We start from the raw sequence: 55,170 nt of genomic DNA on the forward strand, positions 1-55,170 counted from the left end.
TTTTTTTTTTTTTTTTTGACAACAGCCTCTTTACTAACGACATGGAACCATCATAGCAACAGTTTGTCCTGAACAGGAACAGGTTGTGTGAAAAAAAAAGCAAAGAAAATGAAAGCTGTGTTGATGTTTGGAGTTCCCGCATGATTAATTCGGGGCCAGACGTGGATCCTGCACAGTTAATTCCTGCAGCATCAGAGAACGGAGAGAAGCCAAGTTCGGACTCTCTGTACTGCGGCACCAGCTGGAGACTCTGCACTTGGAACCTACACTCAGCTACACAACACAATGATAACCAGTATACTTCTACTAACCAGACTAAACACCCGATCCAATGACTGTGAGAGTGAGCGACAGATTGGCCACAAGCCAAAAACAAATCAGCTGGCCAAAAAATAAATCTGCCGTAATTCCCAAAAGTGTTCTTTCAGAGGAAATGGAGGACTAAAAAGGACTGGAGATAGGTGAGAGTTTCAAGGCCAGCAAAGTGTTGTTGGACCAGAGGAAAGGGAAGGTTGGTGTGTGTATTTCCGTTCCTCAAACAAAAAAAAGGAAAAAAAAGAAAAAAGAAGATGGCAGACTATTTGTGGATCTCCTTCATGCCTTCTTCATCTGTGTCTCTCTACATTGCTCTGTAGTTTCCTTGGATGCCCATTGATGTGAGTTTAGTCCCCTCTCCTCAGCAGAGTCCCATACCGAGGAGAGACAGGGCTAGTGGGGGAATCCAGGAAGGGTCCGCAGCAGTCTGAGCAGCCTCCCCACGCCCTCAACCGCAGGAGATGACAGTGAAGCGTTTGGAGATGCAAGACATGTTGTGCAGCACAATGCCCAAGAGGAACAGCAGCACGCATGCCACCAGGATCACCGTGCATACGCCGGACCATGTGGAGCCTTTACCTCCACCTACCACTGGCCCAGTAACTCTCCTCTCGCCCTCTCCTCCATCCAGCCCCACCCCTACCCCCTCCAGCCCCATAGCCAGGCCCAAAGGCTGTTGCTCAGGCATGGTCACCACAGTCACGCCCTTCTGCTGGCTACCAGGCAGGAAGCGACATCCCAGCTCTCCGGGCAGGCCAAGCGCCCGCTCCTTGGCGACAGGAAGGGGCAGCATGTAGCAGCCGTTGCTGGGGAGGCGGATGAAGACGGGCGTGTGCTCAGAGGCATGAGGGATGGCGATGACAGTGATGATGTCTGGGTCGTCTGGGAGCTGGGAGACGGACAGGCCCGGCGGGAGCTTGGTGACGCCGCGGCACCAGGGACAGCGAATCTCCTTCTGGCTGCTCCGCATCTGGGTCAAACATACTGAGCAGCATGTGTGACGGCAATCCAGGAGTTTAGGCCGCCGGCGGGGGCTGTAGTAGTTAAAGCAGATCTGGCACTCCAGTATGGAATCTTGGGAAAGAGTCTCCATGTTTTAAAGGTGGGTCCTACTACTGGCTCACAACAGAAATGTTTAAAGTAAAAAAAACCAAATAGATCTAGTAGAAAGGTTGACCAACTCCAAGTGACATAAGGAAAACACAGCTAGCTCCAAAACCTCACAGCGACGTCACAGCCAGCATGTCAACATGGTCCATCTGCAACAGAAGAGAAGAGACAGCATTGGTGAGACAATGAGGGCAAAAGGAATGAAACTGTCCAGTGCATTAAGTAAGCTGGTTGATTGATATGTAAGGAAGGGCAGCTAATCTTGTGCTTTTTGTGGTGGTTAATGTTACTTTATGGTGTTATTTTACAGACGCATCACAGAATCAGTCCTGACCTGACCTTCAAAATGATATGTGGGACAACACTGTCACAGTGGCGAGTAAAATTATTGTCGAGCAGTCAGACATTTATCACACAGCAACTGACACAGAAAGCTAAATTCATGTCAGCAAATCTAGATCATCTACTAAATTTCAAAAAAGTAGATGCAGGTTCAGAATTTCACACTTTCTTCCAATACACCATAAACTGTATCTGCACAGCTTAGCACTTATAATTATTGTTGCAGTATTCATTTATTTTTCATCCCTTCAGTTATCTTAATGCTTTAATGCCTTTATATTCCTGTCAGATTCAGGCAACAATGGTGTATCTTTCCATGTGTACAGCAGGCCTGTCTCATCTTATTCATATTCACACAGATTAGTTAGAAGCATCTTTGAATGTATTAGCACTCCACACAGAGAGGGGGAGGGAGAGAGAGAGAGAGAGAGAGAGAGAGAGAGAGGGAGAGAGAGAGCGAGAGAGAGAGAGAGAGAGAGAGAGAGAGAGAGAGAGAGAGAGAGAGAGAGAGAGAGAGAGAGAGAGAGAGGTTAATGGATAGCAGGGTGGAAGAAGCTGCTTTTGTTTTCTTTTCAAGTCTGTTCACTTTTGAAGTTTGCAAACAGGGCTTTTCTTTTTTGAATCTCAGCCATCCAACACACAATCTTCTGTGTTGTTATACTTCAAAGATTAGCAGACAATTCATTTCAAGATGCAATATTGATTACTTGTCTTGAATCAGCACTTGACATGTTGACATGTGACCCAATCAAAAGAGGTGGGATTTAGTTTAGCCGCTTCTCACGCTTCTCTTATCATATGTGTTGTCATAGTAACCTTCCAGCATTGTATTTCTGACATAGCCTGGCCCCAAATGGTGGTAAGACTACCACAATGCATCCTGAATGACAGGGAGCCATTATTAAGTACATCATACATTTTACATATCAGCTGCCAGCTGAATGCAGTAGGGGTGAGTTCATGAGACCCTTCGCCTCAGTATCTGTGTTAAGTATGGCTGATTCTTTTAACTGTCTCCTTCAGGCCACAGACTCCATAAACAATTTCTTTCTCCTCCTACTCCTCTTGCATAATCACCTCTACCGTGTTAATCCATGCGGAAGCTGTGATAGTTTGCTTTTACAGATGATTAAACCCTGTCAAAATAGCACCAAGGAAACAATGAATACTAAACAGGGCCCTGCCGACTTTATATTTTATTTTTTCGCCCAAATTATCAAGTGTGAAAACTGCTGAGGAGGGAAGACCGCCACATTTTTCTTTCCCCTTCTCTGCGCTGCCATCTCAACAGAGTCAGTGTCCCTGCGGGCACAACTGTGGATAGACAGCCAGAGTGAAGAGTGAGACAGATGGAGGAAGAGAGATGGAGTGAAAAGTGGTGATAGAAATGGAAAAAGGTGACCACTGAGTGCCCTGCGACACCATACATCTCAGTCCTTTATCAAAAACAAGATCTCAGGCAATTAAATTCCTCATAGCACCCTGCGGGGACACAGACGTGGCAATGATAGATAAGAGTGTGTTCACACCGAGCGTGCTAGGAGCAGTTTATTCAGTCTGAACTCTTTTAGTTTGGTTCATTTGGGTGAGAGAGGATTATAACATTCGACCTTGGGTGGCACTGCACAAAGACGACGTTTAGGATTTGATAGCATTTTATCAAATCAGAATGCAAGATAATATCCGCTTCATAAATGATGCTGAAAACATTTCATCGATCTATCTATCTTTCAATTTTATGCTGCTTATACAGGTCCAGGTCGTCATTGGTGCAGACTAAACAATGTCCTCAGGATGCCCTTGTACATAGACACGTCCTCAGCTCATCCTGAGGGAACCAGAGGCATTCCCAGACCAGATGGGATATCTAATCCCTCCAGCAAGTTCGGGGTCTGCCCCAGGGTTTCCTTACGGTTGGACCTGACCAGAGTGCATCCTCGGGGAGGCGTCCAGGAGACATCTTGATCCTGATGTCTGAACTCATACGATTCCTTTCAGAGTGAAGCAGTACACCAAGCTCTGCTCAGACAGCTAAGCTCCGTATCAGTCTTTGAGAACCATTACTGATTCTTTTAGATTGAGTTTTTAGGGATTTGTTAGGAATGCACTGATCCGTTTCTTCAGATACTGACCTTATTAAGCAGACTGGGTTTTTTTCCAGACACTAAAAAACTGTTTCTTCATCTAAAGTCTATGTTTCTGCTTTCAGTTAGTACATTGATTCAATTACTGGGGGTTTGCCAACTCAGTTTTTAGCTCTACACCAATCCCTGTCCTCATGTTACCCGACATAAAAATGATTGAGTTCCCGTGTGAAGATTTTACATCAGTAAAGTGTAGCGCAATTGGTACCATGAGTTGAGGATGGGAATCAGTATCATGACAGAAAAAAACATTGGTGTGTCTCAAGAGCTTTGTATTAGCTTTTTTTTTAATCTACAGATCATAGTGTTGGGCTACCAGACTGCTTTGAAGGTGAAGAGATGCCCTAATTTAAGGCTTCAGCTGTATAATCTGATCATCATACCCTGTTTTTTGACACAATGAATGAAAAATCTAATCTATGAATGAATACACACACATAATTTTATAAGACAGATCATGTTTGAAAACTAGGTATTCTCACATGTAAAATACTTCAGCAGAGTAAGAAGTTGAGTAAATCCTCATTAGCCTGCTAAACTCTTGAGTCAAGTCAACCATATGTGGTTGTCAGCATCATCATCCTCTGCACCGCTCAACCTCATGTAGTTCTCCATCCTCTGCCCTCACCAGCAGTACCACCAGCCCCCCGGGGCAAAAACACTCCTTCCCCAGCTAGGTCCGGAGGCCAGACCCTTCTCTCTCTTCACTCTACACTCCCAGGCTGACCTAGTTTCTTGCACACCGTTACCGAGCCAAAGTCGAGGAAAAGTGCAGATGAATCCTAGTAGTTTTATGGAGAATTGAGGGGAGAGGATGACGAACAGAGGGAGTAGGAAACAGAGAAAGAGACCTGCCCTTGAGGGGGTGAGACAGCCCAGGGTATTACTGAATCCTTTTCCCAAAGATAAGGATTAGCTTTGATCTGACATAAATGCTTTGTGGCTCAATATTCCCATACACCCAGCCTCTCTCTCTCTCTCTATTGCCTTCCTCCTGACTGAAAAGCTTCTCCTTTTCTACTTTACATCAATTCTTCATACTTTTCTTTTTTTCCCCCGTCAGTCTTTTCCTTTCCACGCCTGGCTGTCTACCCTAAACTTTTTAGAAGACTATGATAAAGCTGCATAATAGATATGAAAAAATATCCAAATAGCAATATTGGATATTTTATCAAATCATAAGGGACAGTATTTTCTTTGTACATGGTATTTTAAAGAAGTTCAAAAATGATACTGTGCAGAATTAAAGGCACATAAATTCAGTTGAATGTTGAGCAATTTTGTTGATTTGTAACATAAACTTGTTATTTCCCAGTCTGGATCACTCAGCCATCATATCTGAGGATTGTATTTACAGTTTCTGCTCCACTGCTGCTTTTCATGTCAGTTTTCTGCAGACACAGTAGTGACTTGGATGTGGGTAACAATGAAAACACAAACATCTAGTGTCATTTTTCTTCAAATTGGAGAAAAATAACACATCTGCTCTTGAGGAGTACTCTGAGGTCAAGAAACAACAGCAAGCTCTAAGGAGCAACCACAGTTGCAACTTTACAATATGATTTATCGGTTCAACTGAGCTGTAACCAGGGCAACCTGGCTTTCCAGTGAAAGCTCATTTTGTGACCCATTTTCTATCACACCTACATAGAAACACAACAAAATACCCCTTCCCTCCCCTCCAAAAGGTCCAGGAACAGCTATAAACAACAGTGAGCTGAGATCCACAACTTTAAGACAAAAATCAGAACAACCTTACATGGTAAAGTGTATGGTTAGATTTTTTTTTTTTTTAAAAAGGACAAATCATTTCCAGATCCATGTTTTTTTCTGGGGTTCTACTGGAATACCTTTGGATGATTTATTGTAAAGAAAACTCCTCATTTATCTTACACTGGCCCTTTATTCAGCCCCTCAGTTCAACCTCTGTCTGGAACAGGCTGTTTTAGATCCTGTCTCTTTACGTCCCCTCTCCAGAAAAGCCTATTCTGCTTTGTTTGACTCTCTTGGTTACACAAACAATAGTAGAAAGATTTCACTTGTTTTTCTCATTAAATTATAAACTTCTCAAAGAAATCCATATAAGTTCAAGCAGAAATCTGATCCAAAATATGCAAGTGGACAACACAAACAACTAACAGAACAATCTTAGAAATAAAGACTACCAGCAGATAGCTATTTGTGGGCACATGTGAACAATCTTAATTAAGTTTCACAGAGAATGGAGCATTCAGGCTTTCTGGGAGTTTTTTTTTTTTTTTTTTTTACATACGTTCCCCTCATGTTTTGGAATTTTGAAGATGTTTAACGTAAACAAAATCTGACATATAACAATATACAAATACCAAAATATCACAAAAAGCATATGTCCCCTTTAATAATTCTACCACAGCATTTTTGTGGCGTCATCAGGGGAGCAGGGAAGGACATATGATTTAGTAATGATGCAGAGTGACCAAGCAGCAGCCTCCACCACCCCAACATGCCTGTGGTCCACTGGGAGTAACCAACACACACATACACACACACACACACAGGACTGAACAGAAACACACACACACACACATTCCCTCAGGGCCTCCCCACACAATCAGCCAAAGAGAAAGTGCACTCGTCCTAGCAGACAGAAGTTAAAAATATCCACCACAGCCAGAAGTATACACATGCACAAACACACATACGGGAAAACACACACACAGCTCCACCCAGCTCGACATGGAGCCTGCTGATATAATAAACTACCTGGAAGCAGCTGGGAGAGGTGGGTTGTGAGGAGGAGAGGCCTGTTAATCTTTGCACCCAGAGAGTGTTTTGAACTGAAGTGAAATGTCAGAGTAGTGTGATGTAACATTTCATATAATGCGTGTTCATTTTCATTCATTATGGTACATGTGTTCACACTGAGCAGGTGCACAGCAGTTACCTGAAATTTAAAGGAGTACCTAATAAGTCCAATAGAGTCTGACTGATACTGATTTTTATATATGGCTTTTATACGGCTGATACCACCTTAAAAAGTTTCATTTAACCAGAAATTGAAAGACTGGTGATCATGTGAAAAACATACAGGACTAAAATCTCCCTGTCATCAGTAAGAATAATCTAGACTGGACTGAAGCTCATATTCACCTTTTTGCTTTATAAAGATTTAGATCCATCAAAATGTATCATTGCACAATTGCCGTCCAATGCACCATCCTTTTTCAGCTATCTTGATATTAAACACCAGAGGAAGTGAAAGGAGAAAACACTCATCACTTACAAATATGGTAGGAACATTAAAACTACACAGCTTCATTTGGAGTCCATGTGATTTGTGGCACTACGGCATCTAATTTATTCAACTATGCTTGAATGGACCACTCAAATAAAATGACGGATAAATGAGCTGTGCTGTGAGCTGTGATGCAGGTTTTGCATGTGTTGATGTTATGTTAATTACTTGTCACGTACACATGCTTAACTACGTTTTACTTGGTAAGAACATTTAATCAGTGAGCAGTTGGTTAATCTTGCGTTTCATCCGTGGGATTTTAGCAGGAACATGCATAAATGGTGCAGTATAAACAAACATGTCAAATCAAATGCGTTCTCCTCTAAGTCATGACTGTGGGCAGTATGCTGAGCAAGCGTTCGCATAAAGCTGGTGTGTCGATTTTCTCACCCACACATAAAAACTTTGGATGGAAGTCAACACATCTTTTCTACAGTACATTTAACAGCTAACGAAGTCACACAGGAGCTGCTTAGGGTTAAAGGGCAACAGCGGATGCTTTTTACACTCCACAGTCAGCCTGTACAGTATGTGTGTGTTAATCCAGAACTCATCAATTAACTTAAACTGCAGTCCATTTTTCATATACGTTTCATGTTAATTGCACAGGCGAGAAGGACAGAGAACAGTGTGTCCTTAAGTGAAGGGTATAGTGTACAGTGTGTCTGAGAGTGCTCTACAGTCTGTAGGCACTTTTGTATTGAGTTCAGCTTTGGTAAACTTTGACTGTGGTGACATTGTGGGAAATAGAGCTATAACAATTAGTTAATTATTTGAATAGTTGCCAATTATTTCATTTGCGGTCATGTTTAAGTCAAAGGTGCCTTTTAACAACTTCAAAAAGTAATCACGATATTTGCGTTACTGCCCAAGACTCCTCTGATGGAGTTTAGACTGCTTCAGAAACAAGCATGGTGTGCAAAGCAAGTTTATTTGTATGGTATATTTTAACAACAGGACAATTCAAAGTGCTTTACATGAAACATAATGTGCAGATAAATATCTTTTGAAATAACAATTAGCAAGCCAGCATTATGTTAGTATGCTCCCACCTGACTAACTGTCTTTCACCAATTAGCCCTACAGAGTACGAAGTGTTATCATAGCACAATGTTTGGAGAACCACATATTTCAGTAAGGAACACGGGTGAATTTTGCCATTTCGTGATGTGATCCATCTATGATTGTGCTTTGTTTTTAGGTGTTGATTGATTGATTTCCCATTGCTATTTACCAGGTTATATAATTTTTTTTCATTTCATGCATTTTACTGAGATTGTGTATTATTGCCACTTATAAGGCCAAAAGACATCCCCTGTCCACATACTACATATGTGGTCTTCCGGTTACTTTTGATTCCTTAGTTCAAATTACTGGAATTGATTATGATTTGATAATTGCAGGCTACAGCAAACAATAGAGTGCAAAAATCCACAAGAAACAGTTTTCCCAGTTTGATGTGGGAGAACTTGACTGGCCTGCACAGAGCTCTGACCTCAACCATATCGAACACCTTGGGGATAAACTGGGACACCAGTCTTAATGGTCTTGTGTTTGAATGGGAGCAAATTCCTGCACTCAGAATCTGGTGGAAAACCTGTTATAGCAGCAGATCAATGCTCAACAATAACATTTGGCTATATTGATCCTGTGTCCACTTACTTTTTGACATTAGTACATTGGTATATGTATCAGTGTGTGTTTTAGCTTATACAGTATGTGTATGTGTTGCATGATAAAACAGAGTGCTTATTTTAGTGTTGTTTGTGTTTCCTTGTCTATGCACCTACATCAAGTTTGATGCGTGTTGCATTGTGTGTGCATGCGTGTGTCAGCACAGATGGAGCCTCTGATAGAGGCCTGTGCAGCCGACCACTACAGGACACATTATGGCAATTTCCAGCTTGAGGAGCCAGCGAGCATCAGAGCTGGCAGGGTTGCTGGATGGGTTCAGCCCCCACAGATCTGCCCTAGCGTGACTGACCGCCATTCTAACTGCACTGCTGTGACTATTCCCATCCAGAGGAGACGGCCAGAGTACGAGGGGACAGCGGTGTTCATCCTGCACAGCTCTCAGGGTACCTGGTTTCATTCCCCAAAGCCAATATTTGACTACAGAAGCCCCTTTCCAGATTTAACAAAAATAAATCTGTTTGGGAAAAGAAAAAGGAGGTACAGTGCTGATTGAATGGCCTCTCTGGTCGGCATACCCTCAAACACGTAGACACACATTACAACTACAGTGACAACATTTCACTCGGATAGATAGGGAACAAGCAACTCACTTAACAAATGAAACTAAATGGGTTTACAGTAAAGCTGTGTATTCCACCTCAATACCAGTGGATACCAGACAAATCTGGAGTATTGCAAGCTATCAAGTACCAAACATTTGCCTTGAACACAGTGTTAGATTCTTAGACTTGTTTATTTGTGTGCCCAATTTAAACTGTGTTTTAAATCAACAACGTATTTGAACAGATGCTTGTGTAAAGACAACATCAAATGCCAATTCATCTGTCATATTTGCACCAGTATTCAGAATATTTCAGATTACAGCTGTGAAGGAATTAATTGCTTCCTTCACAAGCAGCTTTGTTATTGTCCACCAGGACAAATTCTATCAATGATGAGTGAAGTAATTCATTAGTGAATCAAAAGCCCTATTTCAATGATCAGCTAATTATCTTGATCATTTTAATCCAAAAAAAGCCAGAGATTTGATAGTGCCAGGTGCTTAGATGTGACAATTAGCAGTTTTCTTGGTGTAACAATATAGTAAATTGAATATTTTGGGTTTGGACATTTAAGGACACTGCCTTCTGCTCCAGAACGTTGTTGCATACTGGAGTGCATTATATTGTAAAATGTTCCATTTTTCTCCACACCGTTAACATAGGATATATCTTCTGGTTATGTCCTTGAGCCTTCTCATTACCGTGAGTGAGTTAAACCACTGGGTCTCATTTTTTTTAACAGGTTTTTGTGCAGATTAAACGAACAAGATATGAAATGTTAATTAGTGAACTTTAGAGGCACTGGTAGGCAGATTTTGCTACATTTAGACCGAGCCAGGCTAGCGCATTCCCCTTGTTTCAAGTCTCTAACGCATTGGTTTAAGTGGTTCTGTATACTACAAGTGTTGCTGGAGCTTTGACCTTGGTAGCTTCATATTTACCAAGATATTACCCTTCTCACTTAAGAAAAAGAGAGGTGTATTTTCTAAAACGTCATGGTTTTCTTTTCAGCCACAAAACATCACAAAAACTTTTATATATGGATGACATTTTTTTGCCACATCTATTATGTTAAATAACCAACCAACCCAGTGAAAACTGATATCACAATAATGTCAGCCATGATTGGGTTTTTGGTGCATATCTTTATTTTTCTTCTTCTGTCATGAAAAATTAACCACGGACTGGAATTAATAGAGGAAGGAATGCATTTTCTGTTTTTATTTGACACTTCAGAAAACAATCCTGACCTTTAAAATCCTGACCTTTTCAGCAAATGTCTGCCTAACATGCAGACTAAGGGGCAATGTAAAAATTAAATAGTTCTATTAAGTAAATATATTTCTCTGTTACAAGTAGTAACTGAGAAAATATCTCTAAATTTACAGCAAATATATATTATCCATGTTTAAAGTTTAAATTTGAAAAATATGTGTATTCTAACATACCTGCATACATGTGAGTGACAGTGACATGCTGGCCACATGCTGCTGATGCTCCTACACTCTCCCATCAAACCACACCGAGGTCACACAGAGTCCAACAACTCTCATCAGCAAAACAAATCACCAGCCCTCTCTGCTCTTTGATGAAAGGCATCTCTTCACTGAGAAATTGTGCAATTTTCAAAGCAGATGAAAGAGGTGAATGCTGTGATTTCAGCAGCCAGAGGCCTAATCTCCATCTACAGATTCAAATAAAGATCCAGGAGGTCTGAGATAAAGGAAAGCACCGGAGCTCTGCCCAAACTTCAAACACGCTGACACTTTTAATTAAGCTAATCTGCAATGAGGCTGCTTATGTAAATGAGAATTATTTTTTAAACTATTAACAGTGGGACAATGGCTCTGTCAACATTTTATTACATTTGGAAAATAAAATTTGCTTCCTGAAAAGGTCAACCAGTATTTCAAAAACAAAGATGTCCCTCAAAATTATTTCATAAGTGAAAGTGGTCGTAACTTTTAACTATAGGCCATAATGTGCTTTTTTCCTTCCATGCCAGAAATCATTTCACGAGGGCAGGTCTCATTTCTTCAAATTGAGTATATCTTGCAGTGGAATGAAACACTTTGATTCACTTATTAAATAACAGAGTTCACCACAGTCAGGGTGATAAAAATGTACTACTGAGGACAGGCCTCGGGGCTGTGTTTCTCCAGAGAAGATGGCTCTAAAAAGTCTGAAAATCACAAACCTTTATGGAAAATAGCTTGTGCAGTGAAATGTGTTTCCTGGAGCTTTGTCTGCTCAGTTAAATCTACTGACACATCTGGATTTGAGCTTTTTAAGTCTGATATAAAATGGTAAATAAGAATCACTCCTGATGCTGCGGTCCCTGAGAAGACGGGTTATAACATTGTGCATCTTTTTGCCGTTGAGCATATCCAACACTGAGCCACACAGCAGGCAGCAAATGCACCACGACCCCGGTTCCCCTGACTGAGTATGAGATCATTCACACATCATCGAGCAGCACAGCAGGAGTGTTTGTGTGCATCGGCGCTGGTGGGCATGTGTGTATGCTCGCATTCGTAGCATTTTCATTGCACAAGCATAAAAAATACCCAGCTTGGGTTTTTAAGGAGCTCAGCAGGTAAGCGTTCAGGGAAGAAGAGATATAAAGAAGTCTGACTCGAGAACATCCTGATTAGACAGTCATCACATGTAGCATCGTCTCTTCAACCTGCACCTCGACTCCCTCGTCTATTGCACTTATGGCAACGCTGCAAGCTAACACTTTCAATAGTCTCAGTCAATTTGAAACACAGACAGGAGATCTAGCATGTTGCTGGGGGACAAAAGTTGTCATATCACTACCGTTTTGTCAAAACCTTGTTCGGAGGTTTTCAGGGAAAAGGCCAGAGGTGGTTGAAGTGACGAGTTGACAGCGTGCTACAGTTTTTAGGTTGCCCTCAAACTGTTTCATGTCACCTTGTCACAATTAACACCCTCAATGTCTTCACTGGAACTTTGACACGTTAATTATGAGCAAACCCAAACAAATGAGAAAGGCAATATAACCTATATAACAAAGCAATCTCTCCTACACACACACATCTGTGCTTTCAAGAGGCAAATGGAGTTGTCAGCCTAAGACAATAAGTGGCAAACCTGAGGAAACCATGGATAAGCATCCTGCAGGGAACATTTTTTGATAAGCTGTCTTTTTTGGTGTTTTTTAATGCTTCCTGACAACTTAATTTAATAAAAATCTTAATTACTGAGCAACTGTTTACATGTAAGAATGTGCAGTTGGGGAAGTTAAAGTCCCCTATGTTGTTATCCCTGTTCCTTCTGTTTGATGTGTGAGCTTCTCTGTGCAGTGCTGTGATATATGTGCAGATTGTTTTCACATTCATCTGATAAAGAGTAAAAGTTTCTCTGATCCAACCTTAAATCTCAATTTAACCCTACAAGCATGATTTGTGCTTAAAGGATACAGCTGTCAATTTGTCATATTTCTCCTATTGTCAACATATCACATGCAGAGTCAAAGCAACAATGAACTGATTTACAAACAAGTATTGTGTGTGTATCCAAAGCCTGATATATCTGTGCTGTAGACCTCCATTGTTGTGTAGTTGTTTTTAACATGTCAATGAGCCACACCGCTGCAGTGACCTGTTCCCTCGTTCTATAAATTTCTTAAAGAAGTACAAAGTCAAAGATACCTGCAAAAGCTAACTTTATTTTCATAAAAACACACTCAAATGTTGCATGATATTCTGTGAAATATCCCAGATCCTTCACTAAAAACAGACACATGATAATTCAAAAGTGAGTTTAACCTTCATGCATTAAGTTCCTCTCTTGCAGGAATTATATTTAAATACTTTCACTCTTCCCATTAGCTCTGGTCGTGTCAAAGCTACTAACTAAACCTAATGCATAACAGCTACTTTCCATTTAATGCAATTAAGTTTAAAATGCCAATTAAACACAAGAATATCGCTCTGAGTAAGATGAAATGACTCAAGGAGGCTGAAGTGCTGCACCAAAGCCGTAGACTGATGGAGTGTGTGCTGTTGCCAGGCAATAGGAAGCTGAATACCACATGAAGTGTATTACTATTGTGCCAAACAAAAGCTGCATTTTAGAAATGTTGCGAATCCTCTATCAATGACAGGCTGTGTGTTCAGTAATCCATACTGAGTAAACAGTCCGTCTGCAGTCATTAAAGGGACACAGGAACCAGCACGGCGAGCAAACAATTAACCTGCTTACTTTTCGATCCAAGATCAGCCGCATGAATAGGATGCAAGCAGTCTTTATCTGAGCACACTGAACTAACACAATAGAAGATTAATATGGCCAGTTTATATAAACTGAGTGCTTCAAAAACATCTATTAAAGATGTGAATCTCTTGCTGCGTCATAATTTGATTAGACTTTGGTTAAAAATATTCCTTATACATCTTAAAAGTTTGATTTCCATTCATTCCATTAGATTTTTGTCCTTTAAAAGATAAAAGCAGAGGGGAGTTGCAAAGTTGCTACAAATCATGCACACATTACACACTGTGTAACTTCAGAGATTGTTATTATAAATGGTTCTGGGATTGTGATTATGGATTTTGTGTTCCAGTTTGAATTATTGAATTGTTGATCATAGAGAATGAAAAAAAATGATATTTTTTCTACCTCTAATACATTGTTCAACGGATTTGATAGTAATTATCAATCACTGGTGCTTCTCAGCAGCAAGTAGACAGCATAAATTTCAGGCTAAACCCTCTTTGCTTTTCTCTGTGTGCTTGAAGATAATTACAGAAACTCACAGTTTTGCTGTCCTTTGAGAAAGCTTGCTTTTATTCCCCCCAATAACTCCACCATTCAAGCAAGTTGAAACACTTCTTTATCATAATCCTAAATCCATTGCGTATAATAAACCAATTAAGAATATTTAATCCTTCTACTTAAAAGTGAAAATTGAAATCTTAAAAACAAGAAGCTAACAGCAGTATAGATACCATGATGTTACAGCTGTAATGTCTCTATAGAAGGACAAATGAAGGCTGTATGTGGAGTGAAAACACTGAAGGAACGTAAAATACCTATATCACATTATACAGGAGCCATTTTCTTTAAAGGGAACACATCATGCTTTTTGCTATGTTATACTGTTATGACATGGTCAAAGTTATCGCTAATTCCTCCTTGTGATGTTTGCACATACGCGCCAACTACCGTCTATTTTGTAGCCTTTGGTGCTGAGGTTTTTTTCATGTGTTGTTCATGTTGTCCACTTGCACATTTCACATCGGATTCAAGCTCAAACAAGTACAGATGTATTAGTGAAGTTGACATATAGAGTAAAGAATAACAAAAAGAAGGGAAATTGTACTACTACTGTTTGTCACACAGCTGGCCAATCAGAGCAGAGTGGGCTCATCAGACAAAGGCTGAACTCTGCATAAGATTAATTGAGTTGAACTATAAATCATGCAGAGATATTTCAGTAGAGCCCTAGAATATAAATATAGACCTGAAAATGTGCATATGCCTCCTTTAAAGAACTAACTTTGGTGATGAAAGAGCCAAGAAGTGAGGCTGCCGGATGCCAGGCCACCTGCTACTACAGTTTGGAGTTTGAGAAATGGCCGTTATGTCTTCCATCGGCTATTTTCACACCCTCTCTCCTTCTCCCTGTTCATCTTTTTTAGCGAGACAGACAGCACTGAGGCTGTAGACACAGAGAGTGATGTCAGCGTGGACACCTCTGGCTAGAGAAAACACAAATGGGTCAATACACTGATTGGCACGTCGATCCCAAGTCACTGGTCAGGTCTTCCTCTGATGGACTGAGACAAATCCATCAGGTCAGACGAAATACTGACACTGTAGGCGCTAGCTGTCAGCCTCGTGCTAATTTTGATTTCTATGTTAGTAACCTCATAGCCAGTGTACTCACACCTGCCCAGCATCAGTCCTATTTAACAAAATAAATGTAAACAGTTCAGTTAGGACTACTAAAAGATAGAAAATTAGTAGTTGTAGTTTGATCAGGCAATTAAAAAATGTGATTTGGTTTGTTTATTTAGTCCTATATGACAATAAACCAAATAACTTTGGATTGTGAACTGTTGGTGGCACCAAAAGAAGACATTTAAGGTTGAATCACTTAGGCTTTAGAAAAAAACTAAAAAAATTAAAAAATGTTCACAATTTTCTGACATTTTATTGACCAAGTTACAGCCCTAAATAAGACAAAACACCCTAAATGTATCAGATTACCTACTTTATGAATCTCTGACTGGTCTAATACACTCCTAACATAATTGTCAATCAATTAATAGTGTGAATCCTATAATTATACTGTGAATAGGTACAATATGGAGTCTATAAGTCCAAAATCTTGAACTGTACTACTTCTAATTATCCAGCAAGTAATTAGAGACTATTTTCATTACTGTTTCATCTGTTGTTGTTTATTTAATAAAATTAATTCATTGATCATGAAAAATGCTCCTCGAACATTCCCACAGCCAAGGTACTATCTTCAAATTCCATCTTCTATCTAACAAACGGCAACATAAATTCAGTTTACAAAGATAAAAAAGCTAATACTGGTAGCAAATCTTCACATTTGAAAAGCTGGAACCAGAATATTTATGACATATTTACTTGATGAAGGCAAAAAAAACCCAATAACTTTCAATCAACTAATAATAATAATAATGTTAAATAGAGGTATTGTTTCGACACTAAACATCATACCAAGTCATTTGTTTTGATCTTATCCCACGAGCAGTGCAATCGGACAACCAGAGTCAAATATATGAACTTTTCAAGGATGGTGCAGGCTAAAGCTGGAGAAGCTGCAGGTATGAACACATGATTATTCTCACCATATGCTCTCAACCTCTACGCACATCATCAAACACACCAACACAGCCTTGAAGCCTCTGTACCTTCTCTAGAGGAACATGAAGTGAAAACACTGGGGTGGTTTTGAAAATTTTGAAATAAGAAGTCAGTCCTTAGTAATGTTTGGGGACTGTAAATCAGCTCATCTAGCTTTTTTATGAAGAAAAAGAACTCTGGAGGAACCTTGGCTTACTAATTTATACTTTAAGGACAGCTTGTAATAGTTTCTCTTCCAATCATCCTCCAGAAAATGTCCCCAGATGTTGCCAAAATAAATAGGCTTTGATATTCTTACATGCCTTATCCCTGGCTGGCAAAGCTCGCAGTCTTTAAAGGGAGCGCGGTGTTGGTGCATCTGACAGCTGAGCGGGACCCTGTGATGCCGGTAACGACATGAGGGATGACAACAGAAGCTCCGACATCAAAGCCCTGCAGCTCTGACACACACACTGGGAAATTTGCAGCAGATTACCAAGGCCAGTTATTCATCAGTACTTACACAAGCTAGATTTACAAGTCAGAACATATACACACACACACACGCACACACACACACACACACACAGAGTTGCTCGGAAATGCTTCCCGTTGCTCATTTGTACATGAAAAAGAAAGGGAGTAAAGGAGGGCGCCTCTCAGCATCCTATCGACACTCACTTAAGATAATGGGCCCTGTTGGGGAGCGTATAGATTGGAAAATGAATCTAGGAGCTTCTGTATGCCAGCAAATGGGCAGGCAAAGCAGATAAAAGGGCTTTAGAAAAGGGGACTCTACAGTACCCGTGGTGGCAATTTGTCAGGATTAAAGCTGGATGGTGTCTGTCTTTGTGTATGTGTGTATGTGTGTGTGTGTGTGTGTGTGTGTGGGTAGATGTGTGTGGCTGTCACAGTGTCAGGTGTTGTTCATTACCCTGAGGTTGTCAGGGAATTGTAGCACTGATCTGCAAGCATGCCAAGGTCATCTGAGGCTGCGCTTTCATCCGGCAACCCTGCACAACCCCTGAAACTGGGGCAGCATTATTTTCTTTATCTGTTCATCTGCTGATTATAGTTTCATTTAATTAATTCATAATTTGATATTTAACAGATGACAAAAGATAGAGATTTTGTTTTGTCTAACCAACAGTCCAAAACTCAAAAATGTTAAATTTATTAGTCAGTTTTCACATTACAGCTGCAACTCAGTTTATTTTCATTATCAGGATTTTTTTATGGCTCAGAATGGGCTTCGTTAATACTTCTTTTGGGGGAGGGGGAGGATCCCAAAATTCCTCTATGCAGGAAAAACCCTGATTAGTCTCTCAATCCATAAAATGTCAGAAAATGGTGAAAAATGTTGGTCACTGTTTCCACAAGCCCAAAAATGTTTTTGCCCAAACACATAAAAGACTAAAGAAACTAGAAAATATTGACAGTTAAGAAGCTGATATCAGACAATTTGAACATTTTTTTCATTAAATGTTTTTTTCTTTCTTTCTTGTCGATTTATACTTTGCAACTAATCGATTACAGGTTTATGATTCCAGTTCTAACTCTGAAAATCTATAAAAAGGTCACGTCTTTAAAGTTATTGGATTTTTCGCCCATGAAACAGTCCAACACTGACAAATATTCAGTTGAAATCATCAAAAGACTGCATAAAAATCGACGACAGGTTATTTATTATGTGTGACTAACTGATACCAAACTACCATGTTTTGGCTTCTCAAACACACCTGATTTGCTAAAACTAATGAAAGGTCAGGAGATCATTCAAGTTATGCATATCTGTACCAAATTTTGTGTCAATCCATTCAGTAGATGTTGAGTTATTTCACAAGATAAGTATAACCTTGACTTACTGGTGGCGCTGTGGGGGAATCAGTGGAACACCAAAAGTCACAAGTGTTTATTTTCAAAATTTTACACCAATTTGTAGCCATTAAGATATTTCAGTCTAATCAAAGAGTTGGACAGACCGACACCACCACCATACCACTACCATGGCTAAAAATTTGATTGTAAGATGTTAAAATGTGTATCTTTTGCAACCCAGGGAGTGTGAACAGGAATGTGAGGGTGGTGGGTGGAAAAAAGAAAGAATGTGAGAAGAGAACCAGAGAGCCTCTAATGATCATCTCTGTATCAACATGAGCTGAACGACACCCTTCAGCCTGCACACACATCATACACACACCGTCACCAGCAAACCCATGATTACCTCCCTTCTCCATCTCCAACACTTCTCTCTGTAGCATCATCTCTCTTTGAACTTCACTCTCTGCACACACATACACACACATTGTTTCATACAAGAGCCCTGCAGCAGAGAGTATGAGAAAAAAAGACAAATGTCAAACATAAAACACACAAACACACACTGTACATACATAGCAGTCACGCCTGACCTTCAGCAGCATCTCCTGAGGCCAAACATGTGAAAGGCTACCTGTGCTCAAGCAAAGATCCCCGACAGCCTTCTGAACATGCTTTCAAGGTACCTCTAATGAAATTGGTTCAGCCTCAACAATACAGCTTTTTCTGAGCCGATTCTGCTTCACGAACCACACTGAACAATGCTGATAGAAAGCCTGAGGTAAACAGAAAGCAATTGGTTTCCACGAAGCCCTCAGACCTGCAGCTGACAGTGAGAGCCCTGATTGTGGTGGTCAGCAACATGTAGCCAACATTAAAAGAAATATCTAAACCTGAGAACACCCTGTCCTTCCGCCTGCAGTGGTTGGGAAACATGTTGAAAACATATTATGCAAATAGATTTCCCTGCCTTTGAATGCAGCACTTCCTCCTACACACTGTGACACAAAGCCATTGTGTCAGATAAATTCATTACAGTAGCTGTCAGAGCAATCATATTACAGACCAAGGAGAAATCACCACGACTGAGTTTTTAGTGCCAGTGTAGAAGAGCTGGAAGAAGCAGTTATTCATGTTTCTGATAATAAATGCAAGAATTATTGGTCTGTAACACAAGACAGTGATAATCATAGGCTATTTTATGACATATTACAGGTCTCCTTTAGATCAATGCAACACTTCATACTTAATCATTTCCCACTAAGATATAACATTTTACCATGTTAGCTGTATGCATGTATAAGAACATGCTGTATGTTACATGCTAACTATTTGCATATCTCATTATTTATTTTTTCATAAATCAATACTATTGGTCACCCTTTAACCTTGTCTGTGGGTTTCATTTCACCATTTAGCCACTGAAAAGCATTTAGAAGAGTGTGTGACTATATCTAGTTACTCGATTGGATTCATTGGATTTTTTTCATGCCCTGAATAGTAATGGTTCTGGACATACAAGGTACGCGGCCAACAGCAACAATATTAATATTATAATGTTTGTACTTCTGCTATGCTACAAAGCTAACATGCTACATATTCCATCACACTGGGTTCTGGTAGATTGTGTGTGTGGCTTTTTCACATTATTTTGGTATTTTGTAGACCAAACTAATAATGTATTAACTGAGAATATAACATTGGATTAATTGTGAAAAGCATTTGTGTGTCTTTTGATACTTTCCATCCATTTAGAATATCTTGTAACATGAACAGTATCGTCACAATCAGGGTGCTGACGATCTATTTGTGACACTATGCAAGAAAGACCCACAACTTCTCTTTGAAATACAAGGTCAATCATGTATTTATACAGTAAGTGACAGTCCCAAATTTATCCTCTCCTAATGAGTGTCTTGATGATTTTGAAAATTAAGCACATATTAAGCCTGAAAGAAGGGTATGTTTGTTGACGTGTTCACTTGATTGACAGCTGTCTCAGTCTATCACCTTCAGCCGTTGTGGTTGCCACTTACTCATCCTACTTCAGCTTCACACAGGCCGAATTTTGAGTTTTTGCCTGAAGCAGCTGACAAAATGGTGTTGGGTGTAAACTTGCACTCCCGGCTTCAAAAAGTCCTCTCTGAGACGCCTGCAGGCAACATCAGATAGTGCATTGATCTTCCATCTGCAATAGATGCTTAGGGTTTGCCCTGAACCATCAAAAGAGACAGTTTGAAATAAAGAAGCATTGGTTTGAAATTATTTGTAAGACGGTGCATTTTTACTTGACTCATGCATTTAAATAAGAAAATCTCTTCCAGCTTTGTGAGAAACAACACCGACTTGACAGTGTTTTGGTTTTGCTCCATCCTTCCATCACATTTACACATCACACTCTGTTCTCTGACAGCAGCACAGGTGTGGACGGACTCCGATGAGTGAAATGAGATACAGTAACACCTGGTGAAGCATTCTGCACAGTAACCCTAAATGTTAATGACTTGAGCAGTTGGTGAGAAAATTGACAGGATAACAAGCTCTGATGAGGCCTGCGGAGTTAATCAATGCCAATGACATCCGATGAGATGGTTGTAAAGAACCAGACAAATGCATCCAAAGACACAGTCAATGGGAGGCAGCGAGGACCCAGGGAACAGTCAATGAAGAGCACAATGCAAACTCAGCAAGCGGGAGCTAAACAGCCTCCAGCAACAGGGGGGGAAAAAAATCCAGTTTTACAGGGTCAATGTCGAATGAAATGCACCAACTCCCCTATGCAAACAAAAAACCTCTTATAAACGTCTAATGGAAGCAGATGGGAGAGGAGTTTCACAGCAGGAGCAACGGAGTGCTACAGAGGTCAATAAATCAGCCGCTTGGCATCGTGTGTCGTCAGCCAGGCAGCAGAGTAAGACTCGGGGCATGTTTCAGTCAACAAGCCAACAGACAAACTGACAGCATGAGATGCAAAAAAAACAGAGGTGCCCAAGGACTACAACTAGCTTGAATGAGATATGAGACACCGTGGAGAAAGACATAGATCAAGCTTTAGAAGAGGAGGGAGGACAAAAGAACATCAATAGACTTAAAACAGAAACATAGTATGCAAATCAGCCTTTCAAGTGGGGGATATATCTCCAGAGCTGTTAATCAGGGCAGCGTTAACATGCTATCACGAATATAGTACTGTACAGTAACACATGCACACACCCATGAACATCCTCGCAGGCAAACCCTTCATCTCTTTGCTCTTTTCTCCTTATTTAGCTTGTCAGTCCCCTCAAATAGCCTTTTGCTCCCTCCATCTGAATGGGGGGGGGGGGGGGGGGGGGGGTGGATTATTGTCATTGGATTCAGCATCAGCATGGCCAATTTAGTTTATCACAGCCTCATATTTTGAGTACAGCAATGCCAAAGTTGTGTTACCATTTACATAGTGTACTTACAAAAGAGATAAATGAATACCCCAATACTTTCATTGGTGTCACCCTGTATCCATTGAGTCCTTCAAGAGGTCAGAAAAATTAAAATCTGACAATGTCCATGATAACTAAACAAACTGCATGCATTGATGAAGATCATGTGATAAATTTGAAGCTCTGGAAAAGCTACTAAATAGACATTGTGGTGTTTTCTCCTTATTTTACTTTGACTTTGTAAAAACTAATAGCAACACAGATTTAAAGATATTTTTCACAAAATAAAGTGGAATATAAACTTCAAAATCCTACAATCACTAAACTGCATTCAGGTTTACCAGCTTAGCAGTTTATATTTTCATTGTTTAGTCAATAAAATGACAGAAAATAATAAAAATCCCCTATCAAGCTACCAGAGGACAAGGTGACATCTTGAAATTGCTTGTTTTGTTTGACTAACAGTCCAAATACCAAAGACGTTCAAATTTATAGTTTTATAAAACAGAGATGCTGCAAATCTTCATCATTTCAGGGGCTGTAAACAAACATCATTTTCTGCAAATCAATAAATCAAATCTCAGCACTCTCACTAACTAAGAATCAGAAAACAGTCCAAAATCGGTCATCCATCTTTCTCTGGATGGAGTGCTCGCTCACATTTCCAGTGGGTGAGCACGTCCAAACAGACACCAGAATTTAATTTTGACAAACAGAGCAAATCCATCTCAATTAGTGTGGAGTTGGACTCTGCTTTCCCACTGCAGTCCAAGTTTGGGATTAAGGTTGATCAAATGGGTATAATTCATTATACATGAAAAGCCTGATTTGCAATAAGTAAACATAGCCACAGGAAATGCAAACGCTCATTTCAGGGCCAAGTGTGGACATCCACAGATGCAATCTCAGAATATCCTGCCTTTGGGATTTCAAAAATAGCAAAAAAAAAAGCAGCCAAAAAGGATGTGTTCAATACCTCTTAGATACTGTGATTACCAAACCTGTGGCTCCCCAAATAAAACTACCACCTGCCCCTGGTTTTCCACTGTTGAATAATAATTTATTCAAGAAACATTATTGTAAATTACAGAAGACAATAATCTAAATTTGTCCTTTGTTGGTGTATAGCTCACATAGACATACAGCACAATTACAGTACACATTTTGTAGTGAAAGTTGAGAGCGGAGCGAAGAGAAGGTTTGTTTGATCCGACAGCCAGCTCCTGCTTTCAGTAAGGCCACCCAAAGAGTGGACAGATTATCATCAGCTGTCGGGGAGGAAGCAGAGCGGCAGGATCAGTTCCCGACCCACTGAGGTTAGGCCTCTGGATGCAGATAAAAGCTTTTCTTTTTTATCAAACACCTCGCAGAGAAATCCAATCCCAAAACCTGCTGTGTGGCATGGCACAACTGTCAGACTTAATGCTGTAAGGTGGTTAAATTATAAAATAATGGCAGTAATTTCAAAGAGCACTTCAGAAATATGGTGCTTAAAATGTGGTTATAATCCATTACCTGCCTCACGGTTTTCAAATACAAATCAAGTTAATTTTCTAAAAAGCTATATTTCAATTTGGGGTGACTATAAATGAAAGTTAAATACAGGGACTTCAGAGTTTTAAAAGTTTCGCTGCCTGTGGAGCTACCATTGAGCGAAGTTCAGTTTTTGACTTTTGAGAAACATCAACGCCCAGAAATCCTGCAAGGTGACATGAAGTGAAAGTGAACCCAGCACGCACGTGTTAGCCTTCACAGCCAAACTGAGTCTTTAAACCAAAGGAAACCAGAGCAGAGCCAACACATCTAACGGCGGTGAGCCAAGCTTTTTCTGGACGAATGCACTAATATCTCCCTGCTTCTAATTCGTCCTTTCCTGTGATTGAGGATGTGTTCATAGCACATGCCAGAATATAATTAGGAGGGGATCCATTTTCTCTCACTTAGTGGGAATGAATGCGGCCTCAATTTGGAGATTTAGGCTGATAAACTGGCTGCATTTTTAAATAACAGTTTGCCTAAATCAGCTTCCAAAATTATATTAGTTTTGGTGCCATTAAATATTGTCTGGCATAGCAAAAATGGTCAAGCAGCACAACTTAGCAGCTAATCAAAAAAGCCTACCGGATGCAGAGTCAGAGGCAGAACCTTGCATTTTTTACTTTCCTATGGAATTTGCTCAGTGGTGCATGAAGCCAAAAAAGGCACTTCCTGAGAACATACTGAGCACGCTCTATGGGCCCAATGTGTCCATGAAGCATGCTCAGTAGAGACTTCCTCCAGTTGAAACAGAACCTAATAGCATCACATGATGTTGTAAATTTGTATTACAAATTTGCTTCAAGGCCTGGCGCACTTCCTGGGAAATTGGTTTACACCTGAGTCTACCGTTTGTTCTTTGTTGTTAGTTTAGCGAGCTCATTGCCTCGCGGCTCAAGGTACATAGTTGCAAAACATCACAGTTGTATCCATCAATCGTCTCTAAACTACAAATATTTCCCAAAAAGTTAACATATTCCTTATCCAGATGAGGATCACATGTTAACAGCAGTGGTATAAATATATTCTAATCCAATCTACATGTCTCATTTGCAGATAACCCCTCAGTTCTTGGCTTAAGCAATGGATCCAGGTGAACTCCTTTTCTACAGCGAGGACAAACAGCACCTGGTGCAAAGTGCTGAATGTAAATCCTTCCCACTGAGGGAGCAGCTAGCTCGACAAAGATATCAATATGGACACCTGTGGGCCCTCCTGTTGCCATGACCACCAGCAACAGCAGCAGCAGAGTCACTGTAGCGCTATCGTCACCGACTGCCGGCGGGAAATCAGCGATTCCTAAACAAATTAGCCTGGAGAAAACTGCTGAGGCCCGAACCCTTTAATCACATCAACCTGAAACCAAATTATAGGCCGACTCTGCTGCGTGTAATAACTAATGCACATCAAACAAGCCTCACTCTCCGCCCTCCTCCTCTTCCTCCTGTCCCACTCCATCATCAGTTCGGAACATTTATATTGAGGTATTCATTCCCAGGGGAGACAGAGAGAAATGTCAAGACAAGGGGGACGTGGCTTATCCTCTCTCCCTGGCCTTTTCGCTTCTCGTCCTATCTCTCCCTCCATTCTTTTAGCTTCCTTTCCTCATTCATTCTCCGCCAGTCTCTCTTTCTCTTTTTATCCTGTCATCTTTATTGTGCAGAGCGCCTGCAGTTCCTCTGAGCCTCCGCTGTGTAAGCAGAGGAGATGAGAAGCAAAGGCGCCACGCTTAGAATAGTGAAGCACAATAGCCGAGGAGGTTTCAGTGATTTAAAAGTATGCCGCTAGTGGAGCAAAATGAGATATCTGCTGTGTTATAATGTGACAATGAAGAAAATAAAGGTTTCTGATTAAAGTTATTCCTCTTACGAAGTACATTTATAGACTACTGAATTATTCAAGTCATGCTGAAACAATTAGTCGCTTAATCCAGCAATAACAGCGGGGTCGGGAACCTCGAGGCGTCACAAACGGAGGTCACGAAATAATTAATTAAAGAGGAAAAAAACATTCTTATGTCACATTAAGAAAAATAAGTGCAATTAACATAATGAATGATGTCTGCATTCCATTTAGCTATGTCACTAATGTTATTGTTAACACTTCTGAAAAATGCCTATCTTTATTTTTATCATGAAATACAGCATAGTTGTCCTTTTTAAAAGTATCAAAATGTGAAATCTGAAAAGGAAACATCACTGTTGTTGAACTGTTAGCAACTTCCAATGTTCCTGTTTCCACCATAGATATTTTTACAGGGTCTAGGAACTACCTCGTTTCCACTGAGGAAGTTCATGGTCAAATTTAGGAGGCGGGACCTTTACAGGAACGTCCGTGACGTCACTGAGGAGACTCGCCGAAAGCATAACAAATAAAACGACAACAAGGAGGTAAACGTGGAAGGAGCTGAGGTGGTTGCCGTGTTTCTGGTTTGTGTGTTCGTGTACATGGTGGTGGACACTATGAACAAACCGAGTACCTACCCCACGGCAGGGACTCGTTTAGCCCCCGTAAAAGTTCCGAGGGGGGGGGGGGGGGTTCCTGCTATGGAGACATGCATCAACAGCCCCAGCCACACAAAGTTCCTGCAGTGGAAAATGGCGCTAATACCTCTGTTTCTGTTACCCCATGATGAACCAGGGCCTAAATTGAATCCCTCTGCCATATTTCTGGGTATAAAAAAGCCCCCTCTCTGGAGTTACTTTCTAGGGTCTATGAGGGCACCATTTACAGTACTGAACAGCAGTGACCGGTCAAACACCAAACTGCCAGCTGCTGCAGCTTGTTTGCAGTAGTCAGGGTCATGAATTTCTAAGAATTTTTATAGGCATTTAAAAGTTGCGTGTCATGTTCCTGACTCGTTTTACAAGAGTGTTGGATAAAAAGCTAAGAGCACAGGGGGGGAAAAGCAAGTGAACAAGAGAAACACAACTTATTTGTTTCATCATGATTTCATTCTACTGGAGAAAAAAAAGGTAAATGATACATTGATTTCTCAAAAGAGATGAATTGATAACCCAAACAATCACTAGTTGTAGGTCTAGAATTAATTATCCCTTTTCTGAAATATTCACAAGTTACATTCATTCAACAGTTTATTCCAAAACATTTGTAGGAAAGCGTTTTCCAGAACATGTACTGCATAACCCTGAAGCTCTTATCAATTAATTATAAAAACATTACAGTTTAACTTCACGTCCTCCTACTTACCTCTTTGGATAAAAAGACAAGAACAGTAGCAGGGACAACGCCTTGTGAAGGCATAAGTCATATTGTTTATCTTCAAACCATTATAGCGCCATCCAGGCACTAAGGCAATTAATTACTGAATTATACCATGCTGGTGCACGATGAATACAATAGGCCCATGGGGCTTTTTTCTCATTACCAGGTACACATTGTCCTACAGAGGCAAAGCAGGGGAGGCTTTTAATAACATTTAGTATTCAGATTAAACTGTTGTATGCAGCCAAAGCTTCAGCGTCCAGGATTTTGACTCCAAAGTAGGATCAATTTACAATCCAATTAATTCAAATTGTGTGGAAACAGGCTCACAAGGTGGAAGACAACTGGCTGTCCCATTAATGCAAAGACAAACCCGGATCTGGAGCAGAAAGAGGACAACAGGTGTTCATGTATACGAAACGACTTCTATCCACTCATTAAACATTTAAGATGTATTTGAAAGCTTGTAAAGCTTAAATGTGCACCTTAAGTTTAGTGTCAAATTAAAGTTGATATATTTACAAATATCTAGACCAGAACATTTCAGTTTAAGCTATAATAAACTATACTTGCTTACATATTGATGAAAAATATTTAAAGCTTTACTTCCACCTTGAGCTGACAAATTAAAATTTGATGTACTTCCATATCCATATGTTTTTTTAAGAGGAGAGTATATTTGTTTAGATTTAGTTGTTTTTTTCATTTGAAATACAGATGAATATATAGCAAATAAAGCAAAAATTACCCTTACTACTGACTTAAAAATATGTAAAATGTAGACAGATAGATAGATAGATTCATGAAACCTTTGCTATTATTGCCACAATCTTCAGCTGCACTGTGTGTATGTGTGTGTCTTTGTGTATATGTGTTAAGTGTGTGTGTCAAAAGGGTCAGTTCCCGCTGCGCCAAATGTGACCATCAACCTCCCCGCTGGCAAGGTGCTGGGCGAATCCTAGTTGGCTGCCATGGAGATGCACAGACACTGACAGAAGGGGAAGCGGCTTGGCCCAGATTGTCTGTCTGTTTGTGTGCTGATTCAGACTTAAAAACAGGTAAAGAAAAACAGGTGGGGGGGGGGGGGGTCTGGGGGCAAAGTCATTGAAGCGCTTCCCTGTGGCAATAAAGACACATTAGAGGCCCAGTGGAGGACTTCTGCTGGATGAAGTAAATGGGATGCTACCGCATACTCCCTGGTGGCTAGGATGATATGAGGATGGGTTTTTTTTTTTTACTGCTTTGCTAAGTTATCTTCTGAGGAGCATGTGTGAAATTCTCAGGCGAAAAATCATTTTTAGCATGTGGATCGCATAAAATAAGAGTATTCTCCTGTGACACATGTGACAGACTAGTCTATCAGTTTCAAAGGCAATCACACACATGACATCTAATTTCGACAACCCATCTCAGGACTGTATCCTTTCTGAATGGAAATGAGAGACAGGAAAATTATTCATTCCAACACCCTCTTTCCTCCATTCCCACCACCCATGACTTGTTTTATGCCCAACAATGATCTGTGGAATGGCTGCCAAGCATATAAATTTGGCTATGTGGACAGGCTCATTGGCAGCGCTGAACAGTGAGAGTGAGCAGTGGTAAATCCAAAGACAGTATGTCTTTATTATGGTGTGAATGGATGAGGCGACAGAGATTCACAATTTAAAATGTGAAATGATGGACAAACTGGATAAAAAATAGTATATATATAATAGTATCATATTTTCCATCTGACACTGAAACTACCACTTGTCACAAAATCAGACAACCATACACAGAGAGCTAAAATGGAACAAAACATGGAAAACTTCCCCATGAAATAATTCAGAGAAAAATATGTTACGTGTTATGTGAGGAGAGCGCAGCGTAAACTACGACTGCATCCTATTATTACACTGCAGGGGATTGAGACACAACTGTTCTTAGATCCTTACTACTATGAATGAAAGATATGTTTTTATGGAAATAAAAAGTCATGGTTCAACAATATCGGACTTGGCTCAATTCTATTACTAGTCTAAAGGCTCTTTTTCACAGTGATTTTGGGCTGTCTGAGATCCAAAATGGCTGTCCTAGATATCACTGTAAGACTTGTCCCCCAACGATTGAATTGGATCTTTAGAGTCAAAAGAGTCAAAAATGAAGGAAAATGTAAAGAGTTTTGTCTATAAAATGTTTCAAAAAATGTGCTACTGCAATGTCTTGAATTTGCTTGTTTTGACAAAGATATTCAATTTAGTGCCATATATGACAAAGAGAAACAGCAAAGCAGCATATGAGAAGCTGGAACCCACAATTTGATTGTCTATTATCTAAATAGTTGCCGACGTACTAACAACGAAACTGGAACTAAAACATGTTTCTGTGTGATAAATGACTGCAATAATGTATCTGTTGCTGACATGATGAAAACTCAGGGTGTCAATCATGTTATTTTTGCGCTCTGAGGAACACAAATGCTGAATTTCAATCAATTTACAGCTGTTGAGATTTTTAACTCAAGACCAAAGTGTTAGACTGACACATTTAGTTTTGTGCTGCTAGCGCGGTTAAAAATCAAATAAACTCCCCTGCTGCTAATCTGCCTTTGAGCTTCATGCTGTCTTTCTTTTATCTGCCATCCTTCTCAACTTTCCTTGATCACTCATCTTTCTTCTCTTTTCTGTCTCTCTCCTCACCACAGCTTTCTGCCAAGGCGTCATCCAGCTGTCCCTTTAGGGGTTATGTCCTTGTGTGCCAGAGGAAATATGAGAAGAAAAAAGAAAAGAAAAAGAAAAACAATCTCAATCACGGCAGGTGTGTGTTGTGACTCCTCTACCCTACAGACACAACACAGCATGCAGCCTTTTCCACAGAATGTCCCCAAACAAGCTCCACTAGGTTCAAAAGGGGAGGTCACCCTGAAAAAAATAAAGTTTAACAAAGACCTTCCCCTCCCGGGATAACAACCACATTAACAACTCCCCCTTGGGGCCAAAGCCTGCCAGAACCTGACACAGAAAAAAAATCAAAATAAAAAATACACCTACTATAACCTGTCTGACTGCAGTTCAACTCAACTGCTGCCATCATTGCAAGCCAATTTTTATGAAGTGAAATAGCTTTCAGATTGAATCCCCAAGTCAAATCTGAAAGTAAAATTAGACACCCGTGGCGAAGTGTGGCCAGAGGCAGAGAAATATCTTCTTTTCTGGCTGGCAAAAACAGGACAGAGTAACCAAACTTTAAAATCAAGCTGAAATTACATGTAATCATCCCTTTTTGCAGTCAAATATAATGTTGGTAATGTAATGTTAATGTTGTTGTTTTTGCATTGGTAGGACCGACAGTGTGTTGTAAGCGGTGTTACTGAAGAGTAAGATCCCAAATGACATTTGCAGGTATGTTTACATGCTGTTAAATGTGCTGCGGCTGAGCAACTAATAAGCTATCTGTAATTTCCCCCGGTGAATGTTTGCTTGGGGATTCGTTCAACAAGCTAAGCTGCATGACAAGATGTGTGCTCACCTTTGTAAGTTAAATAAGGAGACATTAGCAATGAAGCTATGTAGGTTGTGGCTCTTCAATGATAGACAGCCACATTACTGCTTCGGTCAAGATTTCATTTGCTGTACAATAAGGACTCCAGTTATGTCAACAGATGGCAGAATGGTATTTCATCAAGGATAACACAGGACAAGTGATTCACAGAGCATATATGTATACTAAAGTAGCCAAAAAGGTAGTTTATCTTCCACAGCTTCTCCAAAATCATTATGTATGCCATATGCTGCTGGTGTTGATATTCCTTTTCTCATGATGCTTTCATGAGGAGTGGTTGTCACAGATTGTGTCATGTCCCCGTAATAAATAATGAAGGCATGTACAAGCCAGCGAGGCAGACAGCCCCAGATGTTGGAATAAAAGGAAAGTGGGTCAGGTGTCTAGCTGATGCTAACCGCACAGTTACACGACGAGTATTCAGACTAACTGCAGTCAGATAAGGGATGATGATAATTTGTCACAGCCCTTCATGCTTTAATCTATATGCAAAACTGGTCACATGACAACCATCAGTTCCATCTGAGGCGAGCTGCGTGTAAATTCAGAGCATGATGAGTCTATTGGCTGCGGTTTCATTAAAGGTCAAGAGGTCAGGTGCAGAGTTGTGTCACCTGTGTTGCGTCGTAAATGACTCCCAGAGGTCTTGTATATTTCTGTCAATACATCATTCCCTTCACACGGGGAGGTTATGTACTGTAGACCTTCACAGCTCAATGCTGTTATACAGGCTCATCCATCTAAAATACCACACATCCATCACCCTCAGATGTGTAACCCCCCCAACCCCCCTTGGTCCAGGATCCCATTGGCATCTTATCAAAAATGACACATAAACCCTCAACGAACACTGTGGTAAAACGCTCCTCTAGCCAACATTAGATCATCATGCAAATCCCGATGTTCACGACTTGTGCCTCCCTCTCTCATCGTAAATCGACCATAAAACAATCTCGCTCGTCAATCATATCTGGATCATTTGACAAATCACGCTTCACGCCCCTGTCAAATTAAAGCTCCTTATTCAGGGTAATAACAACAATTATCACAGCAAAGTTAAAGAGTCTCCTCTGGTCTTTGCTCACTCATAAAACCCAATTACACACAAGGTTTATGAACGAAAACAAGATTTATTAATGCCTCTAAAATGGCTCAGACCACAAGCCTGTAGCTTCATGATTAGTATTCTAACCATAACGAACATGACATGTATAGTGTCTATGATTTGTCTTGCTCTGTTAGCTTTCTTACACTACACTGACTGCCCATAACTATTACAAATACTCCAGTAAATTATTTGTGGATGTCCCAGTATCTCCCTGCATGGATTAATTAATGTGCAACGAAGTCATGATCTGTCAAAAACTAAGGAAAGAAAATGCAGTAAAGTACAGTGGGACCTGATTAATTTTTGGCGCCAATGCTGGTACCGGTATTAGGAAGTAAAAAAAATCCTATATTGATATATGGGCTGATATTGTTATCTATATATAGTCCAGTTTCAATGATATGACTATGAGTTTGACCTACAGAGACAAAGATAGTACACCTGATAAGCCTGCACACTGGTTAATATATAATGTAGTACTATGAGGCAGGATTTCACAACTCTGGAAAGTTATCACAGGAGCAATCATTTTCTGCTGCAATTCAATGATAGCAGGGTAAACAATAGACTTTGCACAATAATACACCGATCATGTCACAAGGCCTGTCACGTGTCTTTAATAAACATGGCATTCATTTCAATTAAGTTAAAAATAACAGGTAGCCTTAGTAAAACTACGTACTAGAATTGATGTGACATTCACATGACTGAGAAGCTAACATTACTGTAAAGCAGCTGTATTTTACAAAGTCTGCCTTAATGAATTTAAAATGCTTCCTCACATTTCTTCTTAGGTGGCATCAGGAATATCAGTTCACCATGGATCAATAGCTTTTTCCATTTTGTGTCAGGAAAGAGAAAAACTAATTGCTTAGTTTAGTGAGGGCAACAGTGCATGTAATGGATAAGTGCATTACAAGGCCTGTGTTGCTGCACATATATACTGATCATTTTGAATTTAAACACATCATTAAAGACTGAATATTTAACTCTTTCCCATGTTGGAATGGCGGCTTGAATTTCAAATACAATGTGAAAGCCTTAATTCACCATGCTACCTACAACTGGAATTGCATTGCATTACATTACAGCAAAAGTTGAGACAGGTTAAACCGGTGTTATTTTGTTGAAGCCCTCCCTCGCTGAGCCGAGGCACTGTTCTCTTTGAAATGAATGAGGAGGCTGCGTTTGATCAAATCCACCACAGCACTACATGACAGATCTTTATTCTACTCAGGAAATGAAAGTAGCTCTGATCAAATAAGCAATTATCGACAATGTGTTTGTTCGTCTGATTGATCTAACTGAATGCAAAATTCTCTGTAACCATCTATCAGGGAACATTTTACACTCAAAAAAGTGTTTCGAAGTGTTTTTGTAGTATCCTAAGAAGCCCTTCGTGAGCGTGATCCCTTTATGTTCAGGAAGAAGTCATTGTCCCAAAGGTCGGTGGTATTTCAGGTGTATTATAGTATAGAAATGCTATAAAAACCCAGAGTACTGAGGTGTGATGGCACTTTGCAGGTCAGTCCTCAGGGGGATGACCCAATGACGCATGTCTGACACAAGACTGCAGGTGACTCAGAGGAGCACAGACCTTCGTCCTGAAGGCTGGAACATGTTTCATGTGCCCACCAGCTCGTGTGCAGTCGTGCAAACATCATCCCCACACACACAGAGGTAGTTGTTTACTACTGACTGATCCTTTAATGGAGAAAGAGGCCATTATAGATATAATCAGTGTACTGTGGATGGAATTTAGATTTTAAAGTCAAAGAAACCAACATAAAGTGAAATATTAAGTATAAAAAAACATTTATAGGTATTTAAAATGAAAATGCGTCATTTCCTCCTGCAGCTGTTTTTAAGGAGCCATGAATCACAAAAGCAGCTTTTTAATGCACAATGATGAAATCAACCTTAATGTGCCGCTTGCAGCTGGCATTTCTACAGACTATACTGGTTTCAAGAGGTCCTTTATGTGATTAGACACTCAGGCAATGATGCTGAAGCCTTTACCCAACATTTCATCTCACCAGGAAGCATACAACAACTACTATTAGCATGTGTTGGTACATCTAAGTAATAAACTGGACAAAGGGATTTTTTTGTGACATGTTATGGCAGGAGAACAACAGTTTCACTTACTCTAATCATGGCATCTTTATACTATTAGACACCTGGCCCATTGATGTTTGGTGCTGTAACAAACAGTCGATTAATTGATTGGTTAATCTTGTTGACACTCAGGTTCCAGACTCTTAAATGGGAGGATTTGATGAGCTTCTTAAATGTGAATATATATTTGGTTTCTTTGGTCTTCTGTATTACACTGATATTCTTTGAGTTGTGGACTGTTGGTCAGAACAAAAGACATTTAGGATGGATTTTGGCCGTGATTGTGTCAGGATCCCTGATCCCCCTGAACCTCAGCTCAGAACCACTACGGTACTATATTCCATTCATCTACCTGGCTTCATCTGCTCTGGATTCCCTCCGGTTTGACCTCCAAAAATAAACCTGGTTTGTGTGAACTATCTGAGTCAGTGTTCTGCATTTTTTGGGTCTAAATTCAAGGCAGATTGACAGTTTTAATAAATTTCTGACATTTGAATTGATTAATCCAGAAAACAATCCATGGATGAATTGATAAAGATAATATTCCTTAGTTGCAGCCCCGCTTTTCTATTCATTATAACTATGTTTTACCTGCTACAGGGCAAATTTTTGATGAGAAAACATTCAAAAATACCACTATATACTGTAGGCTGTAAAAGACATATAGACATTACAGTGATTCATTAGCTGTGCACAAATGACTATACATCTAATGAGGCTACTGGAAGGTTCATTACACCCCATGAAAATCACCCTAAATTGGGGTCATAAATGTTGGCTGGTTAAGCTGCCTAACATGGCTGCTAGAGGCACCTAACTTATTGCACCAGACTTGGCTGGATGAGATTTACCATTCTAAAAATGCAATAATGTGCATAATGGCATGTTTTATGTGTGAATTTCAGTATTACCAGGTATCATCCAGCCTATATTCTGTAATTGTCATGTACAGAGTGAAACAACCACTGTATTTTTTCTTCTTCTTGTTGACTTAATGGATTGTGAAAGCAAGGTAAATGATTTTCCTCTGACAACAGAGGATGCATTAGAGGATGCCTTCACCATTCGTCACCTTTTACAATCCATCCTGCAAAGTGAAATAACAGCATCTATCATAGGAGGAGACATCCAACAAAACAACAGGAACACCAGGGAGACTGGTGATTGATTCAAATTGGATCCTTTTCAGGAATCCCAGGCAGGAGAAGAAACAAGCCAAGCCAGATGCCACAGGTTCACGGCATTCCCCAAAAAATGTAATGAAGACTGTCATTAAGAATAGATGGCCACAACACCGGGTGTATCAATATGTCCGTGTGTATTCATGCTAGTCATTTTAGATAGAGCGGCTAAACAAATCGAGTGTCAGGCAACAGGAAAGAGAAGCCTGCTGCAGACAATCAAATCATTGATAGCAGTGAACTAAAAACACAATGATAACTGCATGAAATAACACATCCACTGATGTGTGCAATTCTCTGAATGTGTCTCAATTTGTGGGATAACCTTGGAGTTCTAACACCAAGAGTTCCTTCTGTCATCTTCTCTCAATTGCCACTTTAAACCTCATCCGCCTCTCATCTCGTCTTCTTCTTCTTTTTTTTTGTTTTTTTAAATGGCAAATTCAATTTACCCGAGCAATGCAGCCCTGTATTTCAATCTGCCCATTCACCCTCTTGTCCTGCTGAGGAGAAAATAAATCATCTGTTTTTTTTATTTTCTCTTTTCCCCCGCCTGGCAGATATGGAGACCTTACCTCATTACCGAAGGTCAACGCAGGCACCCCATCAGTTGTCAGGAAGCTCTCAAAAAGAGCTTGAAATTGATTCATCATCAACAGCTCTCTAAGAGTGGATCATGTGACGAACGTGATGAATATAAATGCACCAATGCAGAGTGATGAGAAGAGGGAGGGATGAGGAAGGCCACAGTGGAGCGCTCATCATGAGATCTGAACAGTCAGAGGCATTTTGTCAAAAGAGAACAAAGTGCGTGCAATCGGAAGCACAGATCTGGATCTGTGTTGTGCAACAAAATGACTGTCAATTTTAGTTTTTGTGTTGTTAAAGGCTGAATTACAATCATATATTATATTATCATATTACTTGAACATGACTGACTCTTCTTGCTGACTGAAATGAGCAATAAATGTCTGTAGGACATCCACGATATGGATGAAACACTATCACTATATGTTCAATTTTAATATTTATGCATATTGTGATATAGTACATTTTCTGAAAATATGAATAGATAAAATTACTAAGATATTGAGGTCTCTTTTTGCTTAAATACATGACAAATTAAACCTACTGGCCACTTGTTTTCAGAAGAAACAAGTAATGAACACAACACTGACATGTTGAACTTGTTAGCAAACAGTTCCTTATTTCCACATCGAGCAGTTACAGAGCAACATTATCATTCATTTGGAGTCATGTTTCTGTCCAATATTCACTCTCTTTTAGCTCTGTTTTGATCTCTACCAACTCCTGAGGGAAATATCTGGCTCTTTAGCTGCTAAATGCTCCGCTGTGTTCATAGTCTACAGCTAACTGTGGCTGTTTGCTGCTTGGTGCTGAGCAGGTAGTGTACAATTGGTTTTGAGAGTTTTTTCTCTGAAAACAACCGCCTGCTGCGACCCAAAACGATGCTATGAGAGCACTGAGAGTGAACCAAAAAGTAAAGTTGCAGCTGAACAGCTAAACACTGAGCTGAAACTCAGACAGTGTCATTTTATGCTTTGCCGATATAAGAAATATCAATTACAGACACAAATTGCTATTGTCTCAAGGTGAACTGTGCAGTATATTGTCATCACCCATGTCTAAATTCCTGTTTACTAATAATCCACATGAATAATTATCATTTGGCAAACTTTCCTTGTCAAATATAGTTACATGATATTGAATGCTAATGTTAATGTCATCTAAAATATTTATGAAATGCTGTGAATATATAATTTTGTATGACATGACAGTAACACCAATACAAAATATGCAAACTGTATAGATTCTACATACCAAGAAGCTGCAGAGAATGTTCTGGTTCTTGATATGAACCAGACAATAAACACATCGAGATTATTCATACAGCCTCAGAGACCTTCAGAGACCAAACACAGTATTCTCTGTTGATTTGTTAACGTTAAACATAAAAACGTTACACAGGTGAAGTGAAATTCAGCATGGTTGAGAACCAATGGTCTCACAGGCATTGCCCTCTGCTGAATGAAATGATTTGTTTTCTTAACTTCAGGTAGCACAGCTGTAAACAAACTGTCCTTTAAATGGTTCTTATGTCTGAATAGGCGTCTCAGTGTTTCCTGTCACTTCCTGTTATGGTTTTCTCTGCTTGTGCTCGACCTCGCCACTTCCCCTCTGAACCTTATCTTAACATGAAAAGCAACTAGAGCTGCAGATAATGATTGTGAAATTAAAACCTCGGATTAACACAGTAAGAATTGCATATTATCTGTCTTGTTCCTCCCAGATCTACACAGCAATGAAGACGTGTTGCAGAGCCTTGATGTGCATTTGCTCGTATGGAAGTGCTTGAAGAATAAAGCATTGCAGCATCAGGACAGCAGGTTATTGCGTTTTCTTAGCTTATTTCCTCTTTCCTCAGAACTTTCCTTCACAATTGACAGAGTACCAGAAGAAAAAAATACATCATGCATCACACATTTCTCCATCTCAGACCTTGTCCTTCAATGACAAAACAATTTCCGAGCTAACCAAGTGCCTAAAAAACACTGTTGAAAATGGTGAATCAACTGCTGCAATGATAAGAAGAAAAGATAGCAGTTTATGAAGTCTGGGTGCAGGAAAAACTGGGGAAAAAAAAAACCTCAATCAATATGGTAAAACTCCTCACACAAATTACCCAAGATCCTGTAAAGGCCGCTTTCTCCCAACAGATGGGAACCAATTAGCCACCTGACTCCCAGAAAACACTTGGGCAGCCATGTGGAGCCAAGATGCAAATGAAGCAGAGGGAAAGGTGGAAGCGGACCTGCCAACGTCTTGGGAGAAGAGAAATTAATGAAGGAGACAGCGGAGGTGCAGTTTTGGAAATGGGAAGAGAATAAAGTGGGAAATGATGTATGGAGGGCTTGTAGAGTTGGACTGAAAGGTCCCCAAAGAGGTTAGAGAAACAACGAGCACAGGGCAAAAATCTCTGCTTGTGTAGAACGTTGTCTAATCCCGCATTTGGTGAATCCTCCATCAGCCAGCATCAACATCAGCTCGACATATTCAATTTGAGACTAACATGAAATCATTGATCTAGTTAATGAACATGTTGTCATAATTATTTAACTGATGCAGTAACTAGAGCAGAGGCTGCTAGACCTGCACAACATCACAACTTTCAATCATAATTTTGAGGGTAAAGCTGATTAACCCAGTCGTGCTCCTAAAACTAGGCAGAGAGTTAGTTTATTCTACTCTGCATAGCCTATACTGAAGGTGTTGAATTGTTAAAACTTCAGAACAGAGCTTCAAAACAAGCATATGAATCACATGCACCTCCAACATTGATAAAATAATCAAGGGTCACAAATTTTATCGAATTCATCATGTGTAAAATATCTACATTATGGACGAAATTAAGCTATTATAACTTGCACAACACATTTATTTTCAGTGGTAATATGAAATGACATTCAGACCCACTAGATGTCAGCAAACAACTATTTGCTATGTAAAGATATGGTGGAGTAACGCTGTCCTGAGCAGAGAATTAAGTCACACGCTCTCTGTGTGTGTTGTTATCGGAGTTTCTCTGTTTTAAGCGTGTTTGTGAACGTGCTAGCCCTGAGTGTCATCTGTGTGTGTTTCCAACATGGTGGCCGTGTCACAAATTTTCTGAAATTACAGCTAAAACAGTCACTAAAATATGTTTCTGAAAAGATTTTAGGTGAGAAACAGACAACTCAGTCACAGAATCTTGATCCATATTTGATCAGCATTGCCAGTTTTGTGAGCTGTTGGATTTCGTTTTTTCCCCCTCCAACATTATTGACCAAACAACACGTGCATTTGTTTTGGTCTGAGATGCTGGTGCTATAGTACAACATTTAGTGGGGCTGACGGTCATATATGGCGACTTTAAGCTGTGAAATCAATAATTTCACTTTAGGGTGCATATATTTAGTAACAACTTAAATAGCTGTGTGTGGTTCAATTTAGGGATACATAAATCTTTATTTTGTAAACACTTGCTGGTGCAATTAGTTGTGAGCAGACTTTCAGTTTCTGTCTCATCAATACTCAAAGTAATAAAGCAAATGTCTGTGCTTTACTTGAAAGACGCATGTGGTGACAGGCCATCGCAGTATGAGATAACATATATTTAAAAATATGAGAAATAATGATAGCTTTGCATGGAATTGATTCATTTATTTGTCTCTGCATTTGTGCAGGAACAGAACATAAACATTGTGAAGCATCCCCACGCTTAAAAAATTCTAAAATCTATTATTTTTTGCACTACTTGATATAATTCAACTTATCTGAAAGCATTGGAGAAACACTGTTTTGAAGACCAAAATGCAAAGGGTGATCCAAAACCTGCAAGAGCCCCCTAAAAACAAGCTGCCTGTTTCAGTTTGATACAGAATAAACCTGCAACCTTTTCTAATGTCAAACTCAAGGCATCATATTTCAAATGCCTCACATCCATCCAGAGTAAGAGAAAGAGAAAAGAGGCTGAAATAAGATTTCAGGACAAGTTAAGCTCCAAAGAATGATTTCAAAGCAGTGAACGAACAAAGGCAATGTTTACCTTCATTCCCTCTGACTGCTCAGGCAGCTGTTCGGTAAAGCCAAGTAAATATTGGTAGGTGTTGATGATGTAAAGCGACATATTCCCCAAGAGATTTAGTCGCACTGGCAGCAGCAATTGAATTCTATACGTCTGCATAATCTGAGCTCTTCAGATTGTTTGGAAATTAGTGTCGGACACAAATAGCAGACAACACTCTTGCTTGCTTCTGCTGGGAATTATTATGGTTTGGCAGCATTGCACAGGACCTTGTTTGAAAAGTTTTTCCAACATTATAACTTAAATAAGCAGGTTGATTTCACATAAAGTACAGTAAATCTCCTATACAATCTAATGCAATACAAAAATTTGGACCCCAACTGGAACAAAAAGTGAGATATTATACTGAGTTTCTTTGCACGCTTTCTATCCAGGCATGTTTTGTTTTCCCCCTTGGTGCAATTCCATGGGGCACATCTGAACATAGCAAACTGTGTTCCATAATAACTGTACCAGCACCCTTTGAGGAAGTGGTCCCATATGAATTTTGGGCAGTTCCTTTGTGGTGAGAAACATGATCCAAGCTCGTTCCTACATAACAATTAGGCATACACTGCAGTTCTGAGCTAGACAGCCCCCTGTAATCAGGTGTGCTTTACATGCTGGGACACAGATGAGCAAAATCCACAGTTGCTAGCAGCTAGCTGGACAATGAATCGAGATCTGAACTGGACTAGCGCAACAAAGTATGTTACATTTGGTCTGAGGACCTTCTTCAGGACCTTCTTCCTGTATTTATGTTCTTGCTGCTGCCTCAAATACAATAGATCAATTAGTTAACGTCCTCATGTGACTTTTACCACTTGAATGGTTTCCTGTGTAAAAAAAGAAACCAACTCGACCACTGATTCAGACGCGAGCCGACGACCTACAGTCTAGGCTTGAAAATACCCTTATACTACATTGATAACAGTATACAGTATGGGCACCCAAACATCTTATTCCAAAATCATGTGCATTAATCTGATGCTTTAACAGCCTCCACTCTTCTGGTTTCAGGCTTTCCAGCAGATTTGGGCCCTAGCTGCAGGGATTTGCTCCCATTCAGCCACAAGAGCATTAGTGAGGTCCAACACTGATGTTAGGCGATAAGGCGATAAGGACCTGGCTTTGCGCACATGTTGAACAGGAAACGGAAAGGAATTAGCACACTACAGGCTAAAATATAATTGTATGCCGTACGATTAAGATTTCCCATTCACTGGAACTCAGGGGTCAAACCATTAATAACAGTCTCAGACTCAAAGTACACACTGACCACATACTTCTGGTCATATAATCAGGGGCAAAAACTCATCAGAGGTGAAAAAGATGACAACGATGCAAATTCACAAGCATTAAAATGTGGATTTACAGCCGATATTGGCATGAAGATAAATAGAAAAACTCACCCTACAATTAATGTAATCTTACGGCTACAAAAGTAATGTGAGGTGGACATCAGTTCAGAGTGGTTAGAAATAATTAAATAAGCAGCCAAGAGAGTGCAGAACCAGGTCCAAAAGTGTATTAAAGTGCATTGCATCCACTACACAATTAAATTCCCTGCAGGATATTGTTTTGCTCGTGTAAACAAATGTGTGCTCTGGTAAACAACTTAATCATAAATGAATTGGTTGTATAGATTTGAATGGTGATAACAAGGACAATATATCCAACTATGATAACTATTTTCTGACATTGTGTTTTCTACTTATTTCTGTTGAAAACATGGACAAGAAATTTGTGCTGGAGAATTAATCAGCCGATTGACATAATATTACTTTTTCTATTTTCTGACATTGTGTTGTGTTCATTAGTTGTTTCTGCTTGTTTCACAGGAGGGCAGAACATCGGTTAATGCAGGTTTAATGATTTGTGCCACTGTGTTCAGAGATATATTTTGAGCTAAAACTATAAAAAGGGCTGTTTAATTGCATATACTGAGACTTCCATAGTGTCACTGAACATGCTGTCAGCTCAAAGACAGTGAAGCTGGTCAGTCACTCCAGATGCTCGGGCAGTGGCAGAACAACCAACCAGACAGGCGGAGCAGAGGAGTGTGCACCATCGTCTGGTTCAAAATGAGTATAGGCTTCTTCACTGAACAGAAACAGAAATGAGCCGCTTTTTTCAATAAAGCTAATTTTGCTCTTAAATCACAATAAGACAGTCGATCATGCTGTTGTCCTGCATTACAAACTGATGCATGAAAGCTTGTTGCTCTAACTTTCAGTAATTCATCTCCTTATCGGTTCAATATCACATACTGAAGTTGCAGCTTGGTGTTAAGTTTGGAGCCGTGATGGTTAGCTTAGCATGCATGTCAGTAGAAGTTGCCGCTAATGGCTAAAGCTACCTTCATTTTAGATATTTTTGGTCCATTATTTCAAATTAGACTAATGCCCTCCCTCCCCTCTCAGGATCTACACAAAAATGACATCATTTGGATTCAAAATAGCAATTTTCACCAAAAGGTGACAATGTTTGCACCCCTGATAATGTGTCTTATCTCATTCTTATCTCATTCCTCCTCAGGGCCATGAAGCCTGCAGAGCTTCTCTTCATGTGTTTGGGCGAATGTGGGGAAACATCTTCAGCTGGATGTTAGTCTATCATAATAACACATCTTCAAAACAACAAAATGGCCTCATCTTTCTGTAGCCATTCACAGTATATTCCCCACCTAAAAAAACAAAGTGCTCCATATTTTAGTACGCATACCTTATCTTGTTTCAACAACTTGCATTTGAATGACTGTGATAACCGTTTTGTTGCCAGCTCCAGACCTTTGCTCTCTCATGTTTTTCTACATTTGCCTTTGTCTTAGTGAAATGCCTCAGCAGCTTTTATACAACTGTATAAGCCCAAATCTATGAGAGGTTTAAAGGAACATTTACCGTTTTTGTTTTGTTTACTTGTCTAGGGCTCAAAGCTCTAAAAACGTGACTCGTCATCTAACAATTAGGAGCAATCACAGAAAAGGTTTTAAAGGTAAAATCCAGCTTCTTCTTTGTGTGCTCTTAATCTCAAGCTGTGTAAACACACTAATAGCACAGTCAAATCCATCACGTTTCACTTAAAAGTGCAGGGTGCAATCAGATTTGTTTTGACTGCCCGCCCCTCATTGCCAAAGTCTCGAACCTGGCAGGTTGACAGGATACCACTACTCCGTCCAATAAACAAGCAACTTATAAATGCATGTGCCTGTTGTTTAGAGGAATGGCTTAAAGTCAGACAGTGTGAACTTTAACAAATCGAAAACAAAAAGGCAGCAACGTAAACCTTCCTACAACGGTTTGAGCCAAAGAATATAAACTGTAAATGTGAACTTGGCCAGACAGTGAAGGTTAGTTTAGGGAAAGGATTTTGTCTATCTGTTAGTCCTGGAAGTAGAACATTCTGCCTGAACGACTACTGATTGAACTGTAATGCAGAGTGGACGATTTGTCCTCAATCACTCTGTTTGACAAACCTGTTGTCCTGTAACATGTAGGCCTGTCTGTGCCTATTACCACATTGTCTCCTGATGAGTCACTGGCGCTGATCCCTGTTCATACATTGCACTTGACAAACACTGTTAATACATATGTAAATATTCACATTACTGATGTAATTATCTCACACTGGATTAGAGATACTGGGACGGGAACAAAAGCTCAACTGACTCCAACAAGTCAAATTTTAAACAGGGCTGTGGCTATTTTTTATTACCCATAAGTTTATCAGTTAACCACTTCTTCACTGTCCAAAGAGAGTGCTTGATGAGCATCACAAGCAAGGCTGAATTACCCCACCAGTAACCTAAAAACCTCTAAGCTTAAGCACGAGTATGCTTCACATGAAATGCTTGTGGGGCCATCAAACAGCACCTGAAGCCCCCTCCTTCCACACCTTTCTAAACACTGGGATGGGCAACGTAACTCTCCAAAAATGGCAATCATGACCACTTCACCCAGCAATTAGACCCATTTCACAAAAATGATTTAAACAGGCCCTGTTTGACCGGACACATGATGTCACTTGTCACAATTTGCAGATAAATTGGCATCCTCTCGCATGCCCATGAATGGTTTCCTTTCATTTGTTAAATATGTCAACATTGTAAATACAATGTCCAGAAGATCTACAACCATCCTCTTTTCATTCTTAACACAAGTACTTCACTTTTTTGTGTGTGAACAACTGAATGCACCATTATGAATGCCTTTAAAAGGAGAGGCTGTCCAAATAGTGTGCCCCATTTGTACAATTTATCACGTCTAGTACCTCTCTATGACAGCATCTGTCCTTGAGTCATTTGGAACAGTTAACAGTAGACAGTCAAAACTAGTGCTGCAACTAATCATTATTTTCAGGAAATTGTCCAAAAAAATGTGAAAAATGACAATATCTGTCTTTGGTCCCGACAACAGTCTACAAAGATATTTAGTATTTATTCATAAAATAAAACAGATACCTCACCAAAAAAAATCATATTTGAGAAGCTGGAATAAGAGACTAACTGATTATCCAAGTAGCAATTCATTATCTATTCTATATAATAGTTGCACACTTTGTAGTAACATGTTCAGTGGAAGTATAGTGAACCTTTTACTGTGTCTCAGCTGATTTAAATGCAAATGAGTTTTGGAATATGCACCACTAAATATCAACTGACATTAAGGTCAATGCTGCTTTATATAATCTCTCTTGAGGTCAGCTTTTGAAGGTGTCCTAATGTAGTTTGAGTTGAAATGTCGAGTTGATTAATCAATTAGTAAATGACAGAGGAATAAACAGCAACTTTTTCAATAATGGATGAATTATTCATCATTTTTAAAGCAAAAAGTCTTCCAGCTTCTCACTTATGAGCATTTGCCCCTATTTCTTGTATGTAATAATAAACTGAATATCTTTGGACCAAACAATAGAAAAGGTTAATTGAGAAAGTAATTGGCAGCTTAATTGATCTGAATTATCATTAGCTGCAACCATAAGGCCCTTGATTATTTCAGTTTAGTGTGCACATGTCGCATATTCCTAAATTAATGAGTTTCATCAAAATAACGAACAGAAAATCTGGCACCAGGTATGGGCAACTGCACAGAAATTAGATGAACTGGGGGTTAACAGGTTCCCCAACAACTCATTTTACTCCAAGGCCCTCAAACCAGTTCATCCAGCATGATCACATACTCCCTGAGACCAAAGTAACGTCTTCAGATTCCTTGTTTTGTCAAATTAACAACAATGTGGAAGAAATCTTCAAGTTTGAGAAGCTGGTTTGAGATGTTTGCTTCAGCTCTGTGTTATACAGGAAATAGCTTAAAAGTCAATTACATAAAACTTTTGTTCATGTTGAGATTTCCTTTTACAATTGATACCAGCTGAAGGCTACAGGAACTGAAGCAGACAATAGGTGATGTGAAGCAGTCATCTATAAGCAAACAAGGCGCTTGATAGAGTTGTTTGTGTCATCATCAGTTTGAGACACAAAAAACTGCAGGAAGTTATTTTACAGATAAGGAGGAAACACACACGCTCACAAAGCAATAAAGGTTTACGGCAAGCAGAACAAGAAATCAAACTGACATAAACTCTCATTCGAACATAGTAATCCTGCAGGCAATTAGGTTAGCAGGAGAATTAAGTAAGAGTTGACACATCCTAAATATTGGATGAAGTCCAGTACCAGCCAATCAGGCTTTAAAAAAAACAGCACAGGGGATTACAAGGGTTTTCAAATTCATGGATGCAGAGGAGAGGAAGAGCCATAAACAAATGTAATAGCAAATGAGGAAGGCATCATTCAGACTTCATGCAGAAAATCCTCATCATCATCATCTGACCCATTTTTTTTGAGCATTTCACAAAACTGAAACAAACAAGCACCGCATCAGGCTGTGCATGGATGGCCTGTGGCACAGCTGGAACGCTCATCAGTTCTAATTCAGCTCCTAAAAAATACACAGGAGAAGGAAACAAGCCACTTATATTTCATTATCACCTTGCAGTTTCACTCCAGAGGTGGTAGAAAGTAAAGATGCTTTTAATAATAAAGTGGGACTGTTTCCTTTGAATTCCACACTAAAAATCAGATAGTGATGTGGGTGGCAGCAGGTTTCCATGTCACCTAATTACAAATTCCTCTTTATATGAATACATAGTCCATGCAGGGGTGAGATAAAAGTTTACTGTATTTGCTTTTCCTTAACCAGATCCAATCACTGTAACAATGGGTGATAATGACATTAGTGCAAACTGTCCAGACAGCACTGTATTTGTCAGCTGAAGGTGGATAACAACACAAAGGACGCCTGATAGTTAGACAACAAAAGGAGAATACAGTATTGGTTGGCTGTGTGAGCAACTATAAGGAAATACTGAACCACAGAAATATGAGTTAGAGAGAATATGCAAGAATAAAATGCGTTTTTCTTCCATTAGGCGTACCTAAATGTACGTTATAGTCATGCATCTCGTGTTGCATGATTGATTGAACGAACATACTGCACATGCAAAAGTGAGCAGACAAAGCCAAACAAGGAGGATGCTGCTCCTACCTTTACACGGCAAAACAAAGCAACCCACCCCTCGGAAATAACTTTGTTTCGTTTCCCCGACGCTCCGAAGCCCGTTGAGCCAGACTCCAGACAATAAATAATGCTTATAAGGGCGGAGGAGAGGAGAGACTGCTCACCTTTTGTTGGCTCCTCTGTGGGGTAACAGCGGCAGTCCTCCGTCTGTCTGTGGGTGTCTGAGCTCCTGAGCTCCTCTGTACATTTAAACTGGGAAGCAGCGGCGATTGCGAAATTGTTGTCTTTGCCTTGTTTAGTGGGCGGCGTGGCTGTGTGCACTGTTTTCTTCCTATGTTTCAAACCAGCGAAAACAACGAGAAGCCCTCCCACTCCCTCCAGTCGCACGTTGCTGGCTCAGCCTCCCTCTGAGAGCGGATACGCCCTCTCACTGTAGGAGAAAGAAGAAAACATACATGTATATTACAGGCTTCGGGGTCCGGCTGCAGGTATGAACACGCTCAGTCTGCGGTGTGATGATGTGAGTGTGTCCGGTGGTGAGCAACCCCGAGCAGGCAGCCAGGAGTCCTGCTGCACAGCTGCGCTCCGGCGGCTTCAGTGGCTCCGACTGCACTGCAAAAAATGTCCATCCTGACTTGGCTTTGTAGTGTCAGACAGTGGTTTGAAGTGTCAACAGAGGCGCACACGGGGGCACAGACTGGCCTTGATTTGTCTTCTGAGTGACATTTCTAAAAAAAGAAAAAAAAATCTTTATTTAGTCAGGATGTGCAGCCTCAGTGGGACACATTAATGCTTCATGTGACAGCAGAGACACACATGTCTACTCTGAAAGGTGGAATAACTGAGTCTACTTTTACCCATTTACTGTGCAGTTTTTAGGTCCTTTACATGAGTATTTCTATCTTATGTTACTTCACACTACTTCACTACATTTCAGAAGGAAACATACTTGTTACTCTTATTTCACAACTATGGTCACTTACTTTGCCTTTTTACAGATAATAACATCATGATTAGCTCAAAAAATATAGTGCACTTTCAAAAATTAAAGCAGTGGCCCCTGACCTGCTTTATTTGCAACTTCTCAGATGTTTTCTTCTTCTGGTGACCCTTTGGGGGGTTTCGACCAACAGGTTGGGGACCACTAGAAAGCTGAAACTAGCTGGACCTGGAGTAAGATTAACAGAACAATGATTCATGTGCATTAATGCCTGAGAATCAATCATCCAAAATTGTCATATAATATATAAGTCACATGGCCCATTTTATTACGTATAACGGCCATATATTCTTATGTACATTTATTGAAGAAAATGCAAAGGTTTAAATTACAATCAAGTATTCATTGTATTGTTAGTTTTACTTCTTCCACCATTGCCTCTGTTTGACCCAGTTTCCCCTCTGCCCAAATGCCCCTTTGATCAGCCAAACTCCCTGTCTTTTCAGCCCAAACGCCTCCCAGTTGGACCAAATTCCCCTCTGCTGGGATAAGCTAAAAGCTCAGCTGCTGCTCAGTTGTGCCCAAAGCAAAATATCTTTACTGCGTCTTGTAAAAATTCTTTGACTTTCCTCAGTGTTGACCCTGCCCTTAAAGGGTCCCCAGGTGCAATCCACTGTTACCACCTTTATTTTAACTAACAACCCTTTCTATTTCAACACACACCACTGAAACAAAGGTTTAATATGGGAGTCTATGAGAAAGGTTGGGGCCCTGGGGAGAGGGCCCAATCTACTCCAACTCCAAACTACTGTCTTTGTTTAAATAAAAAATATATCAGACAGACTGTACAGTCAAATGTTTGGACACAGTGTAAGAGAATGGGAAAGTGTGCCCAGACTTTTGACTGGTATTATATAATGAGTTAGAAATCTCCTATGATCTGCATGTAAGGAGTCGGGAGGAGTAGCACTGCATCAGAAAGCAATTGTATGTTAATATATTATAGCTATTAAACAAAAGGACTGACATGCTCAACTCACAGTGTTATCAGAGTATCAGGCACCAACCCAAATAAATCAAAGTGCTGCCGTGGACCATTAAAAGTTATAATATACAGTGTGAGTGCTGACATCTCCATTTGTTAACATATGATAGCTGCCTTCAAATAATTCATGAATACAGTTATAAAGAAACTCAGTGACGTCATTTTTGCTCTAATTACAATTCCAGCTGCCACTGACTCATGAAAAAAAGCACAAGTGATGAAACCACAAGATTATGCATGAAGTATTTTTGATTTTATTGGAATATTTTTAACAAGTCGAGTGCCGTCATCCTGGTTATGCCCTTGAAACAATTACAACAAAAACACTTGCTGAGCCCACAGAATCATGCCGACTTTAATAATTTTAACTGAAATATTATTTTTTTATAATTTTCCTCTGAAAAAAATGAAACATGTCACTTGTAGAATGAGGTCAGTACTTTTACCATTGCAATGTACCATCTTGAAACATGACAGTGTAAGAGAATCCTTTATCAATGTCAACCTCAGTTTAGAAAAGCTTCTACATTTGCTTTACTAAACATCTGGAGTCTGATGGGTCAACTTTCCAGTATGCAGGACGTGATACATTTTGGAAGAAATAGCAGAAGTATATTAGAGAATAACTTCCCTTGAATTAGTAAGAATTAGCTGTGATGGCAGCTGTCAAAATTCAAGCTTTCTCAACAGAAGAGGTGTTCTGCTGGCGTGAGGGTCAGAGTGCCATGAGCCACAACATCCCTGATTCATGTCTGGCTGTGGCTCTTTCCCCATCTCTCATCCATCATTTCCTGTTTTCCCTCCACTGTAATCTGTCTTTTAACTTGGAAGCAACAATTAGGACAAAAAATACTATGTCAAACAAATTTTTAGCTTGAATGACAGATGGACATTTTTTGCAGTGGGTAGCTGCTCAGTTAGCTCAATGAAGAAATGTGAAAGTGTGTCCTCTGTAGAAAGTCAGCTTTGGACAGATTTGCCCAATTTTTTCTGATTATCACTCGACTATAGACACGGGCTGCATGCATCCTGAGGGGTATAAAGCCTTATCATGCTAATAAAATACAAGTATGCTTTTTGACACAAGACACTAGACAATATTGCTATATTCCCAATGCCTCATAGGAGAGAAGATTTTATGATAGTCAGTTTTAATTCTCTGTTGAACATCCAGACACATTCCAACTACTCCTCTGAGGGTATTACAGGAATAATATAAAGATCCTCTGTTACTGAAAGAGCTCCGATTTGCTCTAAAAATCATTTCACCAGCATCAGACTGAACACTATAATTAAATGTGGTGACCAGAGTGTAATTAAAAGCTGTGGAAATTACGTTTTCGCAGGAAAACGACTGCAATATTTGCAAGGATGACTCACAGTTTTGGGTTAAATTATTAAAGGGAAGCCTGAGGATGCATTTAACAAGATGCTATATTTATATGTGTGTGTGCGTGTGAATGTGTGTGTTTGAATATCTTAGGAGCCACCTGGGCTGCAGGACTGAGCCCCGGTCCCTCTGGACCTCACTGATGCTATCGCTGCAGTGTAAGCAGTCTTTGATATATTTGCTTTAATTATGGAAGATAATGAATTTAAATTTGTGATGCATCAAGGATCTGAAATGGCAACCCACCCCTGGAGCCCGTAAATGCCTGATACTGCTTCAGGCTCCAGGGGAGTTAGGGAAATCTTACACAAAATTGAGTTAATGAAAATAGATATGCCTCTGAAATGCTAATGTTGACTTTTGGTGCCTAAAACTGGCTGCAGCCCATGGGACATGCTGAGCTGCAGTGGCCCCACTGGTTCAAATGCATGAGTCTGAGTGTGTGTGTGTGTGTGTGTGTGTGTGTGTGTGTGTGTGTGTGTGTGTTCAAGAGACAACTTCTCTAGTGCGAGTAAAGTTAACCTTTAGCTTACCCTCAGATAAGTGCTGCATATTTCTGTTCCTCACTCATAGACAAATTGCTCTGCAGAAACTAACAAATTGTGCTTCTGAGATCAATCGCATGGAACAAAAAGAAGGGGGGAAAAGGCGTTCACTTCATTCTGTCGAGAAGCAGTGAAGCTTAACTCTGCCTCAATTTCTCACCCTTTGTTTCACAAAAAAAAAATTATATGAGCATGAGTTCTACATCCATATTCGCTCCATCCGCCCACGTGTAGTCGAGCCGCTGGCAATTAATTAAAGGAACCACATGCACGGCTCTGCCAGCTTGTCAGCCCTGCCAGTCATCAGCACGGCGTGACAATGATCTGACCATCACCGGCTTAATTGGCATTCGGAGGACATGCTCTCCTCCTCGCTCACTGTAGGCTAAATAAACACACAGGCAGGCAGGATGCAACCTTCAGTCCTCATTTCTCTTGATCAATAACCCTGCAACACCACATCTGACAGGCAGTTACAGCTACAAGAGCATTTTTTTAACATCTGCACTGTTATTTGAAGTTCTCAAATAATTACAAATTCACAATGGACAAGCTGCTGAAAACAATTACACATTCCTGTAGAGGGAGAAGTGGATGTTTGAGCTTTGAAGAGAAGGAATTAACAGACAGAGAAGAGCAGGATCAGTTCTGCTTCACTGCCGACATTTTCCTCAACTTGTTTGGGTATTTAAACCAACTACCATCTTGAGGTAAACATGTCTCGAACCTCCAGGCTTCCTCTAGAAATACTTCTCCTTTAAAGTATTGAGCAAGATAATGAACATGCCTGGTTAATCCAAAACTTTATCAAACCTCCTGTATGGTCATCTGGTGCAACTCACCTGTAGAAATCTTATCTTTAAAGACCATCTCATATATACTACAAAGGGATGTAGAGCAGTGAGATTAGCATACTTTAGCTCAGTTTAACCTTTAAGTTATGGTAACTTGTAACAGAAATAATTTCGGTGAAGTTCAGCATAGGGACCACACTTCAAGCACTCCTCTTCCTGTCATATGTCTATAAACTACTATTTTTGTTCTCATTCTTCCTCCTTTTTATCTATCTCTCTTCTATCATCTCCACAGGGTCCCCAGGGGGTCTGCCGTGCCTGCAAGCTATGGTACATCCTTCCCAAAGCCTTCCCAGAATCACAGCTGTCATCCCACGCCACCATTCCCGTCTGCCCCTCACTATGCTATTCTCATCTCAGCTGATGAGGTGGTCTTTGCTTGTGAAGTGGTTTTATTCTCTGTCAGGAAGGAGGTACTTCCTATGAATTATCTCAATATTGGACAATTCTGGGCCTAACAATGTATCTCCAATGCAAACACTCAGTGTCAGTGAAGTTTGAGTTATTTGTTTGTTTTTCTGTTCTGGGTTACTGTCGAAACATAGATGGCTCTGTGGAAGAGTACCCACCCTATGTAGGCCTCATTCTAAGGTAACAGGTCATTAAACACTAATTAAAACATACACATTACTTATTTAGATGCCGCTAAATTCTACACACTGCACCTTTAATGACTACCATGGAAATTATATGTGGTAACTTTAGTCTTTTTATTCTGCCATTGTTAAATTTCATGCCATGACTGTACCATTTCAAATCTGTGTTTTTGTACATTGTGTCTATCCACAAGAATATTTCTGACAATATTTTTGTCTAATGGCATATAGTAACCACATGTCTCAGCCAGGTACACCATACACGTATAGCATTGTTATTTTGGAGATATGCCAGGCTATTCATTTCTCATGGGAGCTGTGCTATACTGTGCAACTATTCCAAAATAAGTTTTACACAATGTAACAATCTTTGGTTTTTCTGCTTGTTTTCCACCCACCTCTTATAGGCTACATTATCTGGGCATGAATGAACAGAGGAGAAAGTCACTGTTTCAGGGATATAAGAACCATGTTGATGGAACATTCTTTGTTTTGGTGCTGACAAAAAAATTTACCTTTAGTGTTAGAAGAAAAAAACAAGTCATGTTTTCAGTTATTTTTAGGGGAGGCTGATTTTGGGCAGCCTTAACACAACTACAGTTATATTAGAACTAATATAAAGGACAAAAACTGTTTTATTGATGGTTGAGAGAAATGAAGGATGGACATGAGTATTAGACAAGGAATAAACAGCTCTTTGACTGGTTAGCCATACTTATCTGGAAGATCTGGTAAAATAATTACCCAAACTTCCTCATTCAACTTTGACTTACTCTACTTAGTCAAATGTGAAATATAAGGATTATTATTGACCTGACCTTTCATTTCACCCAAGAAAAAGTTATTTATATAATCTGGATAATTTGTTGGCTTGTTTACAATCTGTCTTATTGTCTGACTGTTCTTTTCTTGCCCTGTTGCGAAGTCACCATGTTCCCAAATCTCAGTAATTACTTTTGTGAGCTGAGTATTATTAGAATTGGTGAAAGATATGAGAATAACAACCCAAATTTATCCTCTAATCCAGTGGAGGGCAAATAGTAGCCCGTAGTCCAAATCCTGCCCTCCAGCAAGAATGTTTGACCCCCAGTGAAAGTTTTGACTTTCATAGTTCCATCAAAACCTTTGAATTATTTTCACAAATCTACTTTAGATAAGTAAAGGGCTCATGTGAACCCTAATGAATGAGAAGTATTAAAACCATGGGTGTACCATCCTAATAGAACAGTGTACGGTGCTGAAATTAACCAGAACAGATTTCTTTTTTCCAAATCTTCCGAATCATCCCATGAAGAACCCCTGCTTTAATATTGACTAGTCTACCACAACTTTTAAATCGAAACCTGAAGACACATATGTTTCCCATGTCTGTGCTTCATAGTTTTTTATCCTTTATGCTGCCATTTTAATCCTCATTTTCTTTTTTAATCTAATTTCATGCATTTTACTGTAACATAATACATGTTACTTTCCTCTTTCAGTCTTGTTTTTATCTTTATTGTTCTTATTCCTGTCCTTATATTCTTTTGCATTCTGTTAAGCACTTTAAATGTTGTATATGTAATGTGCTATATAAATAAACTTACCTTTAATGTAAATTCTTCTACACTGGCTAAGTTACTATCCATGCATTGCACTGACTCCATCCGTTTCTAATGGCTACCTGTCATCAGAGCATCTGTGTGAATAAATATTTTCAAAATGTTCAACCTTTTTCCTTTCCTGCCTGTTTGTCTGCACGTGTTATATGACCAGACAAAGACAGACGCATGTCAGTGTGCATCCTGTCAATCAGAGAGCAAAGGCCTTCTCCAGCCGCCAACCTGGAACAATGATGTATACACGGAAATGACGGGTGAGGTTCCTCTCCCCCTAACCTCCCCACCACCATTACTGCCTTAGATGAATGGGTGATATAAACACAGAGCACTTACATTCCTGGAAAATTAGGTCAGCTGCTGAATGAAGCAAATGGGATGGGACTGAGATGAAAGCCTGCACACTTCGGTGGAAATTTTCAGCTCTCCTGTCCACTTTTACATGACAAAACATCAACCACCTGGTACCACTTCAGGCTGAAAAGAGCGTAATTGGGGGACGTTCTTCTTCTTCTTCTTCTGCACAATTTGAGCCATAATAGTCGAGTGTATGACTGTTGTGTAATTGTGTTCATAAGTTCAGACAGCACAAAGACAAATTCCTCAAGCATGCAGTCGTTTTCAACGGGTAAATAAAGGTGATTGTGATTTTTCTCCAGCTGGGATCAGATTCTTCAAAGGATGCAACATCCTCATTTCAAGCCCACCCTCCTCTCACCCCCCATCTTCCCCACTTTCCCATTATATAAACTGTTTCCTGTGCCTCCATGGGGGCTTCTAATTGCCTATTGTGCTTACTGCTTGGCTGTCTGGGTGATGTGCAGTGACAGGCCGCATCCTGAAAAAAAGTCATGTGTACTCCGGGGGTTCTTCAAGAAGAGCTTTATCCGTCTCTCACATGATTTCTCTCAAATCTCTCACAATCCCCCTCATCCTCTTCCCCTCGTGTATCTTATAATGTAAAGAACGTATTTCAAGTAGAAGTGTAATGTATGGCAAGTGGAAAGTGAGCATGCATGTAGTTGGTCCACAGAAGTTTGTTCAAAGCCACATGCAGAATCTGTGAGACGTTCTTTGTTTCCACTCAGATGAACAAAAAATTCCTCTTCACAGGTGAAGAGCAACAAACTGAAGTAAGATTAGTCCTTAAAATGTATTATTGCATTTTTTTATCTGAGACCATACATCCATCTATGACTAAAGAAGGTATTTGTGGAGTAACTACAGAATAGGTCAGTATGCCCTGGATTAAGATGATCATTGCTTGTAGAATAGCTTTGATTACTGCCTTGTATTGTTTATTAGTACAAACCAGATTGTATTTTCCAACGAAAACATCAAAGGATAAAAAATTACCACTACCATCCAATAGAGCAAGGCATGCAGAGTATGCGCGCCTTCACGAGTCAGTTTAGTTCTCTCCTGGTTACCGCCCCCTGGAGGTTGGGTGACCCTGCAGAGCAGGGACAGACAGCTGAGAGACACTGAAGTCAGGCGACAGAGGACAGAGTCATATCAGCCAGTTAGTGGAAATGTTAGTTAGTGGAAATGTGGAAGGATATCACACTCGAGAGTAAAAAGTTGGTTTATATGTTAACATTTTTGATGCTGTTTTTCACCTTAACCTTTGCCTGTATCCCATGTTATTTATTAATCTACAAAACTGGATGATTAGGCCTGCAATTAAAGAATTGATATGTGATATTTATCAGTTCATTACTTCCATTCAAAATGTGCTTTCCTTTACCTTTACGAATGTATCTTTTTAGTAGAATGAAATATATTTGTGAATGTTTTGCAGTGTAGTTAATTTATCACATATTTCTGTTCAAACCATTAACGGATCTGTCAGGTTTCCGATATGTGTCCCCCCAATGTTAAACTCATTACTACACCCTTGATCTCTCTGCAGAATGATGGAAATGATATTCTCAGGTTGGATATGCAAAAGGTTTTTAAAACATTTTCACATCTATCCGGTGTTCACATTTGAACATGTGATATCTTTCACTAACTTCGACCAAAATACTTTTTGCTGCCTAAAACTAACCCCTCATGGATGAAAACCTTGGTCACCAACCACCAACCAGCTGCTATGACTTCAGCAGTGCAAGTCAAACCACCATGCTGCCTTGTTGACTGTGAATAGTTTAAGGTATTTTAAAACCTATTGTTTGTTTTCCGTGGTCCAAAAACAGTGAGTGAGATGGTAAACTTGTGTTTTCCATGTGGTTTGGGTTCATTTCATGCCAAAAAAAGTCAAAGCAAATCATTAAAAGCCATTGCCTTGTTGTTGGTTCAGATCAAGGTTGGATCCCATCCCCATGAAAAAATGTGTTGATTAATTTGTTCCTCTGGGAGTATAAAGGCCACACCTGAGTGAGAAAAACGAACCAGAGTTTGATTGAACCAGACAAAAAAAAAATGCAAGACCCGTAGTTAAATATGAGGAGTTATTGAATGTATGCAGCTTTTTGTTAGTTAGTTAGTGATAGTTAGACATTTTACTGACTTTTCTTTACTATGGCACATTGTGCTGATTACATCCAAAAGAACAACAATAACCAAAGAAGTAAAGTTAATTGTTTTATACAGTATTCTTAACTCAACTCTTTAAAAATTGTAAAACTGCAGAGCACAACTTTGCACAAAGCTGGACATCAGATATTTCCTCCTAAAAACATAAAAGAATGAAAAAGTGAAACTCTGATGAGCCATCACTCAGTGAGGTTTCTGTTTCACTTCAAAGTTTCAAATCCAGACTTTCTGCAGGCAGGAAAGTGAACTGACTCCAAATGAAGTAAATCAGTGGTTTCTATTAGCTCGATTTAACAAAAATGTCCT

At 39.8% G+C, this 55,170-nt stretch overlaps 1 protein-coding gene across 1 annotated transcript; it reads right to left on the minus strand.

Moving 5' to 3' along the window:
- Positions 1 to 470: 470 nt before the first annotated feature.
- Positions 471 to 45,699, minus strand: rnf152 (ring finger protein 152). Its single transcript, XM_053342280.1, has 2 exons — positions 45,523 to 45,699; positions 471 to 1,574 (listed from the first exon to the last, which is right to left on the minus strand). Exon 2 carries the CDS (start codon positions 1,406 to 1,408, stop codon positions 764 to 766), a length of 645 nt encoding a protein of 214 aa, XP_053198255.1. The 5' UTR covers positions 1,409 to 1,574; positions 45,523 to 45,699; the 3' UTR covers positions 471 to 763.
- Between the last annotated feature and the right edge of the window lie 9,471 nt (positions 45,700 to 55,170).

The sequence above is a fragment of the Scomber japonicus genome, chromosome 21 (assembly GCF_027409825.1).
Source record: "Scomber japonicus isolate fScoJap1 chromosome 21, fScoJap1.pri, whole genome shotgun sequence".
NCBI lineage: Eukaryota > Metazoa > Chordata > Actinopteri > Scombriformes > Scombridae > Scomber > Scomber japonicus.

Coding starts and splice junctions, on each gene's coding strand:
- rnf152 (XM_053342280.1), bottom strand. CDS start 1,408: ATGGAGACTCTTTCCCAAGATTCCATACTGGAGTGCCAGATCTGCTTT.